Source organism: Bufo gargarizans, chromosome 5, assembly GCF_014858855.1.
Source record: "Bufo gargarizans isolate SCDJY-AF-19 chromosome 5, ASM1485885v1, whole genome shotgun sequence".
Classification (NCBI taxonomy): domain Eukaryota; kingdom Metazoa; phylum Chordata; class Amphibia; order Anura; family Bufonidae; genus Bufo; species Bufo gargarizans.
Genome location: NC_058084.1, coordinates 94,290,687 through 94,362,775, shown reverse-complemented (window position 1 = coordinate 94,362,775; position 72,089 = coordinate 94,290,687).

Sequence of the window (72,089 nt, the reverse complement as noted above, 5' to 3'; positions counted from 1 at the left end):
TGTACCTTTGCTTGGTCGTGCTCTCTAATTTCTCAATGTTGGTGGGGAAGAATAGGTTGCAACAGTCTAAAGTGAATATACTTTAGGCCATCATACTAGTGGTCCCATTATTCTGTGTTAAGACATCCTGTTCAATTCCACCAATGTAGACAACTAGACACAATTGTTATGAGACTGCTTTCATACTTGAGGCTCACAATCTGATACCTGTATATCAAAGGTGCATGCAAATTTCATATAAATTTACTATGGTTGCAGAACATTCAAGGAAACTGCAGTACACAGTGGAAGGGGGAGAACATATACACTTCATTCAGATGTTGAACCCAACACTAACTACGATTGTCTAGTTCAAAGCAATAAATTCCAATCCTCAAACCACTATGTCAACATTAAAGGGAATGTTTCATCAGAAAATGACCCATTGTTTGAATAACATTTTTAGGTTTACCATATTTTTAAAGAATTTTTGGTGGTTATTTTTTAATTATGAATAAATAATGAAAGTGGGGCACACTCTAAAAGTATAGGGATCTTTATTAACACTATTAGTAATAAAAGCACTCAAATAGTAGCAGATATTAAAATGACAGCAGATCTTGAAAATAAAATTACGAAAAAAGGTCTAAAAGTATAATAATGTAGACAATAAGATTAGACCTTAAATTATAAGTTACCATAAAATGGATAAAATATAAATAAAATCTATTAAATAGGATACTATGGTTAATTTCATGGATCCCAATGAAAACTTAGTGTACGAGTGATCGATCACTATGTGAACTCACTTGTTGCTTGGTACAAAGTCCCATAAAGTTGGTATATTATTTATATACTTTGCAGAAAGTCCTTGCTTGCCAATGCTGGCAGTAATCAGTAGCGTATGCAGCCTGTAAATTAAATGTTATACAGTGTTCCGGCTGTTCATACGCACAGCGGCGTCCCGCTGTATTTGCTTTAATAATGCGATCGCTTGGCGAGAATCTGGAGAGGCTTACCCGAGGGTCTTTTAGAGCTGGATGTTGTACTCGCGACTCGGCATACCTGTCTTGATTCCGGTCTCACGAGCTGGTGTCCAGATTTGAATTTTTAAGCGCCAGTGGAGTTTGTTTGTTGCACGCGGTGTCGATGTCTTTCATCACCAGCGTGACAGCAGTTACTCACTTCGGCGGCTCACTGGTAAAAAGATGATTATCCAGACTTCCTCAGTTTTGGTTTGTGGTACCACTGAGGAAGGGGTCATTTTCGTAAATCCCCGAAACGCGTCTGGTATCAGCCCCCCTATGGAGTAGAGAGACCCTGCAAAACTGAGGAAGTCTGGATAATCATCTTTTTACCAGTGAGCCGCCGAAGTGAGTAACTGCTGTCACGCTGGTGATGAAAGACATCGACACCGCGTGCAACAAACAAACTCCACTGGCGCTTAAAAATTCAAATCTGGACACCAGCTCGTGAGACCGGAATCAAGACAGGTATGCCGAGTCGCGAGTACAACATCCAGCTCTAAAAGACCCTCGGGTAAGCCTCTCCAGATTCTCGCCAAGCGATCGCATTATTAAAGCAAATACAGCGGGACGCCGCTGTGCGTATGAACAGCCGGAACACTGTATAACATTTAATTTACAGGCTGCATACGCTACTGATTACTGCCAGCATTGGCAAGCAAGGACTTTCTGCAAAGTATATAAATAATATACCAACTTTATGGGACTTTGTACCAAGCAACAAGTGAGTTCACATAGTGATCGATCACTCGTACACTAAGTTTTCATTGGGATCCATGAAATTAACCATAGTATCCTATTTAATAGATTTTATTTATATTTTATCCATTTTATGGTAACTTATAATTTAAGGTCTAATCTTATTGTCTACATTATTATACTTTTAGACCTTTTTTCGTAATTTTATTTTCAAGATCTGCTGTCATTTTAATATCTGCTACTATTTGAGTGCTTTTATTACTAATAGTGTTAATAAAGATCCCTATACTTTTAGAGTGTGCCCCACTTTCATTATTTATTCATTACTTATCACTTTCAGACTGGGTGTTGTCTGTTAAGTGGGTGCACCCCTGTGTGGTTCTCCACCTCATTTATGTGCGACATTCTCTGTTTCATTTATTTTTTAATTATATTTAAACAAAAAACATAAATTCCTGCAGTTTATGTAGTGCTCACTTTCCTGCAGTTATATAACTGCCTGTAATACCACCTCTGTGTATAGATAAGACAGGAACCACCATTCACAATAGGTTATTGCCAAATCTTATCTTATCTTCGCTTGTACAATGACCTCTGCACAGGGCACAGAGCATGCCTAGAAAACTCTCCCATACAAGTCAATGAGGTCCCCGCCAGACAATTGTATAGCTTCGGACCGCTGATCAGTGAGTTTTTATTTTATTTTTTCACGTTTTGGGGCATTCATTTTTTATTTATTTATTTTTTATATTTTTTTCTGTCAGGTTTAGGGTAGGTTAGGGTAGGGTATAAGTGAATGTGAACACCCGTCCCCCCCCCCCACACACACGCACACTAAATAAAGTATTACACACAGGCACACAAACACGCACACACACACACACTCTGCTATGGCCCGCCGGACGTTGTCGGCCGAGGAGGTATACGCCCTAATTGTCTCTGACTCTGAGAGCACCAGTGAGGACGAGGATGACCCCACCTTCCTCTTGTCAACCGTGTCCTCCTCATCATCTAGTGATGATGAGCCCCCAAGGCGGTGGAGACGCTGCCAGGCGGAGCCAGGGACCCTGTGGCCCACACTAGTATGAGCAGCCCTGGGGCTCGTACTAGTTTTCCGGCCCACCAGATAAGTCCACCTGATCCCCCTACCGGTGAACTTGTCTGATGTACCCCAGAGGATTTTGAGCCTGTGATTCCTGACTTTGTTGGCCAACCAGGAATCCAGATTCCCACAGTGGGTATCACTGAATATGACTTTTTTTATTTTTTTTCAGTGACCACTTTGTGAATCTGATGGTGAAGCAAACTAACCTGTACGCCCAACAGTTCATTGCTCAACACCTGGGCTACTTTTTGGACTCCGGTCAGTGCAGCCGAGATGAGAACGTTTTGGGGCCTCGTGCTGCACATGAGCCTAGTAAAAAAAAACTGTGTCAGGCAGTACTGGAGTGGGGATGTCCTCTACCAGACCCCACTCTACTGTATGGCCATGACACATTCCCATTTTGAGGCCATTCGGAAATGCCTGCATTGTGCAGATAATGCAGCATGTCCCCCCGTGGTGATCCTGTCTATGACCGCCTGTATAAAATCAGGCCGGTCATTGACCACTTCAGGGCCAAATTTTTGGAGGCCTATGTACCTGGAAGGGAGGTCGCTGTTGATGAGTCTTTCATTGCTTTCAAGGGGAGACCCATTTTCCGCCAGTATGTTCCCTCTAAACGGGCGAGGTATGGCGTAAAGCTGTACAAACTTTGTGAGAGTACCTGAGGGTACACTTACAAGTTTTGTGTGTACGAGGGGCAAAATTCCCATATGGAACCCCCAGAATGTCCCCCTACTCTGGATGTTAGCGGGAAACTTGTGTGGGACCTTATGCACCCACTGCTAGATAAGGGTTACCACCTGTACATGGAAAACTTTTATACTAGTATCCCCTTGTTTCAGTCCCTCATCGCCGCCAGATCCACGTCCGCTTGTGGGACCATGCAGAAAAATCATCGCAGCCTCCCTACCCACCCCCTCCAGGTACCTATGCCCAGGGGTGAGACCCGTGCCCTTACCAGTGGAAACCTGTTGCTCGTCAGATAACTGCATCACCCCTGTCCCTGTGCAAGGTACCGTGGCAACGGTCCTCAAGCCCGATTGTATCGTGGACTAAAATCGGTATATGGGAGGAGTTGATCTCTCTGATCAAGTCCTCAAGCCATATAACGGCATGGGCAAAACCCGGGCATGGTACAAAAAAGTTGCGGTCTACTTAGTACAGGTTGGCTTGTACAACTCTTTTATGCTGTCCCGGAGCGCTGGCAACACAGGGAAATTCCTGCAGTTCTATGAGGCAGTCCTCAAGGCCCTGATCTTTTCTGACCGGGAAAGAGCAGGCCAGAGTACCCAAAAAAAGTGCAGAGTGTGTCACAGGAGGGGGATACGGAAGGACATCACCACTCAGTGTGACACGTGCCCCGATCATCCGGGCCTCTGCATTGACTGTTGCTTCAGGGAGTACCACACTTCCATGGAGTAATAAATTTATAATCCCCTTCCCCAATTTTAATTCTATTTGACCACAGACAATCGCCCAGAAAAAAATATATATAATATGGCTCTCAGACTTTGCAGACACTAAAACTAAAATTTTATTTTTTTCAAAAATGATTTTATTTTGTTAAACTAAAATGTATTTAAAAAGTATACATATTAGGTATCGCCGTGTCCGTAAGAACCTGAACTATAAAAATACCACATGACCTAACACCTCATAAGAACACAGTCAAAAAATAAAATAAAAAACGGTGTAAAAAAAGCAATTTTTTTGTCACCTTACATCACAAAAAGTGTAATAGCAAGCGATCAAAAAGTCATTTGCACCCCAAAATAGTGCCAATAAAACCGTCCTCTCAGCCCGCAAAAAAAAAAGTACCAGGGAGTACCACACTTCCATGGAGTACTAAATTTATAATCCACTTCCCCAATTTTAATTCTATTTGACCAGACAATCGCCCATAAAAAAAATATATAATATGGCTCTCAGACTTTGCAGACACTAAAACAAAAAATTTATTTTTTTCAAAAATGATTTTATTTTGTTAAACTAAAATGTATTTTAAAAGTATACATATTAGGTATTGCCGCGTCCGTAAGAATCTGATCTATAAAAATAACACATGACCTAACCCCTCAAATGAACACAGCTATTTTTTGCCACATTTTCCATTTTAATAAATTTTTCACGTTAACAAAGCAAGGGTTAACAGTCAAACAAAACTCTATATTTATTACCCTGATTCTGTAGTTTACAGAAACACCCCATATGTTATCGTAAAATTCTGTATGGCCAAATGGCAGGGCAGATAAGGAAAGGAGCGCCATATGGTTTTTGGAAGGCAGATTTTGCTGGACGGTTTTTTTGACACCATGTCCCATTTGAAGCCCCCCTGATGCACCCCTAGAGTAGAAACTCCATAAAAGTGACCCCATCTAAGAAACTACACCCCTCAAGGTATTCAAAACTGATTTGACAAACTTTGTTAACCCTTTAGCTGTTCCACAAGAGTTATTGGCAAATAGAGAATTTCAATTTTTTGAACCTTGCCTCACAAAAATGTAATATAGAGCAACCAAAAGTCATATGTACCCTAAAAATAGTTCCAACAAAACTGCCACCTTATCCGGTAGTTTCCAAAATAGGGTCTCTTTTTTGGAGTGTCTACTGTAGGAGTGCATCAGGGGGGCTTCAAATGGGACATGGTGCAAATAAACCAGTCCAGCAAAATCTGCCTTCCAGAAACCATATGGTGTTCCTTTCCTTCAGCGCCATGCCGTGTGCCCGTACAGTAGTTTATGAACACATATGGGGTGTTTCTATAAACTAAAGAATCAGGGCAATAAATATTGAGTTTTGTTTGGCTGTTAACCCTTGCTTTGTTACTGGAAAAAATGAAAAATTTGCCCAAAAATGGAAATTCTGAAATTTCCTCTCCATTTTCCAATAACTCTTATAGAACACCTAAAGGGTTAACAAAGTTTGTAAAATCAGTTTTTAATACCTTGAGGGGTGTAGTTTCTAAAATGTGGTCATTGGGTGGTTTCTATTATGTAACCCCCACAAAGTGACTTCAGGCCTGAACTGGTCCTTAAAAAGTGGGTTTTGGAAAATAGCTTCTAAACTTCTAAGCCTCGCAACGTCCCCAAAAAATAAAATGGCATCCCCAAAATGATCCAAACATGAAGTAGACATATGGGGAATGTAAATTAATAACTATGTTTGGAGGTATTACTATGTATTATAGAAGTAGAGAAATGTAAACTTTGAAATTTGCTAATTTTTTTTACTCCATTTTACCAGTGTCATTAAGTACAATATGTGACGAAACTGTCTCAGAATGGCCTGGATAAGTGAAAGCGGTTTAAAGTTATTCACACATAAAGTGACACTGGTCAGATTTGCAAAAAATGGCCTGGTCCTTAAGGTGAAAATGAGCCTGGTCCTTAAGGGGTTAAAGAGCTAATACAGGAAAGAAACTGTCCATTTTGACTATTCATCTTGCCATTGCCTTAAATGAATATCACAGTGTCTTAAGCTGGCCACACATTTTAGATGAATGTTGACTGAACCTCCAATTTCAGCAGGACTATCCAACATCTAATTTGTATGGTGGTCTCTCTCCCTCGACTGAAGATGTTGGGGAGATCAGGAACAAGCAGTTTGAACAGAAAAGCCACTGCCTTAGATATCTAGCAGGTCTTCCTCCCCTCTCCCAGTTCAGGACACATGCACGCTCAACCACGCTGGCCATGCATGTGTATGGCAATGTCGGGAGAGATAACTGCTTGAAGACCAAGTTTTCGGCAAACAGCTATCTAATCTATATGGCCAGCTCAAAAGGGTTGTCCTCAGGCCAGTGAGGACAGTGATTGCTGCATCTATCTACTGTATACTAGCATGTCACCGATGCAGTTTGTAAACCAGCAGTGACAGGAGGACCAGCCGGCACCAACTTAAACAGTGCTGGAGAAAATGCTGAATATAGGATGATTTTTTATTTTATTTTAGACTATTGCAAGGCTTGTCCAAGATTTGTAATTATGTTTGTCCAAGATTTGTAATTATCTTGGACAACCCCTTTAATTTAAACCAATAACTTCTGATGACCACAGCAGTAGATTAAAGTTTTGTACTTTAAGTCCATTTCACTAATGGATGGTGAAAGAACTAGCCGTTTCTTTATCAGCAGCACTAAATTAAGGACCAACCATATTTAACTTTTGTGCTTTCTTTGCAAATTGTTGTGTCTTGAGTCTTTTCACAGCGAGATCGTAGTGGTAACTTATTGTGGCTAACATTATGATGCTGACCTTTTAAATAAGTCTCTGTGCCCAATCTATCTTTAATCTCTCCCTTCACAGCTGTCTGGGGGGTTTTCTTCGGTGCGAGGCAGGGAACCAGCGTAGTTCCAATATCAGTCCTGCACAAGTGTTGTTATTTTTCCTGTCATGTTTGTTGCGGCGCTGATCTAGTTTATTTTTCTTACAAAAAGGCAGGAAGGCGAATTTGGAAAAAAAAATTCTGCTTGCATGTCATCAGCACTTACTTGGCCGTGGTGCCCAGTATTGGCCTGCTGACAGTTTATAGGTAGGGAGTGGGTGAGGCGTTGCTACAGCCAGCAGCTAAAGAGCAGGGAAAATGAAAAAAAAAAAAAAGGGGAGATCTTAATCTATTACAGTCTTCAGCTCACTTCCCACCTCCCCTTGTTCTCTTGTATTCCTCCCCAGGGAATACTGGATAATGCGTGCACAATTAGTTGTATATCACCCTCTATTCTCTAAATGCCATTCTATTCTATGGGCCCTGCTGCATTCTGTCCACCTTCTTCCTCCTACAGTGTATGTTGAGGAAACCACCCACCCTTAACAGCCTCAATCTCCCAGTTGAATACAATTCCCTTCCCGTCTTGTAGAATAGGTACAGTGTGCCCACACCATGTTCTGCACACGGCAAAGATTGTTTTGCAGATTATCGTACACATCTTAAAGTCTAATGGTGTTATTTATTACCCAGTACTTAGGATTTCTCCTTCCATCAACGTATTACAGTTGTAGGGTCATTAAGCTTCTTAGACTTATTGTGTCTTTTTCTGTTCCTTAGTATTACTATAAGAAAATCAAAAGCACATTATGCTGAATGAAATACATAAGAAGGTCTGGCATCAGTTGACCTTGGAGCAACCACATGGTCAAGTGTTCAACCTATAGTAGCACATAGAGATGAGCGAATCAATTTTAAACTAATTGAATTCAACCCAAATTTTTTAAACATTTTGGTTAAATCTGAATTTGGGGTGATTTGATTTGGGTGAATTTCTCAAATTGATGTAAGCTGTTTTTCAGATCAGAAGACAGAAAAGATGAAGAAAAAAGATCACATAACCCCAGGAAGTATGTGTGCCAAAAAGCAAACGTTTTTAAAGAGGTTGTTTGTCACCACTGGCTGCCATCCATCTACCCATAGCCATAGATGTAACTGTCACTTTAAGATTACTAATGGTGTCCTGGGATTAGGTCAAGGATGAAGAATCAGTAATGCAATTGTTCGTCCCCATACAGTTTTCATTTGTCCACGGCACGTCCCCGTTTTATTCGGGATGATACACCGCTGACAAACGTCCCCGTTTTATTCGGGATGATACACCGCTGACAAACAATGATGAAGGGTAGCATTGGGAACAAGCATTGTTTGTTCTAGATCAGGGCTGGCCAACCTGCGGCTCTCCAGCTGTTGCAAGACTACAACTCCCAGCATACCTAGACTGCCTACAGCTATCAGCCTACAGCAGGGCATGGTGGGAATTGTAGTTTTACAACAGCTGGAGAGCCGCAGGTTGGCCAGCCCTGTTCTAGATGATCTGCTCATGTAAGCGGACTCTAATATGCTTGAGACCAGAGAGTGCCATCCAGACCACAGAGTGTCATCCACAACATTTCAGGGCAATCGGAGCACTTTCGATTGAGGTAAAATTTATATGGATTCGGCAGAATTGAATCGGAATCAAATTTCAAGAAATCCGCTTATCTACTAGTAGCGCAGCAGCAATATCAGTACAGATGCATTAGAGGTGAGTTTGTCATTTTGGGCAGCTCCACAAGTCCTTTGTGTTATTAGTGCTTTTAGGGGGAATTTTTTTCTTTATGGAGTTAACATTGTGCGCAGTTCAGCAACAAATTCCGCACTGCTACATCTGTACATACTACCAAAGCCATTATTCACATACTTCAACATGATGCTGAGGTGTCAACTTTGCACACATTGGTTGCTCAATCTGTAAGGGAAATTACCCGACTGTCCACTGAAGAATGACTGATGTTTTGTAAACGTTAGCGTCATCTATTAAAATACTATGGTTCTAAAATGTAATTTTTCCTAATAATCTCATTTTCAGATTTGGGTTCATGACCATCGACATGACAAGTAATGGGAAGGTAAATTGCATGATTACTTATACTCATCCATATATGCAGAATACACCTACAGGTCTCATTGACCATGTTCTATCCATATCGATAAGGTTATGTTAACAAATTCCAAAACCAAGAGACGCACTATAGAGTGTAAATGAATGAAGACTAAACATAACTAATTTGTATCACATCATTCCTATTACATAAAATTATAGAAATTGCTCTTTTTGTGTTAAGCTAGCCAGAGGCAACAATCAGCCACATCCATGGAATCATTTGTAGGAGCAATTCCACCATCAACACGCCAGATTAAACTGGCCAACAAGGGAGTCCATTTTTTTTTAAAGGTCTCCTTGCAAGGGTACTTTCACACTAGCATTAGAGGAATCCGGCAGTCCGTTGCTGGAACTGCCTGCCGGATCTGGAAATTTGCGTGCAAATGGAAAGCATTTGCTTCTGGATTTGGTTGCGGATCCGTCTGAAAAATGCATTGAAATACCGGATCCGTCTCTCTGGTGTCATCTGGAAAAACTGATCCAGTCTAAATTTTTCTTACATGCGCAGATCGGAAAACCGGATCCATTTTTTCCTGGAACACTTGGTATCGGATCCAGCATTAATACATTTCAATGGAAAGTGTTCCGGAATTTTGGCCGGAGAAAATACTGCTGCATGCTGCGCTATTTTATCCAGCCAAATACCGTAAGAGTGACTGAACTGAAGACATCCTGATGCATACAGAACCGATTGCTTTCCATTCAGAATGCATTAGGACAAAATTGAAGCATTTCTTTCCGGTATTGAGCTTCTAGGACGGAACTCAATACTGAAAAACTTTAACGCTAGTGTGAAAGTACCCTAAGTTGAGCACAATAGTAAAGATTTCATGGATTTAGCCAATCATGGAATACACAAATTGTTTTGGCTGAAGTTTTCCAACCTGGCTGATTATATATTATAGTTAGTAAAATGTCTGCCATCAGCCACTGTGAGCAATTTTTCATGCCAATTTTTCAAACAATGACATGTAGATATCGGCCATTTAGGCCAACTTTAATCTAATGTGTTCGCCCAGCTTTCTGCATTGCAAAAAATCCATACATACTGATACCAAACATAGTGACCAGTACCCTCAAAACTGATAGCACTTCTTACAACAGATAACACAATGTGGTTTGTAAGTATAAAGAAACTGGACATGGTTCACTTTGCTATAGTCTAAGCAAGGATTGTGCGCCCATTAGGTTCTATATGGGATACTAAGCTTGAGAGGACCATGAAAGGATAGAAAAAAAGAAATATATCAGATTTAAATTTATATCATATTGACCTTAATCGATCGGTAACATTGCGATCTTTGTTAAAAATACATGAAGACTAAAAACTTCTTGCTTTAGCAATTAGCAACAAATTGGTGAAAAACCTAACTTGCCACAAACCTATAGTTTAGATTATGCTCAAATTGAGGCACAAGCTTGAAGACCAAACCCAGTTTGAATAACCAGTATCTATAGTTCAAGGTTTCCATGAAAGATAGGGGCATATGGTGTAGCTATAAGGTGTGCAGAGGCAGCAGTCACACATGGGTTTTGGTGCCTAAGGGGAAGCAATGACGCCTCTGTAGCTTAGGCTACTTTCACATCTGCGTTTTTGCTGGATCCATCATGGATCAGCAAAAATGATTCTGTCATGATAATACAACCGTCTCTATCCGTTATGAACAGATCTGGTCTTATTATCTCTAAAATAGCCATGATTGATCCGTCTCTAAAACCATTGTAGGTCGGTGGGGGGCGGATCAGTTTTTTTTTGTGGCAGAGAAAACGGATCAGTCTCCATTGACTTACATCGTGAGTCATGTCGGATCCGTTTTCCTCCGCATCCCAGGACGCACTCAAAAATGCTGCTTGCAGGGCTTCTATGTGCAGGATGGAAATGCAACGAAATGAAACAGGATGCATTTTGGACCATTCCGTTGCCTTCAGTTCAGTTTTGTCCCTATTGACAATGAATGGGGACAAAACGGAAGAGTGAAACCCCCCCCCCCTTCCTATGACGGATCTCAATAGCGGAAAGGGGAAGCGCAGATGTGAAAGTAACCTTAAAGGGGTTTTCCTGGATCCTGATATGGATGACCTATCCTCACGATAGGTCATCAATTTTCAATCTGTAGGGGTCCAGCAACTGGCATCCCCACTGATCAACTGTTCCCTGAGGCCTTTGGTGCTGGAAACACAACTCTTTTCAAAGTGTACTGGCAGTGCCAGGGTACTGCAGCCCATCTGCCATTAAAGAGCTGAACCACATTCACCCAACAAGGCCACTACATTTTGAACGGAGATGTGCTTCTGGTTCCATTCAAGGTGCTAGTTTTGGTGCTAGGAGATGCAGGGAACAGCTGATCAGTGGGGGTTGAACCTTCACCAATTGAATATTGATCACCTATACTGAGGATAACCATCAATGTCAGAAGCCTGGAGAACCTCTTCAAGAAGATACGAATATTATAAAAGGTGTGGGGCCAATTACAGATTTTGCATTGTGGCCTAGAATCTGCAGGTTACACCTCTAGTCAAACATGCTCATAATAAGATATGGAAATATATGCAGTGTTCACGTAGTAGGAGCAAATGTTCATAACTTGTCATATTTGGATTGTAGTGATTATCCCCGTTAGACATGTAAATACAACTATCAGAGTAATGTGATATTATATAGCTTTTATGTGGGCCAAAAACCTTGACAAGAAGTGGTAAATTGGGGAATGCATTGTGTGCCCTGTCAGAATGGTCTATAACAGGGGTCCGACATAAAGAAAACATAGATAACTCCTAAAATGAATCGGCTCAGTGGCAAGACTTCCAGAAAAAGTGAGCTCGCGTTATCACACGGTTAGAATAATATGCATATCCTGCGTGATAATGAACATGTGCGCTGTGTATATACAACTGTCCTGAAACAATTCGTTTTTGACATGTTAAATGGTTATCTAGGCAAGTGAATGTCTATTAATCCCTACAAAATATCTGACAACCTGTGTTTCCTGCTACTTTTATTGCACTGACTATACGGCCCAATATTTTGTGCTGATTTCAAAGTTCATTTTTTCTAATAGAGATGTTCAAAATCCTACACATAAACAGGGTAGGTTATCCGATTTGTCAAATAAATTAAAAAAACAGGTGCAAATCTTATAAAATAAAAAAAAAGAAACAGTACTCACCCTTGTTTTTTCCCCTGTTACCCAACACTGCCACTCTGACGGTACTCCCATTTTACATATGCCAGACGGAAGGCAATCAGTGGCCATAGCAGTCACATGCCATACTTTAATGGTTGCAATATGATGCCAAGTAGTATAGCACCTGACTTTTTAATAAAATAAAATAAATGTTAAAAAAATTAGATTCAAATATCAAAATTGGATGATAAAATGATTTATGCCTGAAGCCACCACTAGGTGGAGCCAATGAGCTTAGTGCATACTGATGTGCAGCATTAACACAAAGTTTAGGAACGAATCGACTTTGGATCTTGGATCCAAAGCTCGATTCGTTAACCCCTATTTATAATGTATAAATGTATGCAGCAAGCATCTAGGCTCTTTCTAGAAGAGGCTGCAGGTGGACAAAATGTTACATCCATATTTCCTTGTCTATGCAGGTAATTTGCAGCATTATATCATAAAAAATATTTATGGCCCCTGTCTTTACTGTCTTCCTGAATGGAGGTTGAATGTTTGATAAATCTAAAAATCAGTTAGACACACATGAATTGTGATTGCCACTGGGATTAAGTACACATAGTGATCTCCAGTAAAAGGCTGGCTATAAATCTAGAAAGGTCTTACCAAAACTGATAGACAATAAGTCAAAATGAGCTCATGCAACTTAAACTTCCCATATACTTTTGCCAGGAGCTATTCTTCCCAATTCCCCGATATACATGCATGCTTGGCTAGGCCAAAAGTGCATGTGTTTTCAATAAGTAGCGGAGAATAAGCCATTGGTGGACTCTGCTTATTTGCCATGGGAAGAATGGATCTGGTCCTTCCTTGGCCATAATGTACTTTCTACGTTCCATCTCACCCCATCATTGGATTGGCACTTCTAATGGAGTCAGTCTTAGCCAACCACATAGCAGGGGCAACATAAAGGCCAGAATTACTGTTGAACAAGATTTTTTTATTTTATTAGTCTACACCCCATTTCTCTTCTATAGGGGCAATTCCATTATACTGTCCTTTGGCCTTCCCAAAGGTTTCTAGAACATCATGGAAATCCTCCAAGAATATTCATTGCAAGGCTATGCAATGGTGACATTTTTGGGAATTTAGTTTTACGACCATTTTATAACTTTAGTAAATTCTTTTGCATTCACCCCTTCTACTTTGCACTTTTCCAAATCAATTTAAAAAAGTAAAGAAAGACTTGTTTATCCTACATAGAGGAGAGGACAGGATGTTTCATTGCCTTTACACGCTATTGAATGTAAAATGCCTAAAGAGAAAAACTGTGAATTAGCAAATTAGGAACTTGCAGTATTGTGTCCTATCACAACCTTAGCAGCAGGGTTGCGCCAATGATTTCTAGCTCTTTCCAACCATACAATGAGGCGTTGTTTGTATTGTGCTAAATGCTTGACAGAGTTCCTCTCCAAACACCTCATAGGCCAGTTTAAGATTGCAGCATGATGGGAATGGCACCTAAGACAATACAAATCTGCATGATTTCCAATGGGAGGTCGTGTCGGGGACTTTCTACTGATCAAGGATAATACACATTAATTAAACACAGACCGCTTATATTAAATGACTTCTCCTTTCATCTTCTCAAGATGTTTATTTAGAGGGAGCCTAATGAGGAAATACAAGGAAATATTTATAGAACCATTGAAGATTTGATTGTCATCGAGGTTTCCCATGGATGAAGTTTCACTCTTGTTTTCTTCTGACAAAACACTCTCATCAGAGGAAAGATAATCATATTATAAGGAGCTGCATTTCTGATATAGATTTCTTTTGTAGTTGACCTCATATCGGCCTGTGCAAACATGTAAATATGCCGCCGATCAGCCAATAAACACGCAAACACTCATTTGTCTGGTCATCGCATCTTTCGCGATCATTTGTCGGCAGCACATTGTTCTGTGTATACAGGGAATGTGCTGGTGAAATATGAAAAATGAATGATCGTACTAGCGATTGTTGGTCCCCACATTCAGGGTACACTGGGTCATGTAAAACTGAACACAAATTGACTTATATAGGTGGATTGCTGCTTAGCCAGGGATGACATTGCCCTGTGTAAAAGGACACTTAGGCTCTTCATATAGCTCTTGCAGTGCAGGTTTGGCATAAATGCTATTTGAAAATGTTACCCAGCATATGCAAAACATTTTTTTTATCTCTTGGTGGTAAAAGCCAAGATACCTTTTTTCAAAATCCCCAAAAAAGTCCATTGTAAAAAGGTAGAAGCTAATGAGTAGTGTATGCAACAATATGGCAGTCTTCTATATTTTACAATTTTTTTCAAAACAACTAAGTGCCCCAATAAAAATTAGGCTGAAACCTAGGGTAACCCAGCTCTCCACTGACAGATGATGTTGAGGGAAATAGGGGATCAGGCGTGTCTGGCAGCAGCTTTCTCCTCTCCCCATTGAAAAAACATAGGGGGAACTCTACGAATCAAAATGCACCAGAATTATGTAGCAGTTTACACCAAAAAAGTGGTGTTTGTGCACTGCAAATACATTTTAGGTTTTAGTCACTTTGAGACTCTTCTCGTGATTCGCCAGACAAAGGGTATTGCTTAGCAGAAAAGGACTGGCTGCATGAAAAAATGTGCTGCAATTTTGGCATATTTTTGTGGAGTAAACTAATCAACAAATAGGTGCTATAAAAGTTAGGCCTGTATTACACCAACAGATTATCGGACTAATATCTGTCCAATCAGACCAAGTTGGTGTGTATAATAAAAGATCTGTGTGTGTAATAAGCCATCTGACAATGATTGGTCAGATAATCTGTTGGTGTAATACAGGCCTTAGACTGGACAGTCTATAGGTGTGCCAAAATGTATCATCCAGCTTCAGCCACTGTGATAAATCTGTTTAAGACAGTGTAGACTAAAGGTCCTATGATACCTGCAGATAATCGTTAAGATCATAGATAACAAGCGTTCAAACAATGATTCAGTATGGGGACCAGAGATGGCATTAGCAATCGCTCGCCCCCATACTAAGGAGGAGATCGTTGCATATAATAGCTACCGAGCAGGTGATTGCCGGGAAGGAACGCTTCCCTCCCGAGAATCGCCAGCAGAATCTGGAGGTGTTTTAGGGCCCTAAAGCTGCCCATACACATTCAAAACTGTTGGCCGAATGATCTTTAAGCTGACGGCTGTCTCTCCCGATTCTCTCCCGGCTTCCTCATACACGTTTGGCTCAGCTGAATGTGTACGTTTATTCTATAGGGAGAGCAAAGAAAGCCACTGCCAAGGGTGGTTTATCTCCTAAAAGAACAAAAGGATTGGGCAAAAATATTTACTCGATCCTTGTCTTCCCTAATATCGTCTGTTGAGGGAGAGTTCAGAGCTCCCCTCACACATTGTGTTGGCCAACATGGCAGGTTCGACCGACAAAAGACTTTTAGACAGTATTAGTAAATGTGGGCCAAACCAATCATGCATGTGTATGGGGGAGTTGGGAGAGATAGCTGTGGGACAAACAAGTGTTTAGCTATTGAAGGTGTATGGGCACTCTTTTCCCAGCTACTTACCTTACATCATGATACAAAGATTGATATCTTGTATGTATGTTAGGAAATCTCTTAAAACTGATCCTTGCCTTTTATTATAGAAATGCATAAGGACTGCCGTATTAGTCAGATTGGTTTGTTTGGGGGCAAATTATGTGATATCTGTAATATGAAAACTATAACCTACTTTGGGCCCAAATTGCACCTCTGTGTACTTCTAAATCCATTACGGAAGGGGCTTTCTTATACAAGTGTTGCTTCTTGGAGTGATAATGGATGAGCACATGAGTGATACGGGTGGGTTTACTATGTTATGTACAATACATCTGAATTTCATTTAATGATCACTGCTCTTTGTAAATGACCTGTAGATGATGTATCAAGGTCTTAGGTCACACACATAGGACTGAATGTCCAACTCCGATCAGCCTAAAGAAGAACCAAACCCAACATTGCACACATCTACAGTATACAGCATGTCATAGCAGCCAGTAGTACTTTTTTCCATTGTGACTCAAGTAAAATTCAAAGAGAAACTTTCACAGAGGCACAAGTCACAGTAATCATACAGCATGGACCTCTGTGAATCAAGACCTGCTGCGCTTGCTAAGAATACAAGCTTGAGTCCAGGCCTGATGGTCCATTTCATCAGTTTATACTAAAGGTGGATTTACATGATCCAAGGAGAAGGCGATTATTGGGAAAGAAGCGTTCCTTCCCGACAACTGGCTGCTCGTTGAGTGTAGGAGACCACTGCATTTACATGCAGTGATCACCTCCACAGTATGGGAAGAAGTCCTCCTACAACTGCATTGTTTCTGTACAGACGATCGCTGTTTAGACAGTACAATCTGCTGCCCAGAAACCATAATTTACTTGCCTGCACAAAGAACTGTTTTACCCAATGAACAAGCATTTCGCTCATTCATCGGGTGATCATCTGCACCTTTAGACGGGCAGATTATCAGGAAAGAGCATTCGTAAGAATGTTGATCCCTGATAATCTGCCGTGTAAACCCGCCATAAGCTATCATTGCCTGCACCACTGTGCTTGTCCAGGCAAAAACATTATGCATTGAACAGCAGTGTGCATGAGCAGTAAAGTGGGTGGCATTTGCATAAATCTTTCAAAACTTTCAGTAGTGTATAGTTTGAACCTTAATGACAAATTTCTTTTAGACCTCATGCATGCAGCCTTTATGACCTACAGTTTTGTATTATGGAACCATGAGATCTCCATGTTATACAGTGTGGTGCCTTCAGAGGGCACTGCATTCTCTTCTACAAGCAATGCTTTTAAGAAGGTTTTCTAGGCTCCTGATATTGATGACCTAGGATGTCTTTAGGATAGGTCATTAATATCTGATCTGTAAGGGTTTAACACACAGCACCCCACTAATCAGCTGTTCCCTCCAGCCATGGTGGAGTTCTAGGCAGCACGAAATAGCTGCCGGGTGGGGTACAGCGTGTCAGACCCTTACCGATCAGACATATCTTGAGGATAAGTCATCAATATCAGAAGCTTGGAAAACCCCTTTAAAGCAGAATAACTCTACAATACCACATATGATCCTTCATCTGGTGTCTCGTGTTAAGTGTTGTAGTATTCTATGTGTTTCTGGGAAAGGTTGTTCAGCAACAGCCTGGCCTCCAGAAGTTGTCTTCTAGCTATCTATATAACTATAGTTATTAAGCAATATTGAAAGGGAGAAGTAAACCTGCTTAAAGCGGTTGTCCGGGCTTTTACTATTGATGACCTATCCTCAGGATAGGTCATCAATATCAGATTGGCGGGGGTCCGACACCCGGCACCCCTGCCGATCAGCTGTATGAGGAGACAGCACGCGCAGTGTCTCTTCTTGTCCACTGCTGTTGTCTATGACAAAGACCATAGACAGCAGCAGCGGACAGGAAGAGAGAAGGTATTATATCCAATAGGTCGGCACTGCAGGTAAGTTTTCGTGGTGTTCGCGTCCTAGGATTGGCATCCCATGAAATATCAGCAAAGAAGAGCCGGCACTCACTAGCAGTTATCTTCAATAATTCTGTTTATTGTCACATAGTCCTGTGACGCGTTTCGACACTCGCAGGAGTCTTTGTCAAACAGTAATGAACACATTACAAACCACCCTTAAATAACAAAATCCCTTATCAAGGTGTGCATATTACATGATCGTGATGTCATAAGACACCCCCCCCCCCCAAACATATAGACACACAATTCAAACAATTGTTGCAAACATTAGTTCTCATCTTGGGCAAGATCTTCTCCTGTTTCATTCTTAGTATACAGCGTAATTTTGCATCATTTCACCTATAGAGAAACACATATCTCGAAAAGCTGTCCATATTACCTACACAAAAATGTGAATGAAATCTGAAAAAAAATCGGTAAATGAAAAATAAAAATAAAACTGTTTAATTCGTAGTCACGGTTTAGACCCATAGGCTCCAAAGTTTGGAGTCTATGGATACAATATGCCTCTCTTTTCCTCAATAGTAAATTCCTATCTCCTACTCTCCTTAGTTGTGCTACACCCTCGATGATCTGAAATTGCAGCTGCAATATATTGTGTCTCTCTTGGTGGAAGTGGTGCGGTATCGGTAATAGCAGGTTCTCCTTCCTGATCGTAGATTTATGTTTACTGAACCCGTCTTTCATGCGTGTGGATGTTTCCCCTACATATAAAAGACCAAATGGACACTTTAAAATATATATGACATAATTACTGTCACAAGTGAAGAAATCTCTAATAGGGATATGTTCCCCCGATCGTGGGTGAGTGATGTAGGGACCTTTAATGACACTGGAACAATGTACGCACCCGAGGCAGGGAAAAGTTCGGAAGAGAGAAGGGAGATGGCGCATGTGCACTGCACGCGCCCATTCCTCATATAGCTGATCGGCAGGGGTGCCGGGTGTCGGACCCCCGCCGATCTGATATTGATGACCTATCTTGAGGATAGGTCATCAATATAAAACGCCCGGACAACGCCTTTAACAAGATGGATGTTCCATTTGAGAAGCTATGAAAGCTGAGTGATAACTGCTGTGGTTGTCATAACAGTGACCAATACTGTTGTCACTCTGGTGTCCCAGAAACACAAACAGTCAAATCTCCATACACGTTACATTAATGGCAGCCAGGTCCATCGACTTCAGTGGGATGGGCTGACCATATAATATATATATATATATATATATATATATATACACTCACCTAAAGAATTATTAGGAACACCTGTTCTATTTCTCATTAATGCGATTATCTAGTCAACCAATCACATGGCAGTTGCTTCAATGCATGTAGGGTTGTGGTCCTGGTCAAGACAATCTCCTGAACTCCAAACTGAATGTCAGAATGAGAAAGAAAGGCGCTTTAAGCAATTTTGAGCGTGGCATGTTTGTTGGTGCCAGACGGGCCGGTCTGAATATTTCACAATCTGCTCAGTTACTGGGATTTTCACGGACAACCATTTCTAGGGTTTTACAAAGAATGGTGTGAAAAGGGAAAAACATCCAGTATGCGGCAGTCCTGTGGGCGAAAATGCCTTGTTGATGCTAGAGGTCAGAAGAGAATGGGCCGACTGATTCAAGCTGATAGAAGAGCAACGTTGACTGAAATAACCACTCGTTACAACTGAGGTATGCAGCAAAGCATTTGTGAAGCCACAACACGCGCAACCTTGAGGCGGATGGGCTACAACAGCAGAAGACCCCACCACTATAAATAGGAAAAAGAGGCTACAATTTGCATGAGCTCACCAAAATTGGACTGTTGAAGACTGGAAAAATGTTGCCTGGTATGATGAGTCTCGATTTCTGTTGAGACATTCAAATGGTAGAGTCTGAATTTGGCGTAAACAGAATGAGAACATGTATCCATCATGCCTTGTTACCACTGTGCAGGCTGGTGGTGGTGGTGGTGTAATGGTGTGGGGGATGTTTTCTGGGCACACTTTAGGCCTCCATTGTTTAAATGCCATGGGCTACCTGAGCATTGTTTCTGACCATGTCCCTTCCTTCATGACCACCATGTACCCATCCTCTGATGGCTACTTCCAGCAGGATAATGCACCATGTCACAAAGCTCGAATCATTTCAAATTGGTTTCTTGAACATGACAATGAGTTCACTGTACTAAAATGGCCCCCACAGTCACCAGATCTCAACCCAATAGAGCATCTTTGGGATGTGGTGGAACGGGAGCTTCGTGCCCTGGATGTGCATCCCTCAAATCTCCATCAACTGCAAGATGCTATCTTATCAATATAGGCCAACATTTCTAAAAAATGCTATCAGCACCTTGTTGAATCAATGCCACGTAGAATTATGGCAGTTCTGAAAGCAAAAGGGGGTCCAACACCGTATTAGTATGGTGTTCCTAATAATTCGTTAGGTGAGTGTATATATATGGACCTTCCAATTTTCCGCTGATCGCAGATGTCGGAGGAAGAGAAGGATCGGGTCATTGGATATTGACATGTCTTAGCTTATCTTCCTAAGAATAAAAGGATGTCACCAGAGGTGTTTGGCAGCGGCCCTCAATCCTCTCCTAAGTCAGAACACAAACATGTATGCTCAACTGATCAAAGCGTAGTTGGGGGTGTGGGGAGGTGTAGCTGTTTGCTGAACAAACTACCTAATATTTATGGCAGGCTTAAGAAACTGCCAAATAGAATTTAATTTATATTTTGTCATAATTACTCTGGGAAATGTTCTGTAAGATAAGACATAGTTGAGTCTCACCCATAAATATATAATAATGAACTGATGGTCCGGTGTGATAACTGAAGAGAAGACGTAATGTCACGTACCCACTTGTGTGTGTTCTCCTCCCGTTCTCAGGTTAGTTTGGCATCTTCTCTTACGTCTTTAGCTTCTCATGTAACAAAGTCAGTTTTATTGTATTATTCCAGACCACATTACTTTTTAATACAAGGAAGAAACAGTATATTGTTTCAGCTCCCCCTCTTTAATGAGCCTAATAGCTACTAGTTCCTCACACACACACAAATCCCCCATCAGACTCGCACTTGGCAACTTGGCACAGACATTGATTTGCTTACTATATCAAATAGCAGCAAAGATTCACTGTGTTTCCATTTCTTCTTTGTTTCGGAGGTGTAACCCATTGAGTGACCTACAAGTATACAAGTAAAACATCTGCTTCAAGGGTGAACCCTATTGTATAGGGCAATAAACTAGACATTGATAAATAGAGGAACCATATTTTTGACTTTAATAAAACTGATCCTTAGAGTTATGACATGGGTAAAACTCTGATCTCCTTGTCTGCCAATTTTCCTTAAAGGGGTTGTTCAGAATTAGAAAAAAAAAAAAGTGGATAAAGTTGAGTTTGGAGACCCTATTTTCTAACCCTGGAAACCTCTTTAAAGGTAATGTGCCACCTTAATTTTTTCCTGCCAGTTAAAACCAAATAAGGACACATTTCCTTTTTTGAATCGTTTTTTTGATTATAGATGTAGTTATTCTATTTCTTTAACCTCTTAGGGACATAGGGCGTACAGGTACGCCCTGATGTCCCGTTACCTAGAGACACAGGGCGTACCTGTACGCCCTGTGTATTTCCGATCACCGCCGCACGGCGGGCGGTGATCGGAACAGAGTGCCTGCTGAAATCATTCAGCAGGCACTCTGTGACAATGCCGAGGGTGTCCTGTGACCCCCCATATCGGCGAACGCAGCAAACCGCAGGTCAATTCAGGTGACCCGATAACCTGGAACAGGATGGTGATCGGTGGTGTGATAATACACCACCAATCACCATCCTTAGATCCTGGGAGATGGCGGTGACATCATCCCTCTTTGTGAATCTGATGGTGGAGCAAACGAACTTGTACGCCCAATGGGTCATTTCTCAATGGGCTCCTTTTTGGCTAGATTTGGTGGCTGGACTCCGGTCAGTGCAGCGAGATGAGGATGTAATGCAGCATGTCAACCCCCCCCCCAAGGGCCAAATTTTTGGAGGCCTATGGAAGGGAGGTCGCTGTTGATAAGTCTCTCATTGCTTTCAAGGGGAGACTCATTTTCCGCCAGTATGTTCCCTCTAAACGGGCGAGGTATGGCGTGAAGCTGTACAAACTTTGTGAGAGTACCTCAGGGTACACTTACAAGTTTCGTGTGTACGAGGGGCAAGATTCCCGTATTGAACCCCCAGAATGTTCCCTCACTCTGGGTGTTAGCGGGAAACTTGTGTGGGACCTTAAGCACCCACTGCTAGATAATGGTTACCACCTGTACGTGGATAACTTTTATACTAGTATCCCCTTGTTCCAGTCCCTCGCCGCCAGATCCACGTCCGCTTGTGGGACCGTGTGGAAAAATCAATGTGGACTCTCTACCTACCCCCTCCAGGTACCTATCCCCAGGGATGAGACCTTTGCCCTTACCAGTGGAAACCTGTTGCTGGTCAGATATAAGGACAAGAGGTCCTTGTACGGTCCACAATTCACGATAACAGCATTACCCCTGTCCCTGTGCGAGGTACCGCGGCAACAGTCCTCAAGTCCGATTGTATCGTTGACTACAATCGGTATATAGGAGGAGTTGATCTCTCTGATTAAGTCCTCAAGCCAATTAAAACGCCATGTTCAAAACCCAAGTATGGTACAAAAAAGTTGCGGTCTACTTGGTACAGGTTGCCTTGTACAACTCTTTTGTGCTGTCCCAGAGCGCTGGCAACACAAATTCCTCAAGTTCTATGAGGCAGTCCTCAAGGCCCTGATCTTTTCTGACCGGGAATGAGCAGGCCGGAGTACCTCAGGAACTGGAGGTGCCCGGATTGTCCCTGGCCAACACTTTCCAGGTGTGGTCCCCCATACTGGAAAGAAGGGACGGTCCCCCAAAAAATGCAGAGTGTGTCACAGGAGGGGGATACGGAAGGACACCACCACTCAGTGTGACACGTGCCCTGATCATCCGGGCCTCTGCATTGACGGGAGTACCACACTTCCATGAAGTACTAAATTTATAATCCCCTTCCCCAATTTTAATTCTATTTAGCCACAGACAATCGCCAAGAAAGAAAAAAAATAATAAAAAAACTATAGCTCTCCGACTTTGGAGACACTAAAACAAAAATTATTATTTTTTCAAATGAAGACATATTAGGTATCACTGCGTCCATAAGAACCTGAACTATAAAAATACCCCATGACCTAACCCCTCAGATGAATACAGTCAAAAAAGCCATTTTTTTTGTCACCTTACATCACAAAAAGTGTAATAGCAAGCAATCAAAAAGTCATATGCACCAGAAAATAGTGGCAATAAAACTGTCCTCTCATTTCGCAAAAAGTGAGTCCATACCTAAGACAATCGGCCAAAAAATAAAAACAACTGACTCAGACTATGGAGATACTAAAATGTTTTATTTTTTTTGTTTAAAAAAGGATATTATAGTGTAAAACCTAAATAAATTAAGAAAGTAGATATATTAGGTATTGCTGCGTCCGTAAGAATCTGCTCTATAAAATTCACCATGACCTAACCCCTCAAATGAACATAGTCAACAACAAAAAAACGGTGCCAAAACAGCAATTTTTTTTTGCAAATTTTCCATTTTAATCCATTTTTTCCAGTAACAAAGCAAGGGTTAACAGCCAAACAAAACTTAATATTTATTTCCCTGATTCTGCAGTTTACAGAAACACCCCATATGTGGTCGTACACTGCTGTATGACCAAACGGCAGGGCGCAGAAGGAAAGGAACGCCATATGGTTTTTGGAAGGCAGATTTTGCTGGACTGGTTTATTTACACCATGTCCCATTTGAAGCCCCCCTGATGCACCCCTAGAGTAGAAACTCCATAAAAGTGACCCTATCTAAGAAACTAAGGTATTCAAAACTGATTTTACAAACTGTTTTAACCATTTAGGTGTCCCACAAGAGTTATTTGCAAATGGAGATGAAATTTCTGAATTTCTATTTTTTGCAACCTTGCCTCACAAAAATTTAATATAGAGCAACCAAAAATCATATGTACCCTAAAGTACCCTAAAAATAGTCCCAACAAAACTGCCACCTTATCCCATAGTTTCCAAAATGGGGTCACTTTTATGGAGTTTCTACTCTAGGGGTGCATCAGGGAGGCTTCAAATGGGACATGGTGTAAATAGACCAGTCTAACAAAATCTGCCTTCCAAAAACCACATGGCGCTCCTTTCCTTCTACGCCCTGCCGTATGCCCGTACAGTAGTTTACGACCAGGTGTTTCTATAAACTACAGAATCAGGGCAATAAATATTGAGTTTTGTTTGGCTGTTAACCCTTGCTTTGTTACTTGAAAAAATGGATAAAAATTGAAAATTTGCCCAAAAAATTTAAATTCAGAAATTTAATCTCCATTTGCCAATAACTCTTGTGGAACACCTAAAGGGTTAATAAAGTTTGTAAAATCAGTTTTAAATACCTTGAGGGGTGTAGTTTCTAGAATGGGGTCATTTTTGGGTGGTTTCTATTATGTAAGCCTCACAAAGTAACTTCAGACCTGAACTGGTCCTTAAAAAGTGGGTTTTTGAAAATTTCCGACAAATTTAAAGATTTGCTTTTTAAACTTCTAAGCCTTGTAACGTCCCCAGAAATAAGATGGCATTCCCAAAATGATCCAAACATGAAGTAGACATATGGGGAATGTAAATTAATAACTATTTTTGGAGGTATTACTATGTATTATAGAAGTAGAGAAATAGAAACTTGGAAATTTGCAAATTTTTCCCAATTTTTGGTAAATTTGGTATTTTTTATAAATCAAATGAAATTTTTTTACTCTATTTTACCAGTGTCATGAAATACAATATCTGAAGAAAAAACTATCTCAGAATGGCCTGGATAAGTAAAAGTGTTTTAAAGTTATTCACACATAAAGTGACACTGGTCAGATTTGCCAAAAAATGGCCTGGTCCTTAAGGTGAAAATGAGCCCGGTCCTTAAGGTGAAAATGAGTCCGGTCCTTAAGGGGTTAAGATGATTATGGGGGCGGCCCTCTTGCCTGAGCTGTTCTTAACAGCATTTAGAAAGCATTAAGAAAATTGCTTTACGGCAGCCCCATGGTCCATAGACACAATGGTCAGGAGGGAATCTCATTGACGTCTATGGGAGAGTTTTCTGGGCATGCTCTCATTGTAAAGGGAGGAGGAGGAGATAAGATGTGCCATTACCTATTGTGAATGGTGGATCCTGTCTATATAGGTGATAACTGGAATTGTAATCTTGCCTGTAATAATTTTGAGATGACTACTGAAAAGTGATCTGTACAGACCAAGAAGTGGCGCTTATTATTAGGCCTAGAAGCCAGTATTAAAACTGTAGGATTTTAGAGTTTTTTGAAAACATATCAAAAATTATAAAAATAAATATAAAATAATGCCACCAAGAATCTATAAAAATGTGTTTAACATAAAAACTTGAGGTCATTTTCTGATTTGCCCTTCACAGGAATTCATGGTCCACATTAGTGGCTAATATGTTATGAGTAGTAGGACAGTTTATGCAAAGTAGTTATAATGCAGGTGTTTTTGATGTCATATCTTATCCTAAAAAGGAAGAACATGGTGTCTGAGCTGAAGGCAGCATGTTATAGAGCAGGAGGAGCTGACCAGGATTGATATATAGTTTTGTGGGAAAAGATTCAGTAACACTTTATACCCATGCTCAGTCTGGGCTTGAAGTCCAGGAGGCGGTCCTATCAGTGATTGACAGCCCTCCATCTATGACTGTGTATACAGAGGTAGCTGTCAATCACTGATAGGATGGCCTCCTTGACTTCAAAGCCTAGAAACAGCAGGAATTTAAATGATACAAGTTTTACTGAATCTTTTCCCATAAAACTATCTATCAATCTGTTCAGCTCCTCCTGCTCTATAACATGCGGCCTGCAGACTACTTTGTATTTTCATGGTGACAGGTTCCCTTTAAGGTGCCCAAACACCTTCAATAGCGTCGGTTAAACGCTCATCCTGCTGAAAGCTATCTCACCGGACTCCCCTATACACATAGATGCTTAGTTTGGCCAAGAATATATGTGTTGTCAATGAAGAGGGTGAGGAAGCCACTGCCAGACATCTCTGGAGGCCATTTATCTCGTGGGAGAACATAAGTATATGGGGTAAAATCCAGTTTGCACCATCATCTGTTGGGAATTGTCGGGAGCTCCCTAAATACATTATATTGTAACCCATTTGTGCCCAAAACAGGATCCTTTATTATGAAACATGATGAGTAAGCAATGTGACCTCATACATTTTACTATTCAGCTACATATAAAATAATAAAGCATATATAAATGATATGTTACCTTCTAAGGAATATATTCCTACATTATCTGTTCAGTGTCCTGAAACCAACTCACATGCACTTGGTAGGGTTCTCCACAGCTAAAATTAGAACCCTTGATTATGTAGTAGATTATAAAGGAGTTGTCAAAAACCCATCCTCTCCCAGCGTCAGGGAATGGCTGTGGTGCCACTCGCTCTCCGGAGGTGCTGGCTGCCACCCTACTCTTCAGCCACTAAAACAAAACAAGGATAAACATATTACCCTCTCTATTTTGGATCCTTCCCTGCAAAGTGGTTTCACTAGTTTTCCTCACGTAGCAAACATTAAAACTTCTTTGATCTCTTCCTGCCATGTACGTGGTCACAGTTATGGGCGCTACTTAATCTCTTTTGTTCTCTTGTGCTATATATTTTCAGAAGTGATAGATTATTATGTTTATAATCTACATAAATGTCTCTTTTGCTGCCAACAATCAACTACTGCTTTTTCCTGTTAACGTTCACAGAAGGAAAAAAATGCATCACATGGCGTATAATGAGTGAAAAGCTCTGTGTGGTGTTCCATGCCACTCTTAAAGGGAATGTGTTGGAAGAAAATCAAGGTTTTATGTTGTACACATTTTTCTAGAATTTTTTGTGGTGTTATTTTAAATTTTACATGTCCCTATTTATATTTTAAAACATCTTAAAATCCTATCGTTTTTGCATGGTAATGCTAATAATAGGATGACCATTCCTGTTCTGTAGAGATCATTTTTCAGCAGTCATCACATTTTCAACAAAGTCTGGACTACAATGACAGAAAACACCTGAATATATAGATAACACCGACCGATGACTGACCATTCACAATAGGTAATGGTCACAGCTTCCCTGCACAACGACCTCTGCATAGGTCACACAACATATCTAGAAACCTCTATTATAGATATTAGTGGACATCTTATGTTCATTGTTGCCTATGTCCCATGTGGCTGTTGTAAAGCATATCTCTAAATGTTATTAGCAGAAGCTCATGCAAGATGGCCGACCCCATAATCTTGTTCATAAAATAAAATAAATCTACAATAAATAAAAAAAATGCATCTCCTAAAAATCTCCCATTTATATAATATTTTTTTCCAATTGCCTAGTAATGCAGTGATACATCTTTGGGTCCTAAATTCTACATTGCTTAAATACAATGCTGATATGAAAGGGGTAATCAACTACATATATATAATCAGCTTATTTACCCCTTATAGCTCAGCATTGTATTAAAGCAATTTAGAATATATATATATATATATATATATATAATATTTTTTATTATTATTTTTATTTCTTTTTATGAAGGCTCAGAACAGTGTAAAGTAATATGTCATATTCACCTTACCAGTCTCCCACCACTCCCGTTCCAATGCTTTCTGGCCCCTCTCAACACACAGGAAATGAGGCAGGTCACCACTGTGGCTAGTGATTGAGCTGTGACTTCCTTCGTGTCAAGGGGAACCAGGAAATAGAAAAGGCGGGCAACTGGGAAGCAAAGAAACAGAAGAAGCAGAGGATCAGTAGGGTGAGTATGGCTTATTTACACCATTTTGTGTATTTTTTAATTTCATCAGCCAGACAGCCCATTGAACCCTGTATTGACCAGGCCTGAAAAGGTCTTGAAGGGTTTGTCTCACTTTAGCAAATAGCATTTACCATGTAGTTAATACAATTCACTTCCTAATGTATTGTGATTGTCCATATTGCCTCCTTTGTTGGCTTGATTCATTTTTCCACTGCCTTATAAATTTCTCATTTCCATGGTTATGACCACCCTGCATTCCAGTAGCAGTGTCCATGCTTGCACACTATAGGAAAAAGTGTCGAACTTTCTGGTAGCCACGACCACGGGAATGCGTGTAGGATAGCGCTTTTTCCTATTGTGTGCAAGCACGGCCACTGCTGCTGGATTGCAGGATGGTCGTAACCATGGAAACAAAAGGTATATACAGTGGGATGCGAAAGTTTGAGCAACCTTGTTAATCGTCCTGATTTTCCTGTATAAATCGTTGGTTGTTACGATAAAAAATGTCAGTTAAATATATCATATAGGAGACACACACAGTGATATTTGAGAAGTGAAATGAAGTTTATTGGATTTACAGAAAGTGCGCTATAATTGTTTAAACAAAATTAGGCAGGTGCATAAATTTGGGCCCTGTTGGAATTTTATTGATTCCAAAACCTTTAGAACTAATTATTGGAACTCAAATTGGCTTGGTAAGCTCAGTGACCCCTGACCTACATACACAGGAGAATCCAATTATGAGAAAGAGTATTTAAGGGGGTCAATTGTAAGTTTCCCTCCTCTTTTAATTTTCTCTGAAGAGTAGCAACATGGGGGTCTCAAAACAACTCTCAAATGACCTGAAGACAAAGATTGTTCACCATCATGGTTTAGGGGAAGGATACAGAAAGCTGTCTCAGAGATGTCAGCCGTCTGTTTCCACAGTTAGGAACATATTGAGGAAATGGAAGACCACAGGCTCAGTTCAAGTTAAGGCTCGAAGTGGCAGACCAAGAAAAATCTCGGATAGACAGAAGTGACGAATGGTGAGAACAGTCAGAGTCAACCCACAGACCAGCACCAAAGACCTACAACATCATCTTGCTGCAGATGGAGTCACTGTGCATCGTTTAACCATTCGGCGCACTTTACACAAGGAGATGCTGTATGCGAGAGTTATGCAGAGGAAGCCTTTTCTCCGCCCACAGCACAAAAAGTGCCGCTTGAGGTGGGCTAAAGCACATTTGAACAAGCCAGCTTCATTTTGGAATAAGGTGCTGTGGACTGATGAAACTAAAATGGAGTTATTTGGCCATAACAAGGGGCGTGATGCATGGAGGAAAAAGAACACAGCATTCCAAGAAAAACACCTGCTACCTACAGTAACATATGGTGGTGGTTCCATCATGCTGTGGGGCTGTGTGGCCAGTGCAGGGACTGGGAATCTTGGCAAAGTTGAGGGACGCATGGATTCCACTCAGTATCAGCAGATTCTGGAGACCTATGTCCAGGAATCAGTGACAAAGCTGAAGCTGCGCCGGGGCTGGATCTTTCAACAAGACAACGACCCTAAACACTGCTCAAAATCCACTAAGGCATTTATGCAGAGGAACAAGTACAACGTTCTGGAATGGCCATCTCAGTCCCCAGACCTGAATATAATTGAAAATCTGTGGTGTGACTTAAAGAGAGCTGTCCATGCTCGGAAGCCATCAAACCTGAATGAACTAAAGATGTTTTGTAAAGAGGAATGGTCCAATATACCTTCAACCAGAATCCAGACTCTCATTGGAACCTACAGGAAGCGTTTAGAGGCTGTCATTTCTGCAAAAGGAGGATCTACTAAATATTGATTTCATTTCTTTTTTGTGGTGCCCAAATTTATGCACCTGCCTTATTTTGTTTAAACAATTATAGCGCACTTTCTGTAAATCCAATAAACCCATTTCACTTCTCAAATATCACTGTGTGTGTCTCCTATATGATATATTTAACTGACATTTTTTATTGTAACAACCAACGATTTATACAGGAAAATCATGACGATTAACAAGGTTGGCCAAACTTTCGCATCCCACTGTAAGTAGCCGTAGCCAGCAAAGGAGGCAATATGGACAATCACAATACATTAGTAAGTGTCTTGTATTAACTTTCTCTACGTGATAAATGCCATTTGCTAAAGTGGAACAACGCCCTTAATGAACAGACACTTTTTTGTGATTTAGCACATGTGATAGTTTAAAGGTCCTAACTTTTTTATTTGTTGGACTATCAAAATAATTTTTGTGATTTTTTTTACGTGACACTTAGGGCTTTTTATTTATAGGTTTTTATAGTTTTTTTTCTTTTTGAAGTTCTATTTTTGGGAAAAATGTAAAAAAGGCCCAAAAAAGTCTTCAAACTCTAGGATTTTTATTTTTTAAACATGCAAATTGACACTAAAATAAATTATTACAGTGGGTTCCCTATTTTGTTTCAGTCTACTCATTTTGATATATAATATGTGTAGTTTTGTGTGAACCGGGCAACTATGGAAAAGATTTTGGTTAGCATGGGTATTTTTCTTTTTTTTACTTATTGTTTTTTATATATTTTTGGCTCATAATATATTCCCCAAAAGGTCATTAAAATTTGGAGACACTGACACTCAATGAGCACTATGTACCCAAGAAAAGGGAAGGCAGAAGTGCTAATACACTGCTTCTGTCTTCTCCTTGGGGTTTCTGGTTGTCCCTAAAAGCTTTGAGCCCGATCTGCTCCTGCTCGAGTGCAGGAGCAGGAACTTCAATCCAATGCATATATGTACGTGTACAGCACTTGGTTGTTAATTAAGGACAATAGGAAAGCTTGGTTATTCATGTAGGTGCCCATGTAGCTTCACTAGTCTAATAATAAAATAAAATAAATCCTAACTAATGGCAATATGATTTACTAAAACTGTATAAGACAGACTTCCCCAGGCTATTCACATTTGTGAACCCCTTTTAAATATCACCAGTGGTGGCAGGGACAGACACCAACAGCAGAAGATCCCTGTTTAAGAGCATATAGGCTGCTGCCAATTTGATGTTCTATTTGGTATGTCCACTCCTTACTTCACTTGACTGAAAACACTTGTTATGCCATTGTAGCCTACCTAAATAAAATGCGCTTGAGATGTTACAGCATATTATCTGAATAAAGAGCTATGATGTGAAGGTAGCTTACCTGACTGAAATCCACATATGATGTCATAGCAGTTTATCTAAAAGAAAGAGTGATGTCATAGCTGCTTACTTGACTGAACGCTTTTATGATATCACAGTTAGGGTGGGTTCACACTAGCGTTATGGAGTCCGTTATGGCTTTTTAATATTTTTTATACAAAGTTGTCAATTTACAGAGATATTTCTCTCACCCAGCATGGGTATATGTAAAAATACACCCAAAAACACATTGCCCTACTTCTCCTGAGTACGGCGATACCACATGTGTGACACTTTTTTGCAGCCTAGGTGCGTAAAGGGGCCGAAAGTCCAACGAGTACCTTTAGGCTTTACAGGGTTGCTCACAATTTATCCCCGCCCAAAATGCCAGAACAGTAAACACACTCCACAAATGACCCCATTTCGGAAAGTAGACACCCCAAGGTATTCGCTGAGGGGCATATTGAGTCCATGAAAGATTTAACTTTTTGTCACAAGTTAGCGGAAAGGGAGACTTTGTGAGAAAAAAAAAAACAATTTCCGCTAACTTGTGCCAAAAAAAAACCTTCTATGAACTCGCCATGCACCTCACGGAATACCTTGGGGTGTCTTCTTTCCAAAATGGGGTCACATGTGGGGCATTTATACTGCCCTGGCATTTTAGGGGCCCTAAAGTGTGAGAAGAAGTCTGGAATCCAAATGCCTAAAAATGCCCTCCTAAAAGATACTCATTGGAATTTGGGCCCCTTTGCGCACCTAGGCTGCAAAAAAGTGTCACACATGTGGTATCGCCGTACTCAGGAGAAGTAGGGCAATGTGTTTTGGGGTGTATTTTTACATATACCCATGCTGGGTGAGAGAAATATCTCTGTAAAATGACAACTTTGTATTAAAAAAATTGGAAAAGTTGTCTTTTACAGAGATATTTCTCTCACCCAGCATGGGTATATGTAAAAATACACCCCAAAACACATTGCCCTACTTCTTCTGAGTACGACGATACCACATGTGTGACACTTTTTTGCAGCCTAGGTGCGCAAAGGGGCCCAAATTCTAAAGAGCACCTTTAGGATTTTACAGGGCATTTTTTACGCATTTGGATTCCAAACTACTTCTCACGCTTTAGGTCCCCTAAAATGCAAGGGCAGTATAAATACCCCACAAGTGACCCCATTTTGGAAAGAAGACACCCCAAGGTATTCCGTGAGGGGTATGGTGAGTTCATGTAAAATTTTATTTTTTTGTCACAAGTTAGTGGAATATGAGACTTTGTAAGAAAAAAAAAATCATTTTCCGCTAACTTGTGACAAAAAATAAAAACTTCCATGAACTCACTATGCCCATCAGCGAATACCTTAGGGTGTCTACTTTCCGAAATGGGGTCATTTGTGGGGTGTTTCTACTGTCTGGGCATTGTAGAACCTCAGGAAACATGACAGGTGCTCAGAAAGTCAAAGTGCGTAAATTCACATTTTTGCACCATAGTTTGTAAACGCTATAACTTTTACCCAAACCAATAAATATACACTTATTGCATTTTTTTTTATCAAAGACATGTAGAACAATAAATTTAGAGAAAAATGTATATAGAAATGTAGTTTTAATTGAAAAATTTTACAACAGAAAGTGAAAAATTTCGTTTTTCTGCAAAAATTTTGGTCAATTTTGATTACTATAAAAAAAAGTTAAAATGTCATCAGCAATGAAATACCACCAAATGAAAGCTCTATTAGTGAGAAGAAAAGGAGGTAAAATTCATTTGGGTGGTAAGTTGTATGACCGAGCAATAAACGGTGAAATTAGTGTAGTGCAGAATTGTAAAAAGTGGTCTGGTCATTAAGGGAGTTTAAGCTAGGGGAGCTGAGCTGTTAAGGTGCCCATACACCTGCAATAGTTATTGGCTGAACGCTTGTTCCCGACTCCCCCATACACACTCGATTTAGCTCTGGCGGCACCTTATCTTCCAGAAAAACAAAAGTATCAAGCATTTAAATTCAACATGCTTTACCTGCTCTTCCCCGAAATCATCTGTTGGGGAGAGTCTGGAGCTCCCCATGCATATTAGATTGTTAGCAGGTCCCACAGAAAACTGTGGGTTTATCTGACACTGGTCTAATGTATACTGTATAGGGGGCTTGAGTATGCAAATATGAAGATTGTAATATGGAGTCAAGCATGTGATAAGAGTGAGAATGCCAACTACAATGGACAGTTCCGTCCTTAGACCCCTGTCTTGAGATCTGAAGAAGCAGATTAATGATGAACCTGTCCTTTGGTATATCACAGAAGCAGCAGAGAACATTGCCAACATGAAAGACAGTTTCAGAGAGACTAAAGAAGAGTGTGATGACTTTTAGATTAACATCTATTGATCAGAAGCTGAATACATTCCAAACACATTCATGGTTTGCGCCATCACTAGTGTAAATAACATCTAACACACTCGAGCTGCTCTTGTGGGTAGGAGAATTCAGTCCACGTTAGGAGATCAATGGGAAAGGAAGAGCAGGGTCACGTCTCCTGCTACTGTTCTACCAGAATTTTCAATGTTCTGGGGTGAAGCTTTCTACCTTTTCCATTATGGTGCAATTTTTTGCTACTTGGTATTAGATTATTTTTTTTTTTTATCTCCCTCACTCTAGGGGGGCTATTAACCAAAACATGACCTTCCCCCTCTTTGCCACCTGATGTTAACTATGTTTACTATGCTTATATAGAACATACAGCCAGGTCCATAAATATTGGGACATCAACATAATTCTAACATTTTTGGCTCTATACACCACCACAATGGATTTGAAATGAAACAAACAAGATGTGCTATAACTGCAGACTGTCAGCTTTAATTTGAGGGTATTTACATCCAAATCAGGTGAACGGTGTAGGAATTACAACAGTTTGCATATGTGCCTCCCACTTGTTAAGGGACTGAAAGTAATGGGACAGAATAATAATCATAAATCAAACTTTAACTTTGTAATACTTGGTTACAAATCCTTTGCAGTCAATTACAGCCTGAAGTCTGGAATGCATAGACATCACCAGACGCTGGGTTTCATCCCTAGTGATGTTCTGCCAGGCCTCTACTGTAACTGTCTTCAGTTCCTGCTTGTTCTTGGGGCATTTCCCCTTCAGTTTTGTCTTCAGCAAGTGAAATGCATGCTCAATCTGATTCTTTCCCTTAAAAAACTCTTTGGTTGCTTTTGCAGTATGCTTTGGGTCATTGTCCATCTGCACTGTGAAGCGCCGTCCAATGAGTTCTGAAGCATTTGGCTGAATATGAGCAGATAATACTGCCCGAAACACTTCAGAATTCATCCTGTTGCTTTTGTCAGCAGTCACATCATCAATAAATACAAGAGAACCAGTTCCATTGGCAGCCATACATGCCCATGCCATGACACTACCACCACCATGCTTCACTGATGAGGTGGTATGCTTAGGATCATGCGCAGCTCCTTTCCTTCCCCATACTCTTCCCTTCCCATCACTCTGGTACAAGTTGATCTTGGTCTCATCTGTCAATAGTATGTTGTTCCAGAACTGTTAGGATGTTGATCCAGAACTGTGGAGGCTTTTTTAGATGTCGTTTGGCAAACTTTAATCTGGCCTTCCGGTTTTTGAGGCTCACCAATGATTTTACATCTTGTGGTGAACTCTCTGTATTCACTCTGGTGAAGTCTTCTCTTGATTGTTGACTTTGACACACATACACCTACCTCCTGGAGAGTGTTTTGATCTGGCCAACTGTGAAGGGTGTTTTCTTCACCAGGGAAAGAATTCTTCGGTAATCCACCACAGTTGTTTTCCGTGGCCTTCCGGGTCTTTTGGTGTTGCTGAGCTCACCGATGCGTTCCTTCTTTTTAAGAATATTCCAAACAATTGTTTCGGCAATGTCTAATGTTTTTGCTATCTCTCTGATGTTTTTTTTTTTTTTTTTAGCCTAATGATGGCTTGCTTCACTGATAGTGACAGCTCTTTGGATCTCATCTTGAGAGTTGACACCAACAGATTCCAAATGCAAATAGCACACTCGAAAGGAACTCTGGACCTTTTATTTGCTCAGTGCAATTGGGATAATGAGGGAATAACACACACCTACACTTACTTTTGGTCCCTTAACAAGTGGGAGGCACATAAGCAAACTGTTGTAATTCCTACACCATTCACCCGATTTGGATGTAAATACCCTCAAATTAAAGCTGACAGTCTGCAGTTAAAGCACATCTTGTTCGTTTTATTTCAAATCCATTGTGGTGGTGTATAGAGTCAAAAAATTTAGAATTGTGTCGATGTCCTAATATTTATGGACCTGACTGTATGTTAGTCATTCTAGAATTTTATATTATATATTGCATGTGTTTATTGTTAGATTTACTACATGTTTTAGACCCTTGCTCTATTTAAGGTACTTTGGAAAATGTATGTAGCTTAACCACTTCAGCCCCGCTAGGTGAAACCCCCTTCATGACCAGGCCACTTTTTACACTTCGGCACTACACTCCTTTCACCGTTTATCGCTCGGTCATGCAACTTACCACCCAAATGAATTTTACCTCCTTTTCTTCTCACTAATGGAGCTTTCATTTGGTGGTATTTTATTGCTGCTGACATTTTTACTTTTTTTGTTATTAATCAAAATGTAACGATTTTTTTGCAAAAAAATGACATTTTTCACTTTCAGCTGTGAAATTTTGCAAAAAAAACGACATCCATATATAAATTTTTCGCTAAATTTATAGTTCTACATGTCTTTGATAAAAAAAAAATGTTTGGGCAAAAAAAAAAAATGGTTTGGGTAAAAGTTATAGCATTTACAAACTATGGTACAAAAATGTGAATTTCCGCTTTTTGAAACGGCTCTGATTTTCTGAGCACCTGTCATGTTTCCTGAGGTTCTACAATGCCCAAACAGTAGAAAAACCCCACAAATGACCCCATTTCGGAAAGTAGACACCCTAAGGTATTCGCTGATGGGCATAGTGAGTTCATAGAACTTTTTATTTTTTGTCACAAGTTAGCGGAAAATGATGATGATTTTTTATTTATTTATTTTTTCTTACAAAGTCTCATATTCCACTAACTTGCGACAAAAAATAAAAAATTCTAGGAACTCACCATGCCCCTCACAGAATACCTTGGGGTGTCTTCTTTCCAAAATGGGGTCACTTGTGGGGTAGTTATACTGCCCTGGCAATTTAGGGGACCAAATGTGTGAGAAGAACTTTGCAATCAAAATGTGTAAAAAATGACCGGTGAAATCCGAAAGGTGCACTTTGGAATATGCGCCCCTTTGCCCACCTTGGCAGCAAAAAAGTGTCACACATGTGGTATCGCCGTACTCAGGAGAAGTTGGGGAATGTGTTTTGGGGTGTCATTTTACATATACCCATGCTGGGTGAGAGAAATATCTTGGCAAAAGACAACTTTTCCCATTTTTTTATACAAAGTTGGCATTTGACCAAGATATTTTTCTCACCCAGCATGGGTATATGTAAAATGACACCCCAAAACGCATTCCCCAACTTCTCCTGAGTACGGCGATACCAGATGTGTCACACTTTTTTGCTGCCAAGGTGGGCAAAGGGGCACACATTCCAAAGTGCACCTTTCGGATTTTGCAGGGCATTTTTTACACATTTTGATTGCAAAGTTCTTCTCACACATTTGGGCCCCTAAATTGCCAGGGCAGTATAACTACACCACAAGTGACCCCATTTTGGAAAGAAGACACCCTAAGGTATTCCGTGAGGGGCACTGCGAGTTCCTAGAATTTTTTATTTTTTGTCACAAGTTAGCGGAAAATTATGATTTTTTTTTTTTCTCTTTTTTCCTTACAAAGTCTCATATTCCACTAACTTGCGACAAAAAATAAAAAATTCTAGGAACTCGCCATGCCCCTCACGGAATACCTTGGGGTGTCTTCTTTCCAAAATGGGGTCACTTGTGGCGTAGTTATACTGCCCTGGCAATTTAGGGGCCCAAATGTGTGAGAAGTACTTTGCAATCAAAATCTGTAAAAAATGACCGGTGAAATCCGAAAGGTGCACTTTGGAATATGTGCCCCTTTGCCCACCTTGGCATCAAAAAAGTGTCACACATCTGGTATCGCCGTACTCAGGAGAAGTTGGGGAATGTGTTTTGGGCTGTCATTTTACATATACCCATGCTGGGTGAGAGAAATATCTTGGCAAAAGTCAACTTTTCCAATTTTTTTATACAAAGTTGGCATTTGACCAAGATATTTTTCTCACCCAGCATGGGTATATGTAAAATGACACCCCAAAACACATTGCCCAACTTCTCCTGAGTACGGCGATACCAGATGTGTCACACTTTTTTGCTGCCAAGGTGGGCAAAGGGGCACATATTCCAAAGTGCACCTTTCGGATTTCACCGGTCATTTCTTACACATTTTGATTGCAAAGTTCTTCTCACACATTTGGGCCCCTAAATTGCCAGGGCAGTATAACTACCCCACAAGTGACCCCATTTTGGAAAGAAGACACCCCAAGGTATTCCGTGAGGGGCATGGCGAGTTCCTAGAATTTTTTATTTTTTGTCGCAAGTTAGTGGAATATGAGACTTTGTAAGGAAAAAAGAAAAAAAAAGAAAAATCATCATTTTCCGCTAAATTGTGACAAAAAATAAAAAATTCTAGGAACTCGCCGTGCCCCTCACGGAATACCTTGGGGTGTCTTCTTTCCAAAATGGGGTCACTTGTGGCGTAGTTATACTGCCCTGGCAATTTAGGGGCCCAAATGTGTAAGAAGTACCTTGAAATCAAAATGTGTAAAAAATGGCCTGCGAAATCCGAAAAGTGCCCCTTTGCCCACCTTGGCTGCAAAAAAGTGTCACACATCTGGTATCGCCGTACTCAGGAGAAGTTGGGCAATGTGTTTTGGGGGGTCATTTTACATATACCCATGCTGGGTGAGAGAAATATCTTGGCAAAAGACAACTTTTCCCATTTTTTTATACAAAGTTGGCATTTGACCAAGATATTTTTCTCACCCAGCATGGGTATATGTAAAATGACACCCCAAAACACATTGCCCAACTTCTCCTGAGTACGGCGATACCACATGTGTGACACTTTTTTGCAGCCTAGATGCGCAAAGGGGCCCAAATTCCTTTTAGGAGGGCATTTTTAGACATTTGGATCCCAGACTTCTTCTCACACTTTCGGGCCCCTAAAAAGCCAGGGCAGTATAAATACCCCACATGTGACCCCACTTTGGAAAGAAGACACCCCGAGGTATTCAATGAGGGGCATGGCGAGTACCTAGAATTTTTTTTTTTTTTTGCATAAGTTAGCGGATATTGATTTTTTTTTGTTTTTTTTCTCACAAAGTCTCACTTTCCGCTAACTTAGGACAAAAATTTCAATCTTTCATGGACTCAATATGCCCCTCACGGAATACCTTGGGGTGTCTTCTTTCCGAAATGGGGTCACATGTGGGGTATTTATACTGCCCTGGCTTTTTAGGGGCCCTAAAGCGTGAGAAGCCTGGAATATAAATGTCTAAAAATGTTTACGCATTTGGATTCCGTGAGGGGTATGGTGCGTCCATGTGAGATTTTATTTTTTGACACAAGTTAGTGGAATATGAGACTTAGTAAGAAAAAACAAAAACAAACAAAAAATGTCCGCTAACTTGTGCCAAAAAAAATGGCTGAATGGAGCCTTACAGGGGGGTGATCAATGACAGGGGGGTGATCAATGACAGGGGGGTGATCACCCATATAGACTCCCTGATCACCCCCCTGTCATTGATCACCCCCCCTGTAAGGCTCCATTCAGACGTCCGCATGATTTTTACGGATCCATGGATACATGGATCGGATCCACAGAACGCATGCGGACGTCTGAATGGAGCCTTACAGGGGGGTTATCAATGACAGGGGGTGATCAGGGTAATCAGGGTGATCACCCCCCTGTCACTGATCACCCCCCCTGTAAGGCTCCATTCAGACATCCGCATGATTTTTTACGGATACATGGATCGGATCCACAAAACGCATGCGGACGTCTGAATGGAGCCTTACAGGGGGGTTATCAATGACAGGGGGTGATCAGGGTAATCAGGGTGATCACCCCCCTGTCACTGATCACCCCCCCTGTAAGGCTCCATTCAGACATCCGCATGATTTTTTACGGATCCATGGATACATGGATCGGATCCACAGAACGCATACGGACGTCTGAATGGAGCCTTACAGGGGGGTTATCAATGACAGGGGGTGATCAGGGTAATCAGGGTGATCACCCCCCTGTCACTGATCACCCCCCCTGTAAGGCTCCATTCAGACATCCGCATGATTTTTTACGGATCCATGGATACATGGATCGGATCCACAAAACGCATGCGGACGTCTGAATGGAGCCTTACAGGGGGGTTATCAATGACAGGGGGTGATCAGGGTAATCAGGGTGATCACCCCCCTGTCACTGATCACCCCCCCTGTAAGGCTCCATTCAGACGTCCGCATGATTTTTACGGATCCATGGATACATGGATCGGATCCGTAAAAATCATGCGGACGTCTGAATGGAGCCTGACAGGGGGGTGATCAATGACAGGGGGGTGATCAATGACAGGGGGTGATCAGGGAGTGTATATGGGTGATCACCCGCCTGTCATTGATAACCCCCCTGTAAGGCTCCATTCAGACGTCCGCATGATTTTTACGGATCCATGGATACATGGATCGGATCCGTAAAAATCATGCGGACGTCTGAATGGAGCCTGACAGGGCGGTGATCAATGACAGGGGGTGATCAGGGAGTGTATATGGGTGATCACCCGCCTGTCATTGATCACCCCCCTGTAAGGCTCCATTCAGACGTCCGCATGATTTTTACAGATCCATGGATACATGGATCGGATCCGTAAAAATCATGCGGACGTCTGAACGTAGCCTGACAGGGGGGTGATCAATGACAGGGCGGTGATCAATGACAGGGGGGTGATCAGGGAGTTTATATGGGGTGATCAGGGGTTTATAAGGGGTTAATAAGTGACGGGGGGGGGTGGGGGGTGTAGTGTAGTGTGGTGTTTGGTGGGACTGTACTGACCTACCTGAGTCCTCTGGTGGTCAATCCTAACAAAAGGGACCACCAGAGGACCAGGTAGGAGGTATATTAGACGCTGTTATGAAAACAGCGTCTAATATACCTGTTAGGGGTTAAAAAATTCGGATCTCCAGCCTGCCAGCGAGCGATCGCCGCTGGCAGGCTGGAGATCCACTCGCTTACCTTCTGTTCCTGTGAGCGCGCGCGCCTGTGCGCGCGCGTTCACAGGAAATCTCGCGTCTCGCGAGAAGACGCGTATATGCGTCCAGGAGGAATAAAGCAACCACCTCCCGGACGCATATACGCGTACGGCGGTCGGGAGGTGGTTAAAGGGGTTATCTGCTTTTTACTATCGATTGACTATCTGATTGATAGGTCATCCATATCAGATCGGCAGAGGTCCGACACCCGGCACCCTGCTGATCAGCTGTTTGACCCCATTCACTTATATGAGACGGCTTCGTCTTTTCAAGTGAAAAGCCATCCCATAGGAATGTTTGGCGACGCCATACTTGTAATTACACTGCTCAAAGATGCCGTTGCTGCGGCAAAGCAGGTAAACAGAGCATAGAACGCATCGCTTGTACAAGCGCTGCCTTCTCTTCAAACAGCTGATCCGCGGGGGTGCCGGTTGTGTTGGACCCCCACCTATCTCATATTTATGACCTATCCAGAGGATAGGTCAACAATAGTGAAAAGAGGACAACACCTTTAAAACAATATCTATAGTGTATAATGGTTGTCAGTATGAGCCCAGCAACGTATTGCAATGATAATTGTGAATTTAATGTTTGAATTGCAACTTCTAAAACTGTAACCTCTTCCTTTATTCAATGTGCTAATGGCTGTTAAACAGTCTAATTTTTCTCTTTTTGGTGCCATCTTTCACTTAACAATGCATAGTATTGGTTTTATTTGCACTTTAATTCCTGTTAGGCCTCTTTCACACGGGCGTCATGTTTTATGCCCGGATAAGAGGCGGGTGCGTGCGGGAAAATGCGCGATTTTTCCGCGCGAGTGCAAAACATTGTAATGCGTTTTGCACTCGCGTGAGAAAAATCGCGCATGTTTGGTACCCAAACCCGAACTTCTTCACAGAAGTTCGGGCTTGGGATTGATGTTCTAAAGATTGTATTATTTTCCCTTATAACATGGTTATAAGGGAAAATAATAGCATTCTGAATACAGAATGCTTAGTATAATAGTGCTGGAAGGGTTAAAAAAATAAATAAAAAAGTTAACTCACCTTATCCTCTTGATCGCGTAGTTCCCGGTCGGTCTCTTCTTTAGCTGTGGGCTACAGGACCTGTGGTGATGTCAGATCACATGCTCCATCACCATGGTGATGGACCATGTGATTGGAGCATGTGATCTGACATCACCACAGGTCATTTAGCCCACAGCTAAAGAAGAGACCGACCGGGAGCTACACTACACGATCAAGAGGATAAGGTGAGTTAACTTTTTTATTTTTTTTAACCCTTTGTCACGACCCTTGGTCATGGTCGTGACTCCTTGGGAGCCGCATGCGGTTGCCCGCGGTTTGGTGTTGTCAACCGCAGCTGGGGACACTTAGTTGTTTGCCTCGGGTGCGGTTGCCGCGGACAATAGGCATGTGTGCGGTTGCCCTTGGCAACGTGTGATATTGTGCACTTGTTTGTTTGTTGTGCACGAGGTGATGTTTAATATGCACCTGGACTCCTCCCTTCACCTGCGGTTGTCCGCGGCAACGTCTGGTGATGTTTGCATGCTGTGGAAGTGTCTCGGTCTGTTGGCGGCAGTTCTGGGGGGAGATACGGGCATCTGTCGGGTGTCCTGTGCTCCTCCTCCGGACTGCTTTGTTGGCTGGCGACCTGGGACTGTTGTGTACGGTCCAGGTCTGTTGGCGGCAGTCCTGGGGGGAGATACGGGCATCTGTCTGGCAGTGCCTCCAGTTGTTCTCCCTTCCAGTCTGCTTTGTTGGCTGGCAACCTGGGACTGTTGTGTACGGTCCAGGTTTGTTGGCGGCAGCACTGGAGGGAGACACTGGTGATTAGCAGGCATTGCCCCTCCCCCCCTCCCTGTTGTTTTGGTCCTACCAGCTTCCCTTTTCGGTTGGGGGGGCTTTGAGGGGAGGGAGTGTCACGACCACTGGTCATGGTCGTGACTCCTTGGGAGCCGCATGCAGTTATCCGCGGTCTGGTGTTGTCGCAACCGCAGCTGGGGGCACTTAGTGGTTTGCCTCAGGTGCGGTTGCCGCGAATAACAGGCATGCGTGCGGTTGCCCTTGGCAACGTGTTTTGGTGTGCACGTCCTTCGTCTGTGTTTGTGTGCACTTCCTGGTCGTTTTGTGGTGCACGAGGTTATGTGTTGTATGCACGTAGACACCTCCCTTCACCTGTGGTCAGCCGTGACACCCTTCCAGCACTATTATACTAAGCATTCTGTATTCAGAATGCTATTATTTTCCCTTATAACCATGTTATAAGGGAAAATAATATAGTGAATAGACTGTCACCTAGAACCCATGCGTGAAAATCACACCGCATCCGCACTTGCTTGCGGATGCATGCGATTTTCACGCAACCCCATTCATTTCTATGGGGCCTGCGTTACGTGAAAAACGCACAAACAGGAGCATGCTGAGATTTTCACACAACGCACAAGTGATGCGTGAAAATCACCGCTCATGTGCACAGCCCCATAGAAATGAATGGGTCCGGATTGAGTGCGGGTGCAATGCGTTCACCGCACGCATCGCACCCGCACGGAAAACGCTCCCGTGTGAAAGGGGCCTTAACCCTGGGTTCACACCTGAGCGTTTTACAGCGCGTTCCTACGCGCTGTAAAACGCTCAACAAGGAGAAACCAATGATTCCCTATGGGAATGGTTCACACCTGGGCGTTTTACAGCGCGTACGATCGCGCTGTAAAACGCCCTACGCTCAAAAAATTAGCTTCTTTGGGGCGTTTGTCGCGTGTTCCCGTACATAGACATTCGGGAACGCGCGACAATGGGCGTTCGCTTGTCTTAGTATGCGCGATTGTAAACGCCGGTACAATCGCGCATACAGAGCGCTCCTTTCGGAACGCTCAGGTGTGAACCCAGCCTTAAGGAGTTATATGAAGTTAGAAAAACATGGCTACTTTCATTCAGAAATGGCGCCACTCTTGCCTTCAGCGTGTTTCTGGTATTGCAGCACAGTCCTACCAACTTGTTCTGAGCCTACCCAGTAGTGCTGAGCCACAATACCAAACACAACCCATTTACCATAGTAACGCCGTTTTATAACATGCTAAATAATGGATCATGGGGGTCCCTTTTGTCCCCACTCTGAATGGAGCAGTAGCATGCATGTTGGTCCACCACTCCAGTCACGTCTATGGGGCTGATGGAAAGCTATATCAGTCCTATAGAAGTGAATTGTGTGGTATACCAACATTCTTACTACCACTATGTTCAGAGAGGGGACTCTGGGACCTCTCATTTTCATTTTTGTAGAGTTATCAGCAGTTGGATCCTATCCGTATGTAATATGTTATTTATTACCTATCCTATGGATAGACGATAACACATTTTATTGGATAATCACTTTAATGGTATACATTGACAGGATATACCATAAAGTTCTATATGTGCAGATTCCTCGTCTGTGACCCACACCTATCTTAAGAATAAGAATCCCCCAAATCTCATCTAGTGGCGGCTCTGAATGCAAACGTTGATGTACATGTGTGACTCCCTCCATTCACCTCTATCAGAGCTATGGAAATAGCCAAGTAAGCATGCTCAGCTTTCAGAACTCCCATAGAAGTGAATAGCGAGGATGGTGAGATATGTGTTGGTCCCACCACTCCTATGGATATGGCATCAATATCTGAGATGAGAATACCATTTAAATAATTGGAGCTCTACCTATGTTATGTATCATCAAGAACTTTACTAATGCTTTGTTTTTTTATTTCTTTTTAACAGCTAGACTAAAAAAATGTAAGATTTCAGTCTTCCTTGATAAATATCTCCATCTAGTTCTCTTTTACTTCTTCGGAAACAGGTGACATTTGGAGATGGGCCATTATTAGCGAAGTCAACTCCATGTCAGATGTAACATAATGGATCACATTTAGTATTTCAAGCTATTTCCTCTGAACTGTGCAGGGTCAATTTGAATTGCCGCATACAATCTCATTTTCATTGTGAGTGTCCACGCTCTGAGAAACGTTGTAAAAGAATACGGAAATTGCACAAATCAACTCCTATTTTGATAAAGTCGTTGCGAGCACGGAGTTTAAAGCGCAAATGTTGAAGTTTGTTTGGTTTTCAAACTGTAAGAGCTTTTTTTTTGGACGGAGAGTGAACACACGGGACCTGACCGCTCTTACGACTCTGCCCCCATAGTACTTCCTTCCTGACCTCTCTCAGCTTCCTGCTCATAGTCTTATCACTACAGAAAATGTGACACTGGACCGGCTGAAACATGCCAAACGCATTAAAATCCCATACATGGAAATTACCTTTCTTACTGGCAGATAATCCAGGACTCCCTAACAAGTCTTCAATCTGAAATCCAAATAGCACTCAGGAAAATGATCACATTTACTATAAATATAGCCTGTGTCTTGCACATTTTAAAGCAATTAGACTAATTTATATTAAATTTGTCAAGAAATGTATGTTTTACATTAATAACAGGGAAAGAGGTTGTCTGGTTTTGACTATATTTCAGATTGTAGATTCCCTTTTGATAAACTGATTCTCTCAGTATTTCATGGATAAGCCTATATATAACTTATTAAGGTATTTTGACTTAATATCCTCCATTGAAGGCACTTATCCCTTGGCCATTTTGGAGACTGGTCACAAAGAGTGTCATTCACTATAGAGGACATTCCTGCATTATATAAAACATTCACAGATTAGAATGGGCTCTGTGTAATGCTTCATAATCCCTGTGGAGGCGCTGCAGAAAAATTGAACACATATTTGCTGAATGTATCTGATCAACTTATTGTCAAGGGACCCTTATAATTAGTAGGGACTGTACAAAAACTAGAAAATTACCTATTGTTTAAATCGAGTTTTTATATTAAACATATTTAAAAAGTTTGGGTAATGTTATTTTTAATTTTTCATGTCAATATCTATATTTTAAAAAAATGCTAAAATCATGCAGGTTTGCACTGGCCACTAAGCCTAATAATGAGCACCTCTACTTGGTCTGTTTCACGTTTTAGCAGTCATCTTATTATCATCACAGGCAGGATTAGAATCACAGATATCGCCTCTATATAGATAAATAACACAGGATCCACCCTTCACAAAAGGTGATTGTCAAAGCTTATCTATTCTTTTCCTTCTGCACAGGTCACAGAGCATGCCTAGAAGACTCTCCCATAGAAGTCAATGAGGTCACCTCCTGACCATTGTGTCTATTATTATTATTATTTATTATTAAAGCGCCATTCATTCCATAGTGCTGTATATATGATAAGGGGTGCACATACATAATACAGACAATTGCACTAATCATGAACAAAATGAGTTACAAACTGGTACAGAAGGAGAGAGGGCCCTGCCTGTGAGGGCTTACAATCTACATGTGTCTATCGCCATTGATAGCTGCTGTAAAGCATATGTCTAAATGCTGTTAACAGTAGCTCAGGCAAGATGGCTGCCTCCATAAATACATTCAGGAAATTATAAAAAAAAAATACTATTAGAAAATAAAAACACATTTGAAAACAATATTTGACAATATCTGCTTTTAACTGGCAGAAAATCTTTGAAGTGACACACTCCCTTTAACTAAATATAAATGTAATGGTCATAACAATATTGCTAACCGGATAATATTTCCCTACACTACAAGTGATAACAAACTGGTACATATCCAACATATTATATACAGCCAAACATATCATTTGCAATTTAGACCAAAAAGTTCAACATATCTGACCAGAGCACCTTTTTCCACATGTTTGCGGTGTCCCCTAAATGGCTTGTGGCAAACTGCAAACAGGACTTCTTATGGCTTGTTTTCAAACACATAAAAGTCAGATTTGTGGAGTACATGACTAATAGTTGCCCTGTGGATAGATTCTCCCACCTGAGCTATGGATCTCTGCAGCTCCTCAAGAGTGACCATGGGCCTCTTGGCTACTTCTCTAATTAGTGTTCTCCTTGCCTGGGCTTTCAGTTTAGGTGAATGGTCATGTCTTGGTAGGTTTTCAGTTGTGCCATACTCCTAACATTTTTAGATGATGGATTGAACTGTGCTCCGTGAGATGTTCAGAGCTTGGGATATTTTCTTATAACCCAATTCTTCTTTAAACTTCTCCACAATTTTACCCCTGACCTGTCTGGTGTGTTCCTTGGTTTTCATGATGCTGTTTGATCACTAATGTTCTATAACAAACCTTTGAGGCCTTCACAGAACAGCTGTAGTTATACTGAGAAAAAGTTACACAAAGGTGGACTCTATTTACTAATTAGGTGACTTCTAAAGACAATTGGTCACACAGTATTTTATTTAGGGGCATCAGAGTATAGGGGGCTGAATACAAATTGCACACCACACTTTTCAGTTTTTTATTTATTATATAAAATTGTAAAAACTATGTAACATTTTCTTTCACTTCACACAAAATTGCTAATTTTTGTTGGTCCACTAATAAAATACATTTATTTTGTGGGTGTAATGTAAAATAATTTGGAAAAGTTCAAGGGGTATGAATACTTTTAAAAGACACTGTAAATGTATTTGTTTATTTAATGAAAAGAATACATAGAATTAATAAATGCAAAATGAAAGAAAATATTCAAAAGTCATGAAGAAGCAGCAACACACAAAATTGCATATATTATTTAGGAAGAATTTTTGGTTTATTATTGAACTTTCCCATTACTATAATATGGGCAAATACTTTGATATAATTTATAACATTTTTAAAAAGAAATAAAGCAAGCTTACTGCAAGCTACACCAGCAGCCTCGCTAGTAATACTGCGTCCAACAAGTTAACCATGTTTATGAAGCTGACATGCACTATTTCCATAGCCAAGCCTGGTAATAGGCTTCTACCTCCACTTTCTATATACAGATGACTTTATATTGATTTCTACATTTGCATGAATGGTTTTCACAGCAATAATGGATCTCACGATGACAATATACCACAGAACTTTCTAGACATTAGCATCATGGTTTGTGTCTGTCATTTCTTGATCCAATAGGTTTTGAGTACAATGTGTACATGAAATCACTGGAGGAGGTTTTCTGTCTCCTTGTTTGTAGACAGAAGTATTATATATATATATAAGGTAAGTACAAAGGACTGAAAAAAAAAAACACATGTTTTTCTTCCAGGAATCTATATGATGTGAAATATGCAGAGTCAAAGGACAACTGAAGCGTGGCTCCAGCACAAGAATGTTCAAAATATAAATAAGGAAAGACTAATCCAAACACCATGACAGCTTGATAGGAGTTGAAGACATCTCATACACCACTCTGTAGAACTTCTTACTGTACCCATGGAGAGAGGATCCCATGAAGAAATCTCTCAGGTGGGACTAGTTCTGGTATGTAGCAGCAAGCAGGTTGATAGTTTTAGGCTCCTTTCACACCTGCGTTCAGGTGTCCGCTCGTGAGCTCCGTTTGAAGGGGCTCACAAGTGGCCCTGAACGCAGCCGCCTGGCCCTAATGCATTCTCAGTGGAGGCGGATCCACGGAGAATGCATCCGTCTGCCAGCGCTCAGCCTCCGCTCCGCTCAGTGAGCAGACACCTGAACGCTGCAAGCAGTGTTTGGGTGTCCGCCTGGCCGTGCGGAGGCGAGCGGATCCGTCCAGACTTATAATGGAAGTCGGACACCATATGGCTCAATCTTCCAGCGGATCCGTCCCCCATTGACTTTCAATGTAAAATCTGAACGGATCTGCTCAGGCTACTTTCACACTTTGAAATTTTTCTAAGTTATAATGCAGACGGATCCGTTCTGAACGGAGCCACCGTCTGCATTAATATGAGCGGATCCGTTCAGAACGGATCCGATCGAACGCTAGTGTGAAAGTAGCCTAAATTAGGAAAGAAAAAAACATGTTACTTGAGCGAAGGTCTTGAGAGAAATGTAGTCCGAACTTATGGAATAACCATCGCATTGTATGGTGTGTATAGCTAGAGTTTAATATATATAATGCACTTTAAATGTGGTCCACAAAATTGGTCATGCTTTGCTGCTGAAGTACTTGGGTTGGGGGCTTTATCTCAAAGGCTTGTGGACATTATTATTGTATACTATTCATAAAGCTGTTACATGATCCAAATGAATCACTGGAAAAATTTAAACAACTTTGCTGCCATTTTCTTAAATATGAGGCCTCCTCACATCAGACACTCCAGACATCAACGGCGCCCAACAGAGCCCATTAACTATAAAAATGGGTGTCTGCGGTGTCCAGCATATGCCAATTCCAGTATGTGAACCAAACCTAAAGGCTGCATTACACTGGCCGATATTTCGGCCGATAATCGCTAACGAGTATTCGTATGAACACTCGTTAGCGATCATCTTGCAGTGTAATACTGCCGCCGAATGCTCGTTCATCTGGCAATTCAGATTTTTAAGCATGCTTAAAAATCAGTGCTTCCTGGCGGTAGATCGTGCTGTCTTATAGCGATCTTCCGCCTGCAAACCAATAGACAGTATGGGGACGAGTGATGGCATGTAACAGCAGCGGCCTCCTCTGCTAGCTAGCAAGCGATTGCCAGGAGGGAACGCTTCTCTCCCGACAATTGCTTGCTGATCTGCCTGTCTAATATAAGCCTAACAGTGTTATATAACGCGTGTAACACATAAGTGTTGGCCGGGACCTGATGAAATCAACAAGATCTGTCCAAAGCTCCGTCGTCCTGCAGCGTCTAATATCGTCAGTTTTAAATGTCAATACAATCTGCATAGCAAATATGTTTTATTGTTGAAGCCACACGTGAAATAAAGAGTATCTGGAAAGGGTTGGAGAACAGATTAGTGGAGGCCCCTAAACAATTGTCCCATCTACCTTTTATGTAACTTGTCACTGTCCAGAACTATTTTTGTTTTACCTATAAAAACAACTGGGATATACTAAACATAAAAGCATTCTACATGACATAGTTCTTGTGAAGTATGTCCTATACAATACGACTAATAATAGTAATGACTTTCTCAAGCACAGCGGTCTTTGACTGCCGTGAGATGCTTAGGAATTGGTAGAATGTCATTTGTAAACTTGTGAAAGGGAAGACAAGATATGTTAAGAGAAAGGCATTTGGTGCATATCCTGACACTGTGTCCCCTCTAGACAAGACATAAATAAGTCGAGGAGGCCGTCTGCAGTCCCCCAGTGACGTATAGTGCAGCCTAACAAAGCAGGGAAGTAGAGAACTACTTTATTTACAGTGACTACGTGACAGCCCTGACAGTGATAAAACATTATTGCTTCTTTGTGTTGAGATCTGCGAATATCACTTTTTGGCTTTGGGGAGAATGGAATTTGCCAACTTGTGGATTAAATTTCAGGAACTTAATACATAAAAACCTACAAATGAAAGTACAATAAGAACTTTCTTGACTTCAAATATCAAATTAGTGACATAGTGAAATGTTGACCTGACCTGAACCAAATTAAGCTTACTAACCTGTTTAGTTTATTTTTAGGCTATTTTATCTTTATCGCTGGCACTTCAAGAATATCATGTGAATGTTTTGAACACCTTATGTTAATACTATACAGATGAACGTGCACTGGCCACGATGTATTGAGACAAAATGGAAGCTAAATAATCAACAGCTAGTAAAATAAGAGGGGTGGATAAGTCTTTGGTGTGTCTATTACTTGTCTGAATTTAGTGCAGAATTTAAAGGGCATCTATCAGCAGGCATCAGGCCCTGATAATTGAAGTGCAGAGGGCACAGCAGTTGCAGAGCGAACAGAGCCTCTAGGTGTAATGACAATTCCCCCATTGCTCCTACTGTCCATTACCATAAAATAAAACTTCATTTTCTTAGCCACGCGGGCACATATGAACATGGGACCAACACAGATGCCGTCAGCTGCCAAGCGCACATGTAACAGGTCGGCCAGTTTTATAGGTACAAACCTGGTGACAGATGCCCTTTAAGATACAGTGACCAAATAACAGTTCCTCACATAATGCAATCTAATAATACAATTAAATTAATGTTTGGTGGCCGAAGCTTTGGATGCAAAGTTATCCGTTTGGTATCTGTGCGGTATGATCGCTATCTAATGTGTATCGTCAGCTTGAAAGGGTTTTCTGAGATCTTATTACTGATGACCTAGCCTCTGGATAGGTCATCAGTATCTGATCGGTGGGGCTCAGACACCCGGGACCCCAACTGATCATCAGTTTGAGAAGGCACTGTCGCAGACAGTAGTGTTGCACATCAAGCACAGCGCTGTCCATGGCCTAGGGAAAGCTGTGAGAAGGCCGCTGCGATACTGCAAACTGGTGCCTTCTCAAACAGCTGATCGGTGGGGGTTATTAGTAACAAAATATCAGAAAACCCCCTCTTGATGGTAATATAAGTTGATGTATCCTAATTAGTACTGTACTTGACATATGGGTCAAGTATGATTATTATAATTAGTAGTAGTCCTATTAATTTTATACTAGACAATACATCATTCAAGCTCAACATTTTCTGGCTGTTGGTGTTAAATGATACAATTGATTTACAAACAGTAAATATATACATATAGAAAAATATATGTGGGACCAGGGGCGTTGCTAGGGTCTCAAAAGATCCGGGGCCCAAGCCCCAATGAATATGGCCCAGTTCCCAGTTCTCTAAGTCCCCCCCCTCCACACCACATTTTGCTGTACTTGCTATACAGCAGCACATACCTCTCACATCCAGGGCCTCCCAAGTGACATATCCTCCGATGTAGATCTTCTCTGTCATCATCTTCTCCATTTGGTCCGGACAACTTCTTTTAGCTGCACCTCATCTCTGCAGAGTGTGATACACAGACAGCTTCTTCACATTCCTATTATCGAGTCCCAACAGTGTTATCCTGCTGCTCGTTGTGCTCCCCAATACCCCCAAAAAACTATTCTGAACAAAACTGCGTGACCAATAGTAATTCCCTTCTAGAATGCCCTCATTAGTAATACTGCCCCCGTGATAATGCTTCCCAAGAGTGTCCCCATTAGTAGAAGAGCCCTCCAGTATTAATAATACCCTCACAGAGCCCCCAGTAGAAATAAGGCCCCCAATTGTTCCCCCAGTGATAATAAAGCTCTCTACAGACCCCTCAGTAGTAATAAGGCCCCCCATAGTGCTCTTAGTAGGAATAAGGCAGATTTACAAGTCCCTTCTATGGAGCCCCCAGTAGTAATAAGAACACCTATAATGGCCTACTGGATTTATAATACTGCCCCCTAATGCTCACTCTAAAGTTCCAACAGTATTTATAATGCACCCTACAGTGCCGCCTGTAGTGGTATTCCTCCACTATACAGTCCATAGTAAATAACATCACGCCATCTCTCCTGCCCCCTCCAAAATATAGTCCCATGTAAATAACATCATTCCCCTCCATTCAGCCCCTCCAATATATAGTCCCATGTAATAACACTATTTCCCTCCCTCTGCCACAGAGACCCATGTAAATAACATCACGCTATCTCTCCAGCCCCCTCCAATATACAGTCCCATGTAAATAACATCCCTCTCTATCTACAGCCCCCTCCAAAATATAGTCCCATGTAAATAATATCACCTCCTCCTCAGTTGCATTCAACATGCAATCCCATGTAAACATCACCCCTTTAACATTCAGTCCCATGTAAATAATATCACTCCCTCCCTCAGACCCCTGTAACATTCAGTCTCATGTAAATAACATCACTTCCTCCCACAGCCGCCATCGACATACAGTCCCATGTAAATAACATCACTCCCTTAGCCGCCTCCAACATACAGTCAGATTTAAATAACATAATCCCCTCCCACAGCTGCCTTCAACATACAGTCCTATGTAAACAAAATCACCCTGCCCCAGCCCCCTCCAACATTCAGCCCCATGTAAACAACATCACTCCCTCCCACAGCCACCATCAACATACAGTCCCATGTAAATAACATCACTCCCTCCCCCAGTCCTCCCCAACATACAGTCCCATGTAAATAACATCACTCCCTCCTACAGCCACCATCAGCATACAGTCCCATGTAAATAACATCATTCCCTCCCCAGCGACCTCCAACACATATTTCTATGTAAATAACATCCCTCCCTTCAGCCCTAACATACAGTCCCAGTTAAATAACCACAACTCCCAGCATTGCTTTGCCTCTCCCTTCACTTACCTCTCCTCCTGTAGCAGACTTCACCACAGCTTTTTCCCCCAGGTCTTCTCCTCTTCACAGCCATCCTCTCCTGCACTGGTCACATGAAGGTGACATCACAGGTCCTTCTAAACCACTGCCTTTTATACTGATCACATGGATCACATGGTCTGTGATTTCACCACAGGTCCTTCAGCTCTTCCAGTGCATTAGATTCAATTGTATTGCCATCCTGAGGACAGCAATGCAGTTGTATCTATCCGGCAGGCGGGACATTAGGGGCCTGAGACAAAACATCAGGGGCCCAGGGGGAATTTATCATGAGGGGAATATTTGAAGTCAGTTTTGCTTGAGTCTGTGTTGGCATACTTTATGCCATATTTCACATGTCTGATAAATTTGTCTTATCCTCAAGCCTAATACTTTTGTCTACAAAAGCTACTCCACTTTCCTACTTCACCCTCCTCCTGGAGTGAGAATGCGACTTAAAAAAAAAGTCTCAATGACAAATCTGGAATGAAAGTCATTAACATAGCTAACCACATCCACTTTCCCACCCACATTTGAAAACTGGAGTGAGTGGGGTAAAAATCCAAAAAGTTACTAAATTATTGCATGAGTGCAAAAAGTCGCAAAAGCCTCATTTTGTCACTTTTTCAAGCCAGAGTGAAGGCATGATAAATCAGGGCCTTTGACTATGTTTCCACACATCAGTGGTTTTCCACTGACCATGGGTCCGTGGTGTCACTATGGAAGCATACACCATTGTTGTTCATGATCACAGATCCCTTATGCACATTATACTCTATGGGTTTGTGAAAACTAGTGACGCAACACAGACTCACAAACCATTGGTAGTAGGTAGAGTTGAGCGGACACCTGGATGTTCGGGTTCGAGAAGTTCGGCCAAACTTCCCGAAAATGTTCGGGTTCGGGATCCGAACCTGATCCGAACTTCATCCCGAACCCGAACCCCATTGAAGTCAATGGGGACCCGAACTTTTCGGCACTAAAAAGGCTGTAAAACAGCCCAGGAAAGGGCTAGAGGGCTGCAAAAGGCAGCAACATGTAGGTAAATCCCCTGCAAACAAATGTGGATAGGGAAATGAATTAAAATAAAAATTAAATAAATAAAAATTAACCAAAATCAATTGGAGAGAGGTCCCATAGCAGAGAATCAGGCTTCACGTCACCCACCACTGGAACAGTCCATTTTCATAAATTTAGGCCCAGCACACAGGCAGAGGAGAGAGGTTCTGTAACACAGAATCTGGCTTCATGTCACCAGAGAATCAGTCTTCATGTCATAGCAGAGAATCAGGCTTCACGTCAGCCACCACTGCAACAGTCCATTTTCATAAATTTAGGCCCAGCACCCAGGCAGAGGAGAGAGGTTCCGTAACACAGAATCTGGCTTCATGTCACCAGAGAATCAGTCTTCATGTCATAGCAGAGAATCAGGCTTCACGTCAGCCACCACTGCAACAGTCCATTTTCATAAATTTAGGCCCAGCACCCAGGCAGAGGAGAGAGGTCCCATAACAGACAATCAGGCTTCACGTCACCCAACATTGGAACAGTCCATTGGCATATATTTAGGCCCCGGCACCCAGACAGAGGAGAGGTTCATTCAACTTTGGGTAGCCTCGCAATATAATGGCAAAATGAAAATAAAAATAGGATTGAATGAGGAAGTGCCCTGAAGTCCAATAATATATGGTTAAGGGGAGGTAGTTAATGTCTAATCTGCACAAGGGATGGACAGGTCCTGTGGGATCCATGCCTGGTTCATTTTTATGAACGTCAGCTTGTCCACATTGGCTGTAGACAGGCGGCGGCGTTTGTCTGTAATGACGCCCCCTGCCGTGCTGAATACACGTTCAGACAAAACGCTGGCCGCCGGGCAGGCCAGCACCTCCAAGGCATAAAAGGCTAGCTCTGGCCACGTAGACAATTTAGAGACCCAGAAGTTGAATGGGGCCGAACCATCAGTCAGTACGTGGAGGGGTGTGCACACGTACTGTTCCACCATGTTAGTGAAATGTTGCCTCCTGCTAACACGTTGCGTATCAGGTGGTGGTGCAGTTAGCTGTGGCGTGTTGACAAAACTTTTCCACATCTCTGCCATGCTAACCCTGCCCTCAGAGGAGCTGGCCGTGACACAGCTGCCTTGGCGACCTCTTGCTCCTCCTCTGCCTTGGCCTTGGGCTTCCACTTGTTCCCCTGTCACATTTGGGAATGCTCTCAGTAGCGCGTCTACCAACGTGCGCTTGTACTCGCGCATCTTCTTATCACGCTCCAGTGCAGGAAGTAAGGTGGGCACATTGTCTTTGTACCGTGGATCCAGCAGGGTGGCAACCCAGTAGTCCGCACACGTTAAAATGTGGGCAACTCTGCTGTCGTTGCGCAGGCACTGCAGCATGTAGTCGCTCATGTGTGCCAGGCTGCCCAGGGGTAAGGACAAGCTGTCCTCTGTGGGAGGCGTATCGTCATCGTCCTGCCTTTCCCCCCAGCCACGCACCAATGATGGGCCCGAGCTGCGTTGGGTGCCACCCCGCTGTGACCATGCTTCATCCTCATCCTCCTCCATCTCCTCCTCATCCTCGTCCTCCAGTAGCGGGCCCTGGCTGGCCACATTTGTACCTGGCCTCTGCTGTTGAAATAAACCTCCCTCTGAGTCACTTCGAAAAGACTGGCCTGAAAGTGCTAAAAATGACCCCTCTTCTTCCTCCTCCTCCTCCTCCTGGGCCACCTCCTCTTCCATCATCGCCCTAAGTGTTTTCTCAAGGAGACATAGAAGTGGTATTGTAACGCTGATAACGGCGTCATCGCCACTGGCCATGTTGGTGGAGTACTCAAAACAGCGCAACAGGGCACACAGGTCTCGCATGGAGGCCCAGTCATTGGTGGTGAAGTGGTGCTGTTCCGTAGTGCGACTGACCCGTGCGTGCTGCAGCTGAAACTCCACTATGGCCTGCTGCTGCTCGCACAGTCTGTCCAGCATGTGCAAGGTGGAGTTCCACCTGGTGGGTACGTCGCATATGAGGCGGTGAGCGGGAAGGCCGAAGTTACGCTGTAGCGCAGACAGGCGAGCAGCGGCAGGATGTGAACGCCGGAAGCGCGCACAGACGGCCCGCACTTTATGCAGCAGCTCTGACATGTCGGGGTAGTTGTGAATGAACTTCTGCACCACCAAATTCAGCACATGCGCCAAGCAAGGAATGTGCGTCAAACCGGCTAGTCCCAGAGCTGCAACGAGATTTCGCCCATTATCGCACACCACCAGGCCGGGCTTGAGGCTCACCGGCAGCAACCACTCGTCGGTCTGTTGTTCTATACCCCGCCACAACTCCTGTGCGGTGTGGGGCCTGTACCCCAAACATATGAGTTTCAGAATGGCCTGCTGACGTTTACCCCGGGCTGTGCTGAAGTTGGTGGTGAAGGTGTGTGGCTGACTGGATGAGCAGGTGGAAGAAGAGGAGGAGGAAGCTGAGTAGGAGGAGGTGGCAACAGGAGGCAAAGAATGTTGCCCTGCGATCCTTGGCGGCGGAAGGACGTGCGCCAAACAGCTCTCCGCCTGGGGCCCAGCTGCCACTACATTTACCCAGTGTGCAGTTAGGGAGATATAGCGTCCCTGGCCGTGCTTACTGGTCCACGTATCTGTGGTTAGGTGGACCTTGCCACAGATGGCGTTGCGCAGTGCACACTTGATTTTATTGGATACTTGGTTGTGCAGGGAAGGCACGGCTCTCTTGGAGAAGTAGTGGCGGCTGGGAACAACATACTGTGGGACAGCAAGCGACATGAGCTGTTTGAAGCTGTCTGTGTCCACCAGCCTAAATGACAGCATTTCATAGGCCAGTAGTTTAGAAATGCTGGCATTCAGGGCCAGGGATCGAGGGTGGCTAGGTGGGAATTTACGCTTTCTCTCAAATGTTTGTGAGATGGAGAGCTGAACGCTGCCGTGTGACATGCTTGAGACGCTTGGTGACGGAGGTGGTAGTGTTGGTGGTATATCCCCTGTTTGCTGGGCGGCAGGTGCCAACGTTCCTCCAGAGGCGGAGGAAGAGGCCGAGGCGGCAGCAGCAGAAGAGGCCGAGGCGGCGGCAGCAGCAGAAGAGACCGAGGCGGCAGCAGCAGAAGAGGTAGCAGGGGGAGCCTGAGTGACTTCCTTGTTTTTAAGGTGTTTACTCCACTGCAGTTCATGCTTTGCATGCAGGTGCCTGGTCATGCAGGTTGTGCTAAGGTTCAGAACGTTAATGCCTCGCTTCAGGCTCTGATGGCACAGCGTGCAAACCACTCGGGTCTTGTCATCAGCACATTGTTTGAAGAAGTGCCATGCCAGGGAACTCCTTGAAGCTGCCTTTGGGGTGCTCGGTCCAAGATGGCGGCGGTCAGTAGCAGGCGGAGTCTCTTGGCGGCGGGTGTTCTGCTTTTGCCCACTGCTCCCTCTTTTGCTACGCTGTTGGCTCGGTCTCACCACTGCCTCTTCCTCCGAACTGTGAAAGTCAGTGGCACGACCTTCATTCCATGTGGGGTCTAGGACCTCATCGTCCCCTGCATCGTCTTCCACCCAGTCTTGATCCCTGACCTCCTGTTCAGTCTGCACACTGCAGAAAGACGCAGCAGTTGGCACCTGTGTTTCGTCATCATCAGAGACATGCTGAGGTTGTATTCCCATGTCCTCATCATCAGGAAACATAAGTGGTTGTGCGTCAGTGCATTCTATGTCTTTCACCGCTGGGGAAGGGCTAGGTGGATGCCCTTGGGAAACCCTGCCAGCAGAGTCTTCAAACAGCATAAGAGACTGCTGCATAACTTGAGGCTGAGACAGTTTCCCTGGTATGCATGGGGGTGATGTGACAGACTGATGGGGTTGGTTTTCAGGCACCATCTGTGCGCTTTCTGCAGAAGACTGGGTGGGAGATAATGTGAACGTGCTGGATCCACTGTCGGCCACCCAATTGACTAATGCCTGTACCTGCTCAGGCCTTACCATCCTTAGAACGGCATTGGGCCCCACCATATATCGCTGTAAATTCTGGCGGCTACTGGGACCTGAGGTAGTTGGTACACTAGGACGTGTGGATGTGGCAGAACGGCCACGTCCTCTCCCAGCACCAGAGGGTCCACTAACACCACCACGACCATGTCCGCGTCCCTTACTAGATGTTTTCCTCATTGTTATCGTTCACCACAACAACAAAAATATTATTTGGCCCAATGTATTGTATTCAAATTCAGCTGGATATAAATTTGAGGCCTAGTATTTAGGCGCTGGGTGACAGGTATGGGTTTACTGACAGAATTAGACTTGGAAATGCACAGTAGCGGGTGTGTGAAGTTATTCTGAATGTCCCTATGTGCACCTTCAATATGATCTACCCTTTTAGGGATAGATTTCAAATAGCTCTGATACAGCAGAAACCACAACATTTTTAAATTGCTAAATTGGGAATTGTATTTCAACCCAGAACAAGAAATGTGCTTGAACGGACACTAAATAACTCGCCCAGCTACAGCACTAACGACAGATTTAGCTGGATATAAATTTGAGGCCTAGTATTTAGGCGCTGGGTGACAGGTAAAGGTTTAGTGACAGAATTAGACTTGGAAATGCACAGTAGCGGGTGTGTGAAGTTATTCTGAATGACCCTATGTGCACCTTCAATATGATCTACCCTTTTAGGGATAGATTTCAAATAGCTCTGATACAGCAGAAACCACTAAATTTTTAAATTGCTAAATTGGGAATTGTATTTCAACCCAGAACAAGAAATGTGCTTGAACGGACACTAAATAACTCGCCCAGCTACAGCACTAACGACAGATTTAGCTTGATATAAATTTGAGGCCTAGTATTTAGGCGCTGGGTGACAGGTATGGGTTTAGTGACAGAATTAGACTTGGAAATGCACAGTAGCGGGTGTGTGAAGTTATTCTGAATGACCCTATGTGCACCTTCAATATGATCTACCCTTTTAGGGATAGATTTCAAATAGCTCTGATACAGCAGAAACCACAAAATTTTTAAATTGCTAAATTGGGAAATGTATTTCAACCCAGAACAAGAAATGTGCTTGAATGGACACTAAATAACTCGCCCAGCTACAGCACTAACGACAGATTTAGCTGGATATAAATTTGAGGCCTAGTATTTAGGCGCTGGGTGACAGGTATGGGTTTAGTGACAGAATTAGACTTGGAAATGCACAGTAGCGGGTGTGTGAAGTTATTCTGAATGACCCTATGTGCACCTTCAATATGATCTACCCTTTTAGGGATAGATTTCAAATAGCTCTGATACAGCAGAAACCACTAAATTAGGAAATTGCTAAATTGGGAATTGTATTTCAACCCAGAACAAGAAATGTGCTTGAACGGACACTAAATAACTCGCCCAGCTACAGCACTAACGACAGATTTAGCTGGATATAAATTTGAGGCCTAGTATTTAGGCGCTGGGTGACAGGTATGGGTTTACTGACAGAATTAGACTTGGAAATGCACAGTAGCGGGTGTGTGAAGTTATTCTGAATGTTCCTATGTGCACCTTCAATATGATTTACCCTTTTAGGGATAGATTTCAAATAGCTCTGATACAGCAGAAACTACTAAATTTTTAAATTGCTAAATTGGGAATTGTATTTCAACCCAGAACAAGAAATGTGCTTGAACGGACACTAATTAACTCGCCCAGCTACAGCAGTAACGACAGATTTAGCTGGATATGAATTTGAGACCTAGTATTTAGGCGCTGGGTGACAGGTATAGGTTTACTGACAGAATTAGACTGGGATATGGCCAAAAAAAAAAACACACTATTGATGGTTAAATGCACTTGGTGTGACAGCTTGACAACCCACACTACTGAGGGTTAAATGCACTTGGTGACAGGCGCAGCTTGCCCCTGATGTAGTATATGGCCAAAAAATAACCAGACTATTGCTGGTTAAATGCACTTGGTGTGACAGCTTCACCCTGATGTAGGCTTTAGCCAAAAAACAACCACACCATTGAGGGTTAAAAGCACTTGGTGACAGGCGCAGCTTGCCCCTGATGTAGTATATGGCCAAAAAATAACCAGACTATTGCTGGTTAAATGCACTTGGTGTGACAGTTTCACCCTGATGTAGGAATTAGCCAAAAAACAACCACACCATTGAGGGTTAAATGCACTTGGTCGCAGCTTGTGCTAGCACACCACAAGACACAAAATGGCCGCCAATCACCCCAGTAAAAAGTGACTGACAAACGGTCTGGGCAGCCTAAAAACAGTGAGCAATTGAATTTCAGCAGCTCAATGACCCACAGCTGCAGATCGATCGATTAATCAAGTCCTTTGGAGGAGTTAATCTGCCTAATCTTGCCCTACTGTCGCAGCCGCAACCTCTCCCTACGCTAATCAGAGCAGAGTGACGGGCGGCGCTATGTGACTCCAGCTTAAATAGAGGCTGGGTCACATGGTGCTCTGGCCAATCACAGCCATGCCAATAGTAGGCATGGCTGTGATGGCCTCTTGGGGCAAGTAGTATGACGCTTGTTGATTGGCTGCTTTGCAGCCTTTCAAAAAGCGCCAAGAAAGTGTCACAAAAGCGCCAAGAAAGCGACGAACACAGAACCCGAACCCGGACTTTTACGAAAATGTCCGGGTTCGGGTCCGTGTCCCCAAAATTCGATACGAACCCGAACTATACAGTCCGGGTTCGCTCATCCCTAGTAGTAGGTGCTCTGGAAACTCATTTTCAGCCTAGCAGTGTCCATGGAATACGGATGATATAGATGGCACACGGAAGGCAAAAAACTGACACAAGGATCAAAGTCAGATATTTCACTGACATCTTCAGGAATGAACCACTGACTATCTTGTTATGGATGTCATCACGGACACGGATGTGTGAAAGAGACTTTAAGAACCAATTTTTGTAATAGTAGCAAAGAAGGAAAGGGGGTTAAGGCTACTTTCACACTTCTGGCAGAGAGATCCGGCAAGCAGTTCCGTCGCCTGAACTGCCTGCCGGATCAGGCAAAACGTATGCAAACTGATGGCATTAGTAAGACTGATCAGGATCCTGATCAGTCTTAAAAATGCCTGATCAGTCGAAAAAATGCATTGAAATGCCGGATCCGTCTTTCCGGTGTCATCCGGCAAAATGGATCCGGCATTTTTTTTTTCACCTTTTTTTCAGTCTGCGCATGCGCAGACCGGAAGGACGGATCCGGCACTAATACATTCCTATGGGAAAAAATGCCAGCATTCAGGCAAGTCTTCAGTTTTTTTCGCCGGAGATAAAACCGTAGCATGCTACGGTTTTATCTTTTGCCTGATCAGTCAAAACGACTGAACTGAAGACATCCTGATGCATCCTGAACTGATTACTCTCCATTCAGAATGCATGGGGATATGTCTGATCAGTTATTTTCCTGTATAGAGCCCCTGTGACAGAACTCTATGCCGGAAAAGAAAAACGCTAGTGTGAAAGTACCTTAAGTATCATAATGTAAGCAGGATGTAAGTATGTTTTGCAGTTGATAGTTTAGGGTATAATTACTGTATATAAGGCTCCTAGGGTGACATCATGTTAAAATTCAGCCCTGTCATTTTGTTGAAATCTAGTAGCCTATGTAATTGCAATGGTTTATCATATAAGAAGGATCCAGAGTCACAGTGGTGACTGTGTTTATGTAGTCGAGTAGAAAGCTTTGGCTAAAACGAACACACCAGAAATATCTTCCATCTCCACCTGCAAACAACGCAGAACCCAACCCTTCTCTGTCCATGCAAATTGTGCATGTGATGAATGAAGGTCTTGATGACCTGGCAAAGTAGCGAGTCTGTAACTCGGTGATTGATTCATCCTTTGTTGAAAAGCCTGTAATTCAATTAATTTCACTGACGGTAATTACAGCAGGCAATATTTATGAAGGCCACAAAGTGAATTCAATGAACCGCATGTGAATGTCAGCATACCTACCATGGAATAAACCGTCCTAACCTTTTTCTACTTACCTTCCTTGGCAGCTCTTCTGTAAAAAAAAATTCAGAACAGAACACGCCAAAATATGTCAGTGCAAGTTATAGGACTGGATGCAGGTGCTTTGAATCTCCATCATATCAGTTTTAGTGATACAATCTCAGGTAAGAGCCAGATCTTGCTGCTTGAATTTAAATCGCCAAGCCAACTACAGACCATAAGGCTCCTTTATGAAAGCTAGTGCAGAAACAGGCTAGCGCAGCCCAAGGTAACCAATTAGTAAGACCCAATAGACCTCATGTAGAAAAACTGATACTGCTAAACATTAGAAGTTATACATAGTAAATAATTAGATCTAGCACTTGACACTAAAAACTGGAGAGCTATATAGCAATATACAGTACTGTGCAAAAGTTTTAGACAGCCGTGGAAAAATGCTGGAAGTAAGAATGCTTTCAAAATTAGTTTAAACTTAAATTTATCCTGCAGAAGGTCAAGGACCCCAAACGTACACCCAGGGTCATTAAGAACTATCTTCAGTGTAAAGGACAAAAAGTCATGAAAATGATGATATGGCCCCATGGAGACCTGATCTCAATATCATCGAGTCTGTATGGAATTACATGGAGAGAGAATAATTTAGCAAGCCTGTATCCACAAAGGATCTGTAGAAAGAAGTTGAGAACAACTTCCCTGCCGAGTTCCTTCAAAAACAATGTGCAAGTGTACTGATGATGTTTTGAAGGCAAATTATAATCACACCAAATATTGATGGGATTTAGATTTCAGTTTTGTTCATTCAATTTTTATTTTGTTAATAAGAAACAATTAACTCTTCTATTTTTGAAAGTGTTCTTACTTTTGCGCAATACTACATATAGTCCCAATTATCAAGGATGATTTTCCAAGTGTTGATAGTGCACATTAGTATCAGATTCACGGTGGCCATAAAGATTGTATTAATGTTGGCCGAACCTGCTGACCTCGGTGAGTAGTTCTAATCTCTATGGGGTGTCCTGACTGAAAGAAGGATCGAGCAGTTGGGTTTCCACATGCTAATTCCTATTGTTCCAAAGAGTGATAAGCCACCACCAGAAGTGTCTTGCAGCACTTTTCTCCTCTCTCCCTATTCAGGAGACATACATGTTCAGAATCGGAGAAATAGCTGTCAAACGAGCATGTGGCTGACAGCTATCTAAATGGTATGGCCACCTTAAGTCTTAATAAGTGGTTTTGTTCATCTATTTAAATTCATTCTTTGATATTTGACAGCATTAATGTGCCTATTAAAAGATCAGGAGTCACTATGGACCTCAAGAGTCATGAGGGCTGTTTGGTGCATTCATTCTAATAGGTCAGAAGAGTGACTTAGTCAGAGGCGGATTGGGATCCTTAAGTGGCCCTGGAAAAAATACTTTTTGCCCCATGTTGTAGGAGGGTCTAAATTGACAGGAGGCAGGGCAACAAAAGTAGAGGGGTCAGCAATTCCATAAAGCAAAATACCATGTACTACAGTGCCGCTCAATATACTGCCCCAAAAGCTGTCCCTCTGAGTTGGCCATGAATAGAGGCTATATTTTCTCCTCCTCCTGTTGGAGAAGGGGGCTTAGGAGGTGAGATGTGGGACATAGTGGAATTCATGAGGGTTTGTCGCTGGCCGGGTACAAGAGTACCTGAGTCTCAAAGTGTTAATTACCACTGAGAGCTTATGGTGTATCGAGCCAATGGCAGTGATAGGGTTTGGGTGGCACCCTGGGCACCGGCCTAGCGGGAAATTTCCCTGTAAGGTCTATGGCCAATCTTTTCCTGGACTCAGTAAATGTAGAATATTAAAAATATACCGGTAGATGTGCAGTTAGATACTTCATGAAAAAGCTTATAAAAGACTGTAAGATTAACTAATACTGGGTAAATATACATATTATATAGAATCTATACCTATTTGCCGGCAGAGCATGGGCAGATCTATAGATGTAATACTATACTACACAGAGGGCATTTTGATCATTGATGTAGACATTCTTATGTTAGTAAAATAATACAGAAGTTTATAGACTTACCTAATCTTTTCTTCAATGGTGGGTTATCATTCTGTACTTTATAACTATTTTGCCACGGATGTCCTGATTAGCCTGAGATAGACTTGTGTGGCCGAAGAGGCAGAACTACAGCGGGAGGGATGGACCAGCAGCAAAAGGTGGATTTCAGACTACCCTTGTAGCTAAGCTAAAGTCAGATATTACAGCTCTGCCCTAATGAATATTACCTAAAAGCAGCAAGCACTTAAATAATTAGCAATTACATCTCATCTATAGGTACTGACTTACATATAATCAAGCTTATTTTGGTAACTCACTAACTTTAAAGCTTTAATTGAAATTTGAATCCATGTTATTGAGGACTGGTCTACGATGTGAAGATCCTCTAACAGTTAAAATAAGAAATGCCTAAACATGATCTTGGTTATAACCAGAAGAATGATGCTGTTGGATTATACACATTCTTGGAAAGAAAGTGGGTTAGTGAAATTCTGTCTTCATGTGCTTGGGTATAAATTCAACATCTTTGAATGAATTCATTCAAAGTTTGGGCTAAACGGTTTGGTAAAAGTGAGCCTTTCTTTAGGTTGTGTAAAGCAAGTTACCATTGATCAGAATTCATTGATGATGTCAAGACTTTGCTAGTTGATCGGAAAGGTCATAGATGAAAGGATTAAGAAAATGATCATTTGTAATCTAACTTGCACGGGGCAAGGGGCTTATGTTTGCACTCGTCCTTGAAGTTTGAAACAAAAGAAGTCTTTCATTGACGTCTACCCCGTCTTTTAAGTCAGTGAGGAAGGTTTACTCATTTTCACCTCTGTAGATATTTACTTTAGAATTAGTCATATTAATCGATATTCATTTTCCAATTAACTGGAAAAACTTTCTACTTCTAGAACATATCTGCAAATATGGTGAGTGGATATAATTAAGAATGGCCAAATTGAAATGCTATACAAATACTTATAAACATTAGTTTTTCATATTTAACTTCCAGTGCTGAACAGTAATGCCGTTTTATACACAGGTACACTGATTCATGCACTGGCAGTGCTTTCAAAGGAAAGTACAATTAAGACCTGAATTCCCTGTGAATATAAGATCAACAATCTCTACCTGGGAAAGCTGGGTGACCACCAATTTGGCCATTAGCAGCTATTAATCCAACTTTCTCAGATTTTCAGCAGATCTCAGATTAGACCCCCAATCTTCACCAGACCCTCAAAATCAGACCCCAAGTCTTCACCAGGTCCCTGAAATCAGACCACCAATCTTCACCAGACCTTAAAACTAAGACCCACCAATGTAAACTGTCAGGACACAGCAGAACAGGTGCCCAGCAGAAGGCCGGGGAGCTATAAGTAATACTAGTGCTAGCAGCGCCACAGTCACTGCTCCCCCGACGCTGTTTAAGGTGCTCTCTATAAGGAGGCATTGTATTCCACAAATTCTGACCTAGGTCTCTCACCCAGTTAAACCAGTACTCTCTGCTCTGCACTGAGGAGGGGCAATCACCCCAGTCTGCAGATGAGATGCTAGCTTAGCCCTGTTTTACATCAGTGCTTTGCAGATCTCCCAGGCTGTTCCAACCGGGAGCCGCTTACTAGCTCCGTCATTGCCAGAATTCCATCCGACCCTATTCCTTATAATGAGGACTGGTGAAGCTCTGGCCACAATCTGGCAAATATGCAAAGAATCGGCTACGCGTCCGTCCGATTCTCAGGATCTTTGCTGGGTTGCGGACAGATCTCAGCCGTTCCCCATTATAATGAGGGTGTCAGCTAGCATCCGGCATCACTGGATCCAGACATCTCCAGCAGGCTGCTCCCTGCCAGAACAGCACACCTGAGATGCCTAACGCTAGTGTGAAATTAGCCTTAATTATTGTCCAATTCATGTCTCAAGGCTTCTTAAAGCGGTTGTCCGGGTTCAGAGCTGAACCCAGACATACCCATATTTTTTACCCAGGCAGCCCCCCTGATGTTCGCATCGGAGCAGTTCATGCTCCGATGCTCTCCTTCGCCCTGCATTGAATTGAACAAGGCAAAGGCTAGAGATGAGCGAATTTCAGGTTATGAAATTAGTTCACGCTTCGTTTACTGGTAAAAGGTGAATTGCATTATGGATTCCGTTACCACAGACCATAACGCAATTCTATAAAGGAATGCCTTTAGAGGCATTCCGTTATTCATTCCGTCATAATAGAAGTCCATGGGCTGCAAAACAGATCTGTCCCGTTTCCATTAGGCATCTTGCACACAAACGTTTTTTTCCCCATTTACGTTCCGTTTTTTTGCGTTCCGTATACGGAACCATTCATTTCAAAAGATCCGCAAAAAAAAAGGAAGGTACTCCGCATGCTTTCCGTTTCCGTATTTCTGTTCAAAGATAGAACATGTATATAGAAATAGACCGGCACTTGATCATATGGGTTCACGTGAGAGACTAAGCAGATAAAGCACAATTTATTACAATTACCACGTAAAAACATACGTAGACATAAAATGTGATAAATAAATTCCTAGATACAACTTGTTGAGTACTCACTGTTTAGGAGTGCGCTTGCTTGTGGCATCCCACGTATCAAGGTGCTTACCTCAGATATAGATGGCAAGATGTAGTTGCTTGCTTATAGCATAGATCGGAGCTCCGATGAATCGCTCCTATTCTCTCGAGATGAGCTGTTACCTTTTATTTCGTATAATATGTGATACAGGCTCAAGAAATCGCAAGTTGAAAAATCGCAAGTTGAAAAATCTTCGATCTTTTTTATGATACCCCACACGATTTATCTTCGATTTTTATTTGATATTCCATCCGATATTCCATCTGATAGCTCATCTGGGAATTAATCTGGAATTTCACCTTATATTTAAAATCTACAGCAAAGCGAATATTGTGCACTTAGCAACTTATTTTATATATTTTACACATTTTATGTGTATTACGTACTATTCGTATATATATGATTGTATTTTTTAATTTAAAAGAGGAAAATGTTTTTTAACACATAGGCTGTTATTGTTACTATATTTAGCAATTATTTTCCCAAAAACACATATGTACCAGAAAAAACGCAGCAAAGACGCATTACTACCGCAATACCGTATTATAAAGAAAAAAAGCTATGTAAGATTTACCATTTCACTCTTTACCCATGTTTTATGCATTTCCCTAATTTGATTGGATCCGCCCTAGCAATCAACAGACAGGTATATAAGAACTTGGACTCTCTAACATGAATAAACCCACTGAGGAAGAAATAGGGATCTATTTCGAAAACGCTTCTGAAATCTACAGTTTATTCATAAAGAGTCAGAAACTTCAAGCATGGCCATGCACTGTTGAAAGACACCGATGAAAATATAATCTTGAAAGTATGAATGAAGATTCAAGGGTGATCGAATTTGATATCGGCAATATCTGAAAGGAAGGCAAACTTCGAGTTCAGTGAATAAAGATCGAAGATTTATCTCAACTTCCAGCTTGCGATTTTTCAACTTGCGATTTCTTGAGCCTGTATTACATATTATACAAAATAAAAGGTAACAGCTCGTCTCGCGAGAATAGGAGCGATTCATCGGAGCTCCAATCTATTCTATCAGCAAGCAACTACATTTTGCCATCTATACCTGAGGTAAGCGCCTTGATACGTGGGATGCCACAAGCAAGCGCACTACTAAACAGTGAGTACTCAACAAGTTGTATTATAAGATTGATTGCCACAAATTATATCAAAGAGGATTTACCAGTATACTGGGACTTACCCACTTAGGGGGACTTATCTATATAGCGGGACTTTTGATATCATTCAATTACCTGCGTTATTGCGGACTCTATTGATCAGATAGCGTATTTATTATCATATCTAGGAATTTGTTTATCCCATTTTTATATTTATGTATGGTTTTATGTGTTAATTGTAATAAATTGCACTTTATCTGCTTGGTCTCTCACTTGAACCCATATGTTCGCGTGCCGGTCTATTTCTATATACAGAGATAGACGAGGTGGCAAATCATAATAAGGTAGTTATTATGGGGGACTTCAACTACCCAGATATAGACTGGGAAACTGAAACTTGTATATCTCATAAGGGAAACAGGTTCTTGGCAATAACCAAAGACAATTACCTCTCCCAACTGGTTCAGGACCCGACTAGAGGGACGGCCATACTGGACTTAGTATTAACTAATAGGCCTGACAGAACAACAAACGTGCAGGTCGGGGGACACCTGGGAAATAGTGCCCATAAAGTAATAACCTTCCAATTATCATTTAAAAGAGCGTTTCTACAGGGAGGAACAAAAATACCAAACTTCAAAAAAGCTAAATTTAGCCAACTAAGAGAGGCCATAGGCCTAACTAACTGGGACAAAGTCCTCAAAAATAAAAATTCAGCCACAAAATGGGATATATTTAAAAGCATCCTAAAATCTCATTGTGAGAGGTACATACCGTATGGGAATAAAAGGTTAAGGAACAAAAAGAAACCAATGTGGATAAATAGAACTGTAAAGAAAGCAATAAATGACAAAAAGAAAGCATATAATTCACAGAAACAGGAGGGTAGCACGGAAGCACTGAAAAACTATAAGGAAAAAAATAGAACATGTAAAAAAACAAATAAAAGCGGCCAAACTAGAGACCGAGAGATTAAGTGCCAAAGAGAGTAAAACTAACCCTAAAATGTTCTTCAATTATATAAATGTCAAAAAGTATAAATCTGAAGGTGTTTAAAGAGTAATGAGGAGGAAGTCGCAGAGAGCGATGAGGAGAAAGCAAAGCTGTTAAATATTTTTTTCTCCAATGTATTCACTGAGGAAAATAAACTGTCAGATGACATGCAGAATGCAAAAATAAATTCCCCATTAAAAGTGTCCTGTCTGACCCAGGAAGAAGTACATCAGCAACTTAAAAAGATTAAAATAGACAAATCGCCAGGACCGGATGGCATACACCCCCGTATCCTAAGGGAATTAAGTAATGTCATAGCCAGACCCTTATTTCTGATATTTGCAGATTCTATACTGACAGGGAATGTCCCACAGGATTGGCGCATGGCAAATGTGGTGCCAATATTCAAAAAGGGTCCAAAAACAGAGCCTGGAAACTATAGGCCGGTAAGTTTAACATCTGTTGTGGGTAAACTGTTTGAAGGTTTTTCTGAGAGATGCTATATTAGAGCATCTCAACGGAAATAAGCAAATAACGCCATATCAGCTTGGCTTCATGAGGGATCGGTCATGTCAAACTAATTTAATCAGTTTCTATGAGGAGGCAAGTTCTAGACTTGACAGCGGCGAATCAATGGATGTCGTATATCTGGACTTCCCCAAGCATTTGACACTGTACCACATAAAAGGTTAGTATATAAAATGAGAATGCTCGGACTGGGAGAAAACGTCTGTATGTGGGTAAGTAACTGGCTCAATGATAGAAAACAGAGGGTGGTTATTAACGGTACACACTCAGATTGGGTCACTGTCACTAGTGGGGTACCTCAGGGGTCAGTATTGGGCCCTATTCTCTTCAATATATTTATTAATGATCTTGTAGAAGGCTTGCATAGTAAAGTATCAATTTTCGCCCCTTGTCAGCCTGGGCCTACTTCGGGGCCCAGGCTGACAAGGGGCCCGGCAGCGTGTCAGTCAGTCAGTCTCAGATTATTTAATACAGCGGCAGCCCCTTCACATACAAGTTCTGACCTGAGGAGGAGGAGGGAGCGGCAGGTCAGAGAAACAGCGCGGCAAGCAAGAGGAGCGGCACGACAGCGGCACAGCAGCGCAGATCAGTCACTGGGTATGTCTGTGCCCACTGCCTATGTACCCCCCTTGCCACTCCTTGGCTCTTTCAGCACATCCCTGGCCTGCCCCTTATCTGTGCCCTTCTGGGCCTGGTCTGTGCCGCCCTTACCCTTATCTGTGCTTCCCCGGCCGTGCCTCTCTGGCCCCTGGGTGCGCCACCGTGGCCATTTGTGTCCCACTGGCTATGCCCCCCTGGCCCTGGCCTGTGCCCCCCGGCCTCTGTCTGCACCCCTAGCCCTTGTCTGTGCCCCCCTGGCCTTTGTCTGCACCCCTGTGTGTGCCACCCTGGCCCTTTCAGTGCAGCCCCTGGCCCTTATCTGTGCCCCCCTGTCTGCGCCTCCCTGCTAGCTGTTCTGCCATCTACTACTGTTTATTTTGTTACTCATATATGCAGAGGGTGTGTGCTTATATGTGCCATAATAAGCACTAGTACATGGCGGAACAGTGGGCAGAAAGGGGAGGCTGCCATGTACTGCAAGCTATAGACGGTATCACCCCCTCTTCCCAATGTTTTATATAAAGATAAATAAACAAAAACTAAAATAAGTATTCACTATTAAAATATAAAAATACTAAAAAACACGGTTTTGGTGACCAACTATCTCCCCCCAACACACACACACTAAACAAAAAATAATAATTGAATAAGGGCACATGCACACGACCATATGCCCTCTGAGACATTCGGTCCTTGAGCGGGCCATATGTCCTGGAGCGACATTAATTGTGGGGGTTGCATGGGAGGAGGGTTAAGACTTTGACAGGGCCCCCACTACAGTATTATACAATGACACTACATGACATACGTGTGTGTGTGTGTGTGTGTGTGTGTGTATATATATATATATATTATATAGGAAAAGGATGGTGTGGCAGCCTGGTTTGGTCTAGATCGTGACTAGCCAAAGGAGTGGGGTTTACACAGGAGAAGGGAGTTGCGAAGTGCGGGGGGGGGGGGCATACACAAATTTGCTGTGGGGCCCAGTCACTTCTAGCTATGCCCCTGCCTGGGACCCACTATAATATCAGAGCGTTCGCCTACTGGAGAATCGTTTGGTACTCTGGTAGGCCTGTCCAACGGTTGTCTTTACAGAAAGAAAACATTTATTTATTTTATACACTTATATAGCCCTACTATATTCCGCAGCACTTTACAGACAATAGCATCACACTGTCCCCAATGAGGCTCACATTCTAAGTTCCCCATCAGTATGTCTTTAGAGTGTGGGAAGAAACTGGAGAACCCAGAGGAAACCCACGCAAACACCAGCAGAACATACAAACTCCATGGTGCCATGCAATCATCGTTTAGACCAGACCTTCCACATGTCTAATTTTGTCCAGATTAGGCTACATGCACACGACCGTATGACATCCGTATGCCATCCATTTTTTTTTTTTTCAGATCCATTGTAACAAGGCCTAAAACAGACAATAGGACATGTTCTATTTTTTTTTTGCGGGGCTACAGAACGGACATACGGATGTGGATAGCACACAGTGTGCAGTCCACATTTTTTACAGACCCATTGAAATTAATGAGTCCGCATCCTATCCGCAAAAAAACAACAGAACGGACACGGAAAGAAAATACGTTCGTGTGCAATAGGCCTTAACTGTATGTCTCCTCAGGACCCAGTCACCCCATAATGAGAAATTAACCTGTTACGGAGAACCCAGAGGAAACCCATGCAAACAGCAGCAGAACAGCTACGCCCTGATGGCTTGGTACTTAAGGACACAGGGCGTACCTGTACACCCTGTGTATTTCTGATCACCGCTGCGTGGCGGGTGGTGATCGGAACAAGGTGCCTGCTCAATGCCCAACGCACCTTGGGTCAATGCCCAGGGAGGTCCTGTGACTGTTTTTTTTACTATAGTGTAGCACCAGATTGGGTGTCTGGGGTCCACAGCACTCAGCTGTGTGACCCTAGACCCCCAGGGGTGCTGCAGCTTGCCCCCCCACACACTTTTTTGGGGCGCAAGTTTTTTTTTTTTGCATGCGCTGACTGTGGCCAGCACTCTTAGCGTCCGGCCACTGTTAGCGCATCGCCCACCCCACCGCTGATCAGCTTTTTTGATCAGCACGTTTGAATCTTTTATTATATATTTCTTTACACTTTTGGGGATTTTCACATTTTTTTTAGTTATTTATAAAAATAAATTCTGTTAGGTATATGGCAAAGACCGTGAACACCCGTCCCCCACACACACGCACACGGAATAAAGTTTTCCACGCACACAGACACACTCCCCTATGGCCTGCCAGACGTTCTTGGCCAAGGAGACATACGCCCTGCTTGCCTCCGACTCAGAGCCCCAGTGAGGACGAGGTTGACTCCACTTTCCTTTTGTCATCCGCGTCGTCGTCATCATCTAGCGATAATGAGCCCCCAAGGCGGCGGAGCAAGGGGACCGCCATGCTAGGAACCCTGTGGCCCACACTAGTAAGAGAAGCTCTGGGGCTCGTACTAGTTTTCTTGCCCACCAGTTAAAGTCCACCTGAGCCCCCTACCGGTGAACTTGTCTGGTGTACCCCAGAGCATTTTTAGCCTGTGATTCCTGATTTTTTTGGCCAAGCAGGAATCCAGATTCCCACAGTGGTCTTCACTGAATATGACTATTTTAGTCTTTTTTTAGTGACCACTTTGTGAACCTGATGGTGGAGCGAGCAAACAAACCTGTACGCCCAACAGTTCATTGCTCAACACCCGGACTCCTTTTTGTTTAGGGCCGGTGGCTGGACTCGGGTCAGTGTAGCCGAGATGAGGACGTTTTGGGACCTCGTGCTGCACATGGGCCTAGTCAAAAAACCTAGTGTCAGGCATTAATGGAGTGAGGACGTCCTCTACCAGACCCCACTTTACAGTACGGCCATGACACGTACCCGGTTTGAGGCCACCAGGAAATGCCTGC